The 72,089-nt window shown below is 45.9% G+C and overlaps 1 protein-coding gene across 2 annotated transcripts; it reads right to left on the minus strand.

The window, feature by feature from the left end:
• Nucleotides 1–9,221: 9,221 nt before the first annotated feature.
• PGM1 (phosphoglucomutase 1) lies at nt 9,222–57,802 on the minus strand. 2 transcript variants are annotated; one of them, XM_088447841.1, is made up of 11 exons: nt 57,234–57,802; nt 27,439–27,601; nt 25,073–25,219; nt 22,991–23,116; nt 21,366–21,556; nt 19,307–19,461; nt 14,988–15,103; nt 14,505–14,640; nt 14,185–14,368; nt 13,724–13,858; nt 9,222–9,476 (listed from the first exon to the last, which is right to left on the minus strand). In XM_088447841.1, exons 1-11 carry the CDS (start codon nt 57,477–57,479, stop codon nt 9,387–9,389), a joined length of 1,689 nt encoding a protein of 562 aa, XP_088303967.1. In that variant the 5' UTR covers nt 57,480–57,802; the 3' UTR covers nt 9,222–9,386. The 2 variants fall into 2 exon arrangements, with proteins under 2 accessions (XP_088303967.1, XP_088303966.1); XM_088447840.1 differs by lacking the exon at nt 57,234–57,802 and adding an exon at nt 35,592–35,924.
• Between the last annotated feature and the right edge of the window lie 14,287 nt (nt 57,803–72,089).

The raw sequence follows: 72,089 nt of genomic DNA on the forward strand, positions 1-72,089 counted from the left end.
TGCCTCCAGCATACGTCACTGATCCAAACTGTGTCCTAGGATGCAGCATCGGATCATCTGCGATACCAGATGCACGGAAAAAGCTCGGAAATTTCTGCAAGCAACAGAGATCCTCCCTCCCCCTCATTGGTGGCGATACGCCTCTGTTTTGGGAAGTGAAGGCTGTCACCACCCCCTCCCTGCCCAGGAACGGCAGAAGGTCACCACCCCCTCCCTGCCCAGGAACGGCATAAGGCTGTCACCACCCCCTCCCTGCCCAGGAACGGCAGACGGCTGTCAATCACTGATAGTCTGCTGCTGGACTGTGTGCGGAATTACAGTCCTGTACTGCACATGCTCAGTATGGGTCCTGCACATTCACAGATTTGAAACCATCGGAAATCTGCAAGACTTTGCCCGCTGCGTCCTCTGCTGTATCAGGCCCAGAGTTCATGTTATCAAATATATAGTTATAGTAAATCTCACTCATTTACATTATTTTAACATTATTTACAATTTAACATTCATTTTTTTTTTCATCTTCAGTTACAGAGAGACGGTTTCGGTGGTGTGTACCCCTGGGGGCTAATCGACTTTCTCAGGATCAGCTCCCTAATAATTCGTCTCTTCTATGCCCTGTGAGACCCCCTCATACACCACCAAAATACCACCATAATGTTCCACCTTGTGTGGGGTAGACCAATGGTCTATGACCCCACATATCTAACATCACTTACCAGAGGAGGCGTGGAGGTGCAGGTTCATGGGGCTCTCCAGCTTACTATCCTGCTCTCCCCTCCTGGACCAGCGGCAGGTTTCATGATGGTCACTCTTCAGAGGTGCAGCCTGTAAAGCCTCCATCCACGTGACCCGGCGCTGGCTTCACTCCATTCATAGGACCCGCAGCTGCATCCTGTGTCTCCTGTCCTCGTCCTTTCTGTGAGGCCTGTGACCTAGCACCTCTCTCCTGTGCTGGCTGGCTGCACGGTGCTCACAGGTGTGCTTGGGGGCTTCAGGAGTCTTTTAGGCGGCAATGTGACAGGGGTTGACCTGTGGAGGACTGGCAGCAGCGGAGGGCTGGGTGCGTTGGTGCTGCAGAAGCTGATGTACACGTGTTATGTGCGCTGCCAGGCAGAATAATAAAGCTGAACATGGAGCTTATACCCCTCTGGAATGTCTACAGCAATCAGGAATTTATCTACATCTGTGGAAATAACAGGACTTCCTCTTCCTGAGAAAGCTGCCCTGCTGGCAGAGAAACGCGTAGAAGATGGAAGCTGCGTCTTCTTGCCAGCTGTCTTGTGGATATCACTAGCACCTTTACATGCCCGCCTGCCCACTGTATTGCGGTCTCTGGGATGGCGCTGATCTTATTGTACACTGACTGCATGCACATCCGTTACCATTGCAGGAGATCTCTTTCCATTTGTTCTCCAAAAAAGAATCTTTGTTACCACCATACATACTGGACCTTACTAGACTGTCTATGAGAGTGAGGTGTACGGTCATTTATCTGCTGTCTTAGCTGCCTCCCTGGCACATATGGGGCACTATGAATGTCTGTGAGGTTGAGGCACACTTCTGAGACCAATGTAATGCCAGCATGGACTTTGCTTTAAGCACTTTTAAATGATTTATCTATTTATTGATGTAGTGTCCAAATATGCAGACTTGTTACCTATTTACCCCCTCCCGGGAGGTATTGTTTCTTTCTGTGTTACAATAAATATTGTTGTTATATACTTATATTGTGTATGAGTGTGTGATTAGTGCCACCTAGATCCTTGCTTCCCTCCTTCCCATCCCCCTCCCCACCATGCAGAGATTACCTGCCTGACTGAGACACATCTCATAGATGGTAACTTCTCTCTCTAATAAGACCTTGGGTGAGGGGGCTGGGGGGCATTTCGCTCTCAAAAAAGAAAAATAGGAATGGCGCTCGTCAATCAGCAGCTATCTGTGGGAGAGCGTTAGCCTCTCAGATCATATACAATATAAAAAATAGTGAACACAGCGCTAGTAGGTATCCAATATATAATTGATATAATTATCAATCAACGTGACGGCTTGGTTAATATACTGAAGAACACTTTATTTGAAATAAGTACATCTGTACTTGTTGTGAAGAAATAACAAAATATAAAATATATTCAATAAGCACTATAAAAAGTGGCAATAGATAGTCTGTATGCGTAGTTAGCTAATGGTAGAATGACCACTATGTCAATCCTGTAAAGTTCTTATAGTCCATGTAACATAGTCCATAAAGTTCCGGTGTAATATCCACTAATAAGAGAGTGTGGGGTCTATTTACTAAGCAGTGTTAGGAGACAGAGTGAAGAGTGATAAGGTACCAACCAATCAGTTCCCAACTGTCATCTCACAGGCTGTGTTTGAAAAATGACAGTTGGGAGCTGATTGGCTGGCACCTTATCACTTTTCACTGTCTCCTAACACTGCTTAGTAAATAGACCCCTGTATTACCCAATGTGTAGGTCCGCAAATGACATCTCTTGGCAAGGACTCCTTGCAACAATTGGTGGATGGCAATAGCTGGTAGGACCGGGCAAAGTTTTCCTTTTGTAAACTGGTCCGGAATAAATATGGAACAATCCAGATAGATCAGGAAACAGGATCAAGTGGTCCAATAGTTCTGGCTGAACGTGTTTCCGTATGGAACATACCCATACCTTCCTCAGGAGCAAATACATAAATCCTTGAAGAGGTTGCTGGTATTTATGCCACTCTAATGAGTAAATTATCGTCAGGTGTAATCTGACAATTAACGAAGCCGTATACATACAAAACATAAATCTTATAAATGGTGCATATAAATGGATGATGAATATAAGCGGAGGCAATCATACCTATGGATTATGCAATGGTTTCTTTCAGAGAGCATATAATATATATATTCACATACTAAATTAAATACCTTAGCTGTTTTAAATATATGGAGATCTAATATTACAAGTATAACATATAAAAAAAAAACCAATATATATATATATAAATATATATATAATAATAGTGTTAATCTGGTATCAAATACCAGGAAATAACAAATAAGCAAAATTATTCTGTCACATATTTATGGATAGGATAGAAGGAACGAATTAGATATATTCAACAATAAAACTTGTATCGCTACACATAGAGGTGTTTGATCAGTGTAGGATATATTGATATCTAGATAATAATTGGATAAATAATCTAATCATAATTGAGGAATACAGCATATATAATAATGATGATATCACAGATGATGAGTAGTAACTATTATTAATAACCAGAATAGTATATGTTTATCACGTATTGATCTGTCCTGTAAAAAAAAAAATAACCAGGTGATGGGGACCCTATCTATCTAGTAATATACAGGGAAAAATCCAGTCCTAGATTATACAATTCAATTCGATAAGATTCATTTAGGCCTTCTGTATGTAAGGTATTCAACTGAAACATCCAGAAGACCTCCTGACGGCAAAGATTTTATATCCATCACCTCCACGTTGTGTGAAGGGGATGTGTTCAAGACCAATAATGGTCAAAATTCTAGGATCACTGTCGTGAAATCTCATGAAATGGTTGGAAACACTGTGATTGGATTTATCCCTGTATATTACCAGGTAGATAGGGTCCCCATCACCTGATTTTTTTTTTATCACAGGACAGATCAATACGGGATAAACAGAAAAACAAAAAAGAACTTTACAGGATTGAAATAGTGGTCATTCTACCATTAGCTAACTACGCATACAGACTATCTACAGTATTGCCACTTTCTTATAGTGCTTATTGAATATATTTTTATTCCTTCACAACAAGTACAAATGTAATTATTTCAAATAAAGTGTTCTTCAATATATTAACCAAGCCGTCACGTTGATTTATAATTATATCAATTATATATTGGATACCTACTAGCGCTGTTGTCACTATTTGTTATAGGGCATTTCACTCTCGCCTGAGACCCCGTTATGTGTCTTGGGGATGTTAATAACGTATCAGATCCTCCATTGTACAGATGGAGATTAAACGTCAGCTCTCCCCCGGCAAGGTAGTAAGGGTCTGGCGGCGTGTGTATGGGACTTGGGCTGGCGGCATGTGTATGGGGCCTGGGCTGGCGGCATGTGTATGGGGCCTGGGCTGGCGGCATGTGTATGGGGCCTGGGCTGGCGGCATGTGTATGGGGCCTGGGCTGGCGGCATGTGTATGGGGCCTGGGCTGGCGGCATGTGTATGGGGCCTGGGCTGGCGGCATGTGTATGGACCTGGGCTGGCGGCATGTGTATGGGACCTGGGCTGGCGGCATGTGTATGGGACCTGGGCTGGCGGCATGTGTATGGGGCATGACTGGGCTGATGCTTGGCGTGAGAAGGATCCTGTTACACCACAGTTCTCTTGCGTTTCTCACACATATCGCTCCTTTCCCAGCATTGACTTAGCCCCTGGTCTGTAGACATGTGCTGCCCTGTATTTCTGTTCTAGAATACAACACTAGAGCTTTCTCTGACCATTCCCCACTTGTCCCTCACTCTAACACTGAGGCTAATAGGGGACAGGTCTTTTGGAAATTCCACCCATCTTGGATATTGCAGATGGGGGCAGGATCTGAGTTGGGGGCATTATGGTCGGGATACTATGATGGTAACACTGGTTCCGCCCCTACGGCTGTTACTTGGCATGCATTAAAGCCTTCTTATGGGGATCCTTATTACCACCTAAGTGCAGCTGAGGTTATTAGCGTAATGGCGGAAATCACCACAATAACCAGCACTAAGGTCACCTGTGTACTGAGACTAGATGTCTGATGTCAGGCTGCGTTCTGGTGCAGCTGAACAAACGCAGCCACAGCCAGGAAAGGTGGGCAATAGTCCTGGCAGCTGAAAACCCCCCCTATTAGGGGAATATTGTGAGTGTTACTGTCCCCAAAGGTGTGTCTGGCCAGATTACATTTCTATATGGGCTAATTGCCCCTAAAGAGACACTTACTGGGACTGTAAGTGATATTAGATCCACCAACCAAAAAAATAGAACATACTTTTGCTGGAGAACACTGCACAGAGGTGTGTAACTTACTGCTGTCTGTCTCTAGTGCCGAGCTCTCTGCACTTTCCCATTAGTAAGGGGAGATCCTCTGATGTTATTATTAGGCAATGGCGGAACCCCTGGAAATATGCCGCAGACGCAGAAAATAGCCAGTGTCCGCCATCACCTGCCATATTTCCAGACAAACCAGCTCTGTTACTAATAGTTATCACCTCACTTCCTGACCCATCACATACTGTATCCTCACTAGTGCAGGGGGAGTAGGTCGTTATATTTCAGAAATGTCATGGCCTGGTCTACCACTGCTATGCAGATGGTACAGAACTGTACCTGTCCTTTGCTCCAGGTACAAAGGACCCCATAACAACCCTAAATGGCTGCCTAGCTGAGCTTCAGGAGTGGATGAGTGCCAGTTGGCTCCGACTGAACCCTGATAAAACAGAGGTCCTTATGATAGGTCACAAGACAGGGCTACAGCATAGCCAACCAACAGGACTTACTCTTGGAGGATCAGAATTACAAAACACTGAACATGTGCGGAGTCTTGGTTTTGTGCTGGATGGTGGCCTCTGACACTTAAACATCAGGTATCAGCCACAATCAAATCCTCATTCTTTCATCTGAGGAACATTGGCAGAATAAAGCACTTAATTACCTCAGAAAATCTGCCTAAAGTCATACATGCATTTATATATCATCACGCCTAGACTACAGCAACGCCCTCTACCTCGGTCTCCCATCAAAAGAATTGCACCGCTTGCAGATGGTACAAAAAGCAGCTATTAACCAACCAGCCCCGTTCCAGCCACATAACACCCATTCTCTACTCCCTTCACTGGCTGCCTGTCAGATTGAGATTTGTTTTCAAGATTGGCTTACTATCTTACAAAGCCCTACATGCCCATGGCCCAGGGTACCTGAAGCAGCTTCTGATCCCTTACCGTCCCACTCGATTACTGCGATCCGTTGACGAAGGACTATTAACAGTAACCAGAATCTCCCGGAATTCCTCTGGGGGTCAAGCGTTCAGTTTTGTGGCTCCAACCTTATGGAACTCACTTCCCCGCACAGTTTGAGAGGCCTCCACTCTAGAATCCTTCAAAAATAGACTCAAGACTCATTCACCCAAATATTTCACTAATGTCCCTTGTTTAAGCTTATTTTGTACTGTAAAGGCTAATGTAAAGCACTTTGAGTCCTTTAGGAGAAAAGTGCTATATAAATAACATTAAGTGAAAATACCAGGACACAGTCGCAAGGATTCTGCCAGCGCAGTCAAACCGCACCGCACCCTGTATACATAAGTCATTAAGCTCTGACTGAGCCAATAGTCACATTTTTCTAATAATGAAACAATACAATAATATGAAAAAGAAAAAAAAAACGCAACTTTGACCCTTAAAATGAGGCTTCTCTGGTCAGGTCCTGTGTAGCATTTCCAGAAATCCAAACCTGGTTTTAGCTATGTGATGATAGGACGTAACCCATTTCCTAAATCACGTCTGGTATCCCGGAACTATGATTAGATAAGCAAAGAAATACTGAAATAAAAGTGATTGATAACATATAAACACTTGAGTGGGCATCTGTATTTCCTCCCTTTTTTTGGCTGTAGAACTACAGGTCTCAGCAAGGTAGCACTTCTTATTATGTTTAAATTAGGATGTGCAGCCCAGCCCCCCCTTTTGTTTTTAAGATATAAACACTTATAATAACACAACTTTATATCACAGGATAAGAACTGCTCTGTAATTTGGGAGCTTGTGCCTGGCGCAGGTGTAATCACTGACCATTCTCCACCGTCCTCATTATTAAGGAGCCCCAATCAACATCTGACTGATCACACTGCACAACAATGAAAATGTTTCTGATGTGAAAATAGTTACTTCTAATTGATTTCAGCATGCAAAGAATGAATCTGACATTTAAAACTCTCAGTTAGCTCTGAGTTCCGAGATATAGCCCATGTATGACGATGTAGGGGTATTCCTAGTGACGTGGGCAGAATGGAGAGAATCTTACCAGCAATCTGCGTTCCGCGCAGAGGGGGCGGGGCATCATGACCCAATTAAATGAATCAGTTATTTGTCCCCTCCCCTATTCAAATATATGCGATTCACGGGATTACCCCCACATGATAACTGTGGTGCACTGAGTGACAAGCATAGTGAGCGATTCCACCAAGAGATCTCAGCAATGGAACAAAGATATCAGGGGAGGTGATCACTACTATAGGACAGTGACAAGAGAGGCCCCAGAAGAGGAGGACAAGCGACAAGCAAAGAGAGAGCACCCCCATGTATAGGCCACTATATTACATAGTACTTTCCTATGCTGTACGTTTGTTTCGTATGCTGTATATTGTATGCTGTATGTTTGTTTCGTATGCTGTATGTTGTATGCTGTATGTTTGTTTCGTATGCTGTATGTTGTATGCTGTATGTTTGTTTCGTATGCTGTATGTTTGTTTCGTTTTGTGTACTTATTTGTGATAGAAAATAAACAGTTGTTTTAATTCAATCAATCAAGAAAATATCAGATTATTTTGAAATAGCTTTTCACTATGACTATATTACTAATGTACATACAGTATAGTGCAAGTAGTGTAGCTCAAAAAATAGAGCTAGTAAAAATATTCTGTAATCATTTTAGTTTTTCTTGACCTCAAATTAGTAATGTATGACTATTAGTAATGTATGACTATTAGTAATGTATGACTATTAGTAATGTACGACTATTAGTGATGTACGACTATTAGTAATGTATGACTATTAGTAATGTATGACTATTAGTAATGTATGACTATTAGTAATGTATGACTATTAGTGATGTACGACTATTAGTGATGTACGACTATTAGTGATGTATGACTATTAGTAATGTACGACTATTAGTAATGTATGACTATTTTTAGAAAGGAAACAAATTAAAAGTATTACTTTGTTGTACAGTGGGCCTGATTCAGACCCGGACGCTATTCAGACCCGCGCAGTTCAGGCTAAAAGACAACCAAGTGACGTGGAAGCTCCTCTACTAATTAAGCACTCCCATTAAACGCCGTTTTGACCGTTTGGCACGCCTGCGTTCGGATCTCCACTCCCCCATTTTCAAACACCTTCCCCTGTTATCACCCACAAATGGTACATTCTGTCAATCAAATTAGCAGCCCCTCATTGTTTTACGAGTGCACGATTTCCGACCGCAATGACTGGTTTGCGCATACGCATTGCGAACCATACGCATGCGCAGTTGTGCGAACATCGCTCAGAGCGAACGAGCGGCTCTGAATCAGGCCCAGAATCATTAGAGTTCCCTTTAAACAAAATATATTCCTTCATTACATGAATAATGGGCTTTTAGAGTGCATCCTCTACCTCCATAATTTAACAAATAGGCCCCTCTGATGTGAAGATTTCCCATTGACGTTCGTCAGTCCCCAATTGACGAATCGAAACAGGGAATTATTACAGAAGAAATATTACACTTTTTTTTTTTTCTTTTTGGTGCTTTGAGTAACAGAGTAAGTGGCATCACTACTAATAGAGGCGTCTTTCCTGCCGGCTAATCCTTAATCCTGGAGAAAACGCTGATATGTGACTCAGCGCCAGTAGAGGCGGAGAGAGCAGATTAGTGCAATTTACTCACAAGGTGGCCTCTCTCCATTACTAAATAGGATCTTGTTTAATATGTTTTCCACTGGAGGCCTGAATGTGAAGATTTCTTTTTTCAGAACATGACATTGTAAGTGACTAGGGTCCACGGCATTACAGTGCGACACTGTTAGATGCACGTATGATGTCATCAGTAAGGAGCTGGGTCCAACGAGAAGGCCTTTCATTCCTGCCTGGAGCTCGGCCAAAGTCTTCATTTTAGTGTCTGCCGAAGAAAATTGGATAATTCTGTACTCCTGTAACACGATCCAGAAAATAGGTGAACTTTGAAAGGACCGTTCACAAATCGTATCATCGTAATAAATAATTCATATGATGCCAGTAGGGTTAAATTACCTTTATAATTTCTCACCCAACTTCAAAGGACTTTTATTTCAAAAATTGTAAATGGCGCCATCTAATGGAGAATCAACAATCTGCAGCCCCAGTTTTATTTCATTAACGACTGCCGGCTGTCATGCTTAAGGGTATTTATCATTTTACTTTAGATGTCATCAAAAAAGGAAACTCAACTTTCAGCCCAGTTTCCAAATATCTTTACTTCTCTCAGCCCCCATCCCTGGTACATACATATTGGTAACTGACATGTTGTTGGGACACACTGGGAAAGACAAGGACAGTAGTGAACAGTTAAAGGGATTTAAACAAAAATGGATTATTTTGAGGTACGATGGCTCTCGTCTGTTTATGTAATGACCGTGGGGGCTGTGCGGCCTGTTCTTTCTTGTAATTTCGAAAGCTTTAGTGCAATTGTAACAAGAGGGGCCAGCATTACCTGTGTGGAGAGAGTAAAATACATTTCAATTATTTTAAAACAGACTTTTCCCTCCAAAACAATGGAAGTCCTTATCCCTCATTTACCGTAAAAATATCTAGGGGTATATTTACTATATACGGGTTTATAGAAGTAGGAGGTGTCGCCCATAGCAACCATTCAGATTAAAATTATTCATCTAGCACCTTCTATAAGATAATAGCTAGAATCCAATGGGTTGCTATGGGCAACACTTCCACAAACCCACATTTTAATATAATATATATATATATATATATAATCTATCATTTATATATCTATATATGTGTAAAAAACAATGCCCTTATTTTGCGCTTATGATGTGAAAATAAATGCTGCTCCTCAAGTGGAACCCCTGTTAGTGGGAACAAACAAATCAAAATACACAAAACAATTCTAGAGGGCGCAAATACAAATATTGATATTCCTTTATGGTATATGATGGTTGATACCAAATGGGGAATCCAGAGATGAAAAACACAGATATTAACCCTTCTGGTTAATAGATTTACAACCCAACGCGTTTCGTCCGTTAGGACTTCATCAGGGGTATATCCATCTTAAATATAAACAAACATGGTGAAGGTGAGCTTAGAATGATAAAAAAAATAAAAAATGTGAGGCCTTAATAAACTTATAGCAAATTGCCATACATACCAAATACAGAAAAACTTATATAGTCCAACAGAAAGCTAGCGAAATGTTGTCCCTAGGGTGGACCTATATATTAGACAATAATAACCATCATATAGCACCATCTGCAGTAATATAGTGTATACAATAGAGAAAGTCATCTCATTAGGAAGTCATTAGAACGACATTGGGGCATCCTTTTGAAGGATCCGATTTTGGGCCCTCACTTGCCATCAAAACCCAACCTCATATTCAGAAGGGCGAATAATTTAAAAAGTATTCTGGCTCCTAGTAGACTTAAATCAATGGGGCCGAGTAAAGAAATAGGACCAGTCACTATGGAGGCAGGTGGTTTTTTGAATAAGAGAAATGGATGTTTCCCTTGCAACCGATGTATTTGTTGCAAATTTATGGAGAAGAGTTTTAGTTGGGTATTTGAGGACAAAACAACATATTCCCTTAAAGAAATTGTTACTTGTAATACAGACTATGTTGTCTATAAAATTAAGTGCAGTTGTCTACTAAATTATGTAGGTCAGACAAAAAGATGTGTAAAAATTTGTATACAGGAACATTAACATTTATTAAGGCGTCACAATTTTTTTTTTTTTTATCATTCTAAGCTCACCTTCACCATGTTTGTTTATATTCATATTTAAGATGGATATACCCCTGATGAAGTCCTAACGGACAAAACGCGTTGGGTTGTAAATGCATTAACCAGAAGGGTTAATATCTGTGTTTTTGAAACTTCACCCTAAAAAGGGGAGACAACAGGATATCAATTGCCATCTTCCCTTGCTGTGTTAATGGAAAAATTTATCGTGTAAGGAAGCTTTTTAAAAAATGTTATGTCTAAATGACAAAAACTTTTAAATAAATATATTGTTTACAACATCTAATGGTGGGCCTTTGGGCCATTTCTTGGTGATTTTTGGTGAGCGGGTCTTTTCTAGAAGCTCTTTGGAGTCTATGAAATCGACTATCAATCATATTGGAATACACTATAACCGGATATGAACATTTGCCTTTAAAAGAACTTGTCTCTGGATTCCCCATTTGGTATCAACCATCATATACCATAAAGGAATATCAATATTTGTATTTGCGCCCTCTAGTATTGTTTTGTGTATAATATATATATATATATGTCTCTATCTATCTATCTATATATAATGTGCTGGAGTGTCCATCATTTACACAAAGCTGAGGCAGACATTTTGTGAGCTGAACCAACATCCATGAGAGTACAGCCTATGGGGGCGATTCAATGCAATGCAGTGACTGATGTGCACATCGCTCCATCCACATCGTAAGGAGGTGCGCAGGGGAACATTGCGATACCGGGGAGTACCGTAACTGGCTGTGTGTGTGTAGACGAGCGTCGCCGTAAAGCTCGGCAGCAGTTCGCCAGTGATGTTGAATTGTCCCCTATAAGATCACTAGAAACCACGAGGCAGTGTGCATAAAATCATTTACAAGGTAATAAACAAACAATACATTTGAAAAGTTATAAATAACTCATTTACATTTTGGCATTATTAGCAGCAAACTGTTTCCTAAATCATTAACAAGTACAAGTGTGACGCTGAATATTTTAGGACTAAGTGGTAGATAAGAGTAAAAAAAATGTAAAAAATTATATATATATATATATATATATATATATATATGTATATATATATATGTATATATATATATATATATATATACACACACACATATATATATATACACATACATATACACACACACACACACACATACACATATATGTATATATATATATATATATAAAAAAAAATCAGATTTGTCATAAGTTTCAGATATATTTCTATTAGATGCCCTATTCCCTTTTTACCCATTCATGACCAGGTACATTTCATATAGGTATTTTTTAATTTATACCTGCATGCCCCGATCACATTTCAGTTTTACAGCGTTTGTAAAATAGATTTTATTTTTGATTTTTTCGACTGCTTTGTGTATCCCACAAAATTCACAGCACACAGGGCAGCTTTTTTGTTAGCACGGGAACATAAATACATTTTTATTTTAATGTGAATTAGATGGGAAAACAGACAAAATTATAAATCAGAATAAGAAGTTACAATTAAAAAAAAGCGAAATCAGAAATAATCCTCGAAAATGTATTTGTCTAGTGTTCCCAAGTATAAGAATACCAGATAATTACATACAATATGTAAAGATAAAAACAATTTTTTCTATAGTATTTTTATTTTATTCATTTTAAAATTATCTAAAATACACTAGTATCAAATTATGTATTGGGGCGATGCAACATACACATTTTTTTTTTAATTTACAATCATTAAACTGCAGGGTTAAGAAAAATAAAAAAATGTTGTAAGATGTTCAAAACATATCAGTGGAATATTCACAAAACAAATAAGTCCAGGTATCCGACAGAACATGGAAGTGATTGCAGCTTTGTGCGTCTTACAGACCACAGCAGCTCTCACAATTGGCAAAAAAATATATTTTTTCATGGTCCTATTGCCCCAGGTGATTTTCAATTATATATATTTAATTTTTTTCTAAGCTGCTTGAGCTGTAAAGCGCAGTGGGAGTCTGGGGACACGTGCCACAGATGCACGACCCCCCCCCAAATGGCTCCCACCACAGTGATGGGACAGACAGAAGAGGACCATTGTACCAGGAACAGGTAAGTATAGCAGTGAGGGATGTGGTGGGCAAATGTAATGTGGTATATGCTGGATCTAATATACTAGAGTGTGTGTTTGTGACACACACACACACACACACGTTAGATGGAAAGTCTTTATGTGACATATAATGTTACATTACATAATTTCAGGTCTCTGATCTCTGGAGCTTTATAACAAGATCTGATGGAAAGGGCTGTGGACCTGGGTTAGGTTGGTGCCCCTCTGGCCCCATGGAACCTTGTGCCCCTCCAGAACCCATAGAATCTTGCATCCCTCCAAGCACACATGAACCTTGTGTCCCTCCGAGCCCAGGGAACCTAGCGTATCTACAACCCCACGGAACCTTGCGTCTATATATCACTTACTATGTTTCTCCTCCACTTTTGAGGAATTCCTGGACATTTCCTCTTTTAGGCTCCGCCTGTCAGCAGCCTCATTAGCATATTGAAATTGTGTATTAAGGTTGTTTTGGGTAAACCAGAGATAGGACACAGCAGCGGTCTGCGGTCGCGAGTTATTACTTTCTTTTTTTGGAATATAGCATACAGATAGGACTGACCATTGGGGTACATGTCAGTCCTGTTAGTAATGCTCCGATTGGTCAGTCACGGTTTACTGGTCAGGGAACATGCCGTACTTACAACCCTATCTCCTCCACCTCTACATCGGAAGGGTCTCTGGACCAGCCATAAGCAAGCATCTCCATACCAAGCTTAATCTACTGATGTATAGGGAGGGGGAATGGGAACGGGGCGCAGTGTGACCGGCGCACTACAACGGAACGTGCTGACATGGGCCTCTCCGGCCTTTCCTTGGAGTAATATTTATGGGTTGTTTGTGGTGGTTCTTGGGAGATCAGTCACCAGCTACATATAGTTACACAGCACATTAATGCGTAGGATTTACCTGAGGGTCTTCGTATATTTTGGGGGCATCCTTCTCGTAGCTGTCTATATATAAGCGAACAGTTGCTCCGGCGCTGCCAGTGCCGCTCAGCCTGAAGATGATGCGGGAACCATCGGTAAAGATGAGCCTTAATCCCTAATTAAGAGAGAATCAGAGGCTGAAGAGTGGACTTCATCGGCCCCCAGAACACAACACCATAGACGATGGCTCAGAAATACCCCCGGCCATGATACATAGATATTATAGATCTGCCGGACTCCGAGGCTTGCAGGGAAGGGGTCACCTTACTGGACAGAAGTAGTGACCAGCCAAATCAGGTGGTGCACTAACAGTAACATCAACAGCAAGGGCATATATATATATAAATTGGATGTATAAATGCTGTAAGCAGAAGGGGGGCATATAAATGACCAACATTTTATAACCATAATCTGTTACTGTATCGTTAGATGGAGACATACCTGGTTTCTCGAAATACTTCCATCAACAGGGTCACTATATTCAAAGTTATCAGCTTTCTCCACAGTGTAAACTTTATCCCCGACGGCCAGATTCTGTCCGATAAACGAGCGATCGAACATGAGCGTTTCTAGGTCTTTCATCATCTTATTGGCTCCATCCGATTCCACCTCTTCATAGTCGTACCTATAGCGCGGGACGGGGGAGAGAGAAACAGATTTCAGCGTATCACCATGACCGTAGATGAGCAGGGCGGCGGTTATAAAGTGACAATAAATTACAGTCATGTATAAAAACTGGACTATTCCGGTGAGACATTTACCTGGTGAAAAAGTTGCGACCATATTTCTGCCAATGGTCTTTCAGGATATCTTCTACGCTCTGTTTGCGTGTCGCAATGATCGATAACCAGGCGAGGACGGCCCAGAGTCCATCTTTCTCCCTGATGTGATCAGATCCTACGCAGCGAGAAATTCTTCCGTTAGTCAACGGAAAATCCATATTTGTGCAATTTTTTTTTTTTTTACTTATACAGGTTTCAAAGAGCAAATACCGCAGTTACGTTAATGAGGACATTTGTGCCACCAAAAACAAGCAAAGATTATTGACAAGCATAACGTTGATAACATAGCCGCGCCGTTACTATGGAAACTCGCGGCTAATTGGGTCGGTCCCTTAGGAAGAATTATGTTATGCGCGGAGCTCTAAATTACAGAAAAATTCTTATCTGGAAAGCCTTAAATAACGAGGTTTCTAGAAAACCCGTACCGACTAAATACGCAGGAAAGGTTCTGTTCTCACTCACCTGTCCCAAAGCTTTCCTCACCACACAGCGACAGCTTATTCGCATCCATTAAGTTTCCAAAGAATTTCCACCCAGTCGGAGTCTCGTATAATGCAATCTTTGTAGCTTTTGCCACTCTTCGAAAAAAAAAAAATAACAATATAAAAACACTTGGATTATGGGTTTTCACAGCTCTCCTTGAACTTTTAAGAGCGCCTTGCTGCATTTAAGTTTTTTCTTCGCTTTGCAAAGTGTTTTTACTTCATATATGTCTGGTGAAAAAAAAGGTTTCATACACCAGCATGACATGCAATAAACACGTTCAGTTTTTAAAGGTTTATGGACTTCGGTATACAGGGCGGAATTCAATTGTTTCCGCGGTCCGGATCTCCCGTCTAAAACTGATAGGAGATCGCGGGCCGCTATTCAATTGCTGCCGTTTTTCGCGCTGATCGCGCCCAAAGTGGTCGGGTTTAGCCGCGTGAAGTGCTGGGCGCGACCGCGAAAAGTGTTGTTTGGGCACTTTTCGCACATTTCAGCTCGCACCCCGCTGGGGCTGCAAGCTGAAATGGAGCGCTGGCAGCTGATCGCGCCCGACAGGAGCAAACAATTGAATAGCTGCGTCGGGCGCGAAGGGGGGTAGAAACAATTATACTCCGCCCACAGAGTCATGTTTTCTCAAAACTGTTGTTTCCTAACCCGTTGCCATGGTGACTGGGGGAGGGGAGAGGGCGGGGCGAGAAACAAGAATGGGCTTTATTTTCTATACTTTTAATGTTGATCTTAATATTTATGGAACATTCCCCTATGACATCATTAGTATTTAGTTGCTTGGAATCATTCAAGAGAGGTCAGGTAGAACAAATTATACGAAGGGGAAACTGGACATCTATAAGCAGAGTAGGGCTCCAACAAAAACCGGATTAAAGAAGCTGCTAACCTTAAAAGTGTGAGTCATTTTTTAATTATAAAGAATAAAACCCCTCCTGCCTACATTCTCAGATAGACATCCGAAACATAAAGGGGAAATCAAATTCAGCGTGATGGTCGCGTTGTGCCATCGGGCACCCACATCACAATATTAACTGGTACCCTATAAAGGTGCGCAGGAAACTTGGCGTAGTCGGCAGTACATCACTTACAATCAAATTCCTCCCCAAATAACTATTAAGAAATTAATGTATTTATCATATACACACTAGAATTACTGATAGTAAACATATTGAAGTACATTCTGTTGTTCCAATCAGAAGCTAAATGTAAAAGTCATATTCTAGCCAGAATGTATTATTAAGGTGCCAGTCACCCATTATACCAGTCACCCATGGTACGATATGTAGGTGAATGCTTTGCCGGCCCGGGAATTTAGAGAAAGAGAGGGGACTGTGCTCTGACAAAATGCCCACCTCCGGACAGGCGGTTTCACTGCGCGGCACAGCTCCCGTAATATAATAACCTATTTATTGTAATAAAGGCAAAGGTGTGAGGTCATCTTCCGTTCATTATCGACAGAGGGAAGTGATTGTGCGTCTGTGAAGCGGGTCAGATGAACGATGTTTTCCCATGTTGAAAAAGTACCATTAGTGCAACGTTATAACCTCCACCGCGAACGCGTCACTCACTGGCCTTCAGGCTGAGTAGGTTGGACAGTGTCACTGAGGTCATGTATTACACACCCCAAATTCCTGGGCTAAATCCTCACACAGTGACAACCTACAACACACAGGAAAGCGCAGCTCTGCTAATGCAATAATAATCTATGGTCTATTAGAATTTACAATTACAAAGTTATAAAAGGTCAGACGTTGGGATAGGAATTTATAGTAAGAGAGATTTTTTTTTTTTTTCCCCAATCTCAGTTATTTATAGGAGACTAAGGGCAAAAATGCGGTCAAACCCAAGAAAATGTCGTTTTGGGGGCTTGACAGCAATTCATACATTCCGTAGCTTGGACCCGGTGGGTAACACCATCTTCAGATGGCGTTACCCCCTAGAAGCCTATGGGCTTCCTTCTGCAGTTCTTCTGGATGAGATCCAATCGGATCCCTCCCAGTGTTCCCCGTGGTGGCGGCGACATTCTGTGCATGCGCAGAGGGACTTCTGAGTGTTTAACCCGGAAGTTCCTCTATCGCAAAGGAACGCTCTTATTGGGAGAGCTGTCCTTTGCTATCTTAATCACATTTCTAGGTACAGCTTGCCCTAATTGAAAAGTTTATTGTTTTTGTGTAGCTCAGCACACTGGAGGAGTGTAAGTCAGTGTTTATCAACTCCAGTCCTCAGGGACCCCTAACAGTGCATGTTTTCCAGGTCTACTAGTTGGTGCACACGTGTATTTATTACCAGGTGTCGCATTTTAAAAGATCCACAGGAGAGGCCAATTACTACACTTGAGATACTGAGGAGATCTGTAAAACATGCACTGTTAGAATCCCATACTGAAGAGATCTATAAAACATGCACTATTAGGGTCCCATACTGAGGAGATCTATAAAACATGCACTGTTAGGGTTCCATACTGAGGAGATCTATAAAACATGCACTATTAGGGTTCCATACTGAGGAGATCTATAAAACATGCACTATTAGGGTTCCATACTGAGGAGATCTATAAAACATGCACTATTAGGGTTCCATACTGAGGAGATCTATAAAACATGCACTATTAGGGTTCCATACTGAGGAGATCTATAAAACATGCACTATTAGGGTCCCATGCTGAGGAGATCTATAAAACATGCACTATTAGGGTCCCATACTGAGGAGATCTATAAAACATGCACTATTAGGGTCCCATACTGAGGAGATCTATAAAACATGCACTATTAGGGTCCCATGCTGAGGAGATCTATAAAACATACACTATTAGGGTCCCATGCTGAGGAGATCTATAAAACATACACTATTAGGGTCCCATACTGAGGAGATCTATAAAGCATGCACTATTAGGGTCCCATACTGAGGAGATCTATAAAACATGCACTATTAGGGTCCAATACTGAGGAGATCTATAAAACATGCACTATTAGGGTCCCATACTGAGGAGATCTATAAAACATGCACTATTAGGGTCCCATACTGAGGAGATCTATAAAACATGCACTATTAGGGTCCCATACTGAGGAGATCTATAAAACATGCACTATTAGGGTCCCATGCTGAGGAGATCTATAAAACATACACTGTTAGGGTCCCATACTGAGGAGATCTATAAAACATGCACTTTTAGGGTTCCATACTGAGGAGATCTATAAAACATGCACTATTAGGGTCCCATGCTGAGGAGATCTATAAAACATACACTATTAGGGTCCCATACTGAGGAGATCTATAAAGCATGCACTATTAGGGTCCCATACTGAGGAGATCTATAAAACATGCACTATTAGGGTCCCATACTGAGGAGATCTATAAAACATGCACTATTAGGGTCCCATACTGAGGAGATCTATAAAACATGCACTATTAGGGTCCCATACTGAGGAGATCTATAAAACATGCACTATTAGGGTCCCATACTGAGGAGATCTATAAAACATGCACTATTAGAGTCTCTGATGGCTGGAGTTGAGAAACATTGGTGTAAATTAGTGGTTCTCAAACTCGGTCCTCAGGACCCCACACAGGTCACTTTTTCCAGGTCACCCAGCAGGTGCACAGGTGTACTCATTACTCACTGACATTTTAAAATATCCACAGGTGGCGTTAATTATTTCACCTGCGATTCTGTGAGGAGACCTGGAAAACATGCACTGTTTGGGGTCCTGAGGACAGAATTTGAGAACCTGTGGTGTAAATGACTGCAGCACTTTGTGCATTGTGACAATATCACCGATTGGACAGCTGCAGCCATGGCGGCCGTTCTGAAGGCAAAGCGCTAGGCCCTGTATTTGACTTTCCCAGGGTGTTGTCACAATGCTGAATAATGCACAGACTGTAGCGCCACTGTTGGGAGAGGTCGCGTCTGCTGGCGGCTACTCCGCGCTTTGCTCCACGTGAGAGGTTGGCAGAGGTGAGTTACTCTGGAACGGTGTACGGCCTAAACATGCTCCTGGTCTCCTGACATTAGGGGACAGGAGGGTTTATTGCCAGTAGTAAATATAGTATAGAATTGGCCTCAGACCCTTTCCTGAGAGGTGACAGTATTGCACATTACTGTGACTAACACTATAACATACAGCTTTGGTCTCGGTATTGGATGACTCTGCACCGGCCACACAAGCACACATGAATGTGGCAGTGGTTGAGCTGTCCCACTGAGAATCTACGTTGGTTGCAGGCTGGGTTAGGAGATATCACATTGGTGGGCAGGGTACATGGGATATATCAAACTTCCATCTTACCTGTCAAGTGCCCCGCTTGTTGGCATGCTTCTCGCCAAACCACGAACGCCCGTCTGTTGGAAGTAGGGGATACTGAAGATATTGGCAGCGATTACTGCCACAGAGTCAGACGGGTTCACAAAGAAGCTGTTTTTCCCCAGAATCATGTTCCGGTCCTGGAGAGAGAGAGGGAGAGAGAAAGTACCTGTAACGTAAAGCCCTGGAGAGCGCAGAATATCAGGGACCACACTCTATACAAGGATCGGGTCATACAGTATACTGGGGTTATCCCAGCGAGCCATGACGACACATAACACAGGATCCAGTTGGAAACTCCAGCCATAATCTATTTGCATTATAAGCCTGCTCAATGTGCACTTTGTAAATAAGGAATAAAAAAAAGATTATTATTGACAAACTACTGTGTATTTCATTTACTTTCCTATAATTATAAAAAAATAAAAAATAAATAAACCACTGCCCTAATAATCTCATGTAGAAGTGTGACATAGTGCGTAAGATATGGTAACACACAGAAGAGCTGCTGCTCTGTATATTTCCATTTACTAACATGAGTGGGAGCTGCCATGGCACTTGCTGAGAGGTATTATAAGACTCATACAGAACGTCACCCAGACAGCCCAAGTAATAGAGATGATACAGAATGTATCTGGCTTTTGTATGGTTAGGTTTCATGTGCACAGTGATCATTATTCCCATCAGCTATTTATATCGCGCCTGTGCCACCATATTACACTGCGCTGTGCAGAGAATACGGATAGTCACATCAGTCCCTGACCCGGTGGAGCTAGATTAGACTCAATTATCTAATCTACAAACACACTTTATCACCCAGTGGAAACGTGCACAAATACAGGTAGAACATACAAACTCCACACATATAGGGTCCTAGTTAGGAATTGAACTCATGACTCCAGTGCTGCAAAGAAGTAATGCTAAACCATGTGTCACTGAATCTCCCACCATCTTTCACTATCACTAGCACCACTATCTATTACTAGAACCCACTGTCCATCAGTTGCACCCACTATTAACCACTAATACTAGCAACCACTATCTATTACTAGCTCCCACTATTACTAGAACCCACTATCGCTAGCACCCAGTATTAACCACTATTACTAGCACCCACTATCTATTACTAGCACCCATTATCCATCACTAGCTCCCACTATCTATTACTAGCACCCATTATTCATCCCTAACTGCCACTATTGACCACTATCTATTACTAGCACCCATTATTAACCACTATTACTAGCACCCACTATCCATCACTAGCTCCCACTATCTATTACCAGCACCCATTATTCATCACTAGCTCCCACTATTTATTACTAGCACCCACTATTAACCACTATTACTAGAACCCACTATCACTAGCACCCACTATTAACCACTATTACTAGCACCCACTATCCATCACTACCGTGTTTCCCCGATAATAAGACACTGTCTTATTTTATCTTTTGGTCAAAAAAACTGCATAGGGCTTATTTTCGGGGTAGGGCTTATTTTAATTAACTATCTAATACTAACACCCACTTTTGACCACTATTAACAGTACACCAAAATCCATCACTAGCACCCACTATTAACCACTATATATTACCAGCTCTCAATATTCATCTCTAGCACCCACTATAAACCACTATCTATTACTAGCACCCACTATCCAACACTAGCACCCAAAACAAAAAACCTCTCTTATCCTTCTGGCTACTGTTCCCTGAATGCATCATAGTCTCTGATGAGCCCGATGTCCCATGCTGCACCTTCTCTCTGTTTCTAACTCAGCTATGTTTAAACAGAGCAACACTGCAAATGGTCATGCAATCCGTGTCCACAGGGTCTCTTACTAACAGCATAAAGTAGTTGTGCACATATGAATGTAACAGACACACTTGCACAAAATAAATGCACACTCTCTGCAGCCTTGTAAAGGAACGCCGTGCCTCTCAGACGTGGGATTTTCAAGTAAAATAAAAACTTTCAAAAATATGTCTAAACATCATTAAGAATATTATATATGTTTCAATCATCATGTGCACCATCCTACCCCATCTCCATCGAAAGCTGCCCCAAAGTCATGTTCCCCAGTCTTCATGGTGTCCACCAACTCTGATGCATAAGTTAAGTTTGGGTCAGGGTGGTGCCCTCCAAAATCCTCCAGTGGGGTGCAGTTCACTGCAGAGTTTGCTGGAGCACCCAGTTCTTCACACAGAATCTTTTTCACGTAGGGTCCAACAACTGATCAAAATAAAACGGTCAGCATTTACAAACACAAATATTTACTGTACACAATTGTTAAAGAGTTATTAATAGCTAATAAGTTTTTTTATTTTTTTTAAAGAAGGCTCTTAAAAAAAACAAAAAAAACCCTGCTATATGTGCACTGAAATTCAAATATAAAATCTTTGATTGTTAGTTTTTTTTTTTTAAATTATAAAAAATGGTGTTTATATACATGTATGCAATAAGTTAATTCGTAAAAATACCATTTTAAAAGTACACTTTCCACGTCGTGGACATTTTTTTTTTTTTTCAGGTCCAGCCAGATATACACACTATTCGCTACAGATTGAACAACAAACAGACATTTTTGCACATATAGAATATACAAAATTAAAAAAAGTATAAATAACTATATATGAAAGTTTATAAAGGTTGACGTATCCTTTAATTTTTCACATTAAGGGGAAATTCAATTAGTCGCATTAAATTAGTGTTCGCTAATTGATGCCACAGGGCAATTCAATTAGCAAGGCCACTTGCAGCACTTATCAGGGATTTTTTTTTCGGACATCAGCAGGTTCCGAAAAAAATCCCCAATAATTAGCACATTTACGGGAAGCTGCCAGCGAAAATACACAAGTCCATGAGCTTATCACGGATTCTATGTGTATTCACCTGAAAACAGATAATTTTTTTGGTGCAAAAACAGGCTCTAATTGACTTGCCCGAAGCTTAAAAAAAAAAAAAAAAATTTAATGGGGAAAAGTCCTGTTTTTCGCCTTCGGAATTTATCGGGGCTAATTCAATTTAATCCATTAAAAGAAAAAAATTTTATTCACAAAAAATAAAAAAATAAAAATAGGTTTCTGGAGAATATTACCTCAAACCAACATTTAAAAGACTTATAAAATTGGTATCAAAGTGGTAAATATTCATGAAAAGTGCGATTTCTAAATTAAAGCAAAAAAAAAGTTAATTTGAATTTCCTCTTTAATATTTACTTTTTTAAATTAAGTTTCATTTTCAACCAATCATTTCTGTAAATTTGAACACAGAGATTTTAATCAAAATATTTCGACGGTCTACATAGAAATATTATTTAGGTAATTTTGACCACTTTTCAAGAGGAAGAATTACAGAGATATTTATAATAAAAAAAAGCGAACTTTTTGCCAGAATGTTGATGATTTCTCCTATCTGAACAGAATGGGGAAAATAAAAAAAAAGTAGATAATCGTTATCGACCCCAAAAATCTTAGTGATGGCAATTTTTTTCCTGTTACTAAATACCCCAAAACATATTAAAACAGCTGATCTGTTTCCAGATTTGTTCAAAAAAATGAAAAAATAATCCACAAAATTTGCAGTATCGTGTTAAAATAAAATAAGTCTACCAAGCAAATCATGACGGGCTTACTCTGAGGATTTCTGTTACATTTTCCCAATTACCTCCGTGCATGGCATCTAATCGGATTTTAAGTCTGTTCGGTCCTGAGAGAAGTTCTTTCAAGGCACTGAAGTCGAAGATGTTCCTCAGCATGTTCCCATAGGATTCTACAGAATCCACAATCTCAACTAGATATACCAAACAAACAGAAAATGGTTATTATGGGCGGTAGATGTTAAACGTAAATTGTGGCTATTTACATACTTAAACCATGAATTATCGATCTTATCATATTGTTAATACTTTAACACCCAGCAAGATACACTAAATTAGTTCTGCAAATGACTAAAAGGGGAATCACACTTTCAGAGGGTTCAATTGTCAGATCATATTTACTGTCTTAAGATGCTGTCTAGTAAGCTGAGATTTTTCATAAATGCGTCAAGACAGGAGACAGTTGAGTTCTCTGGACAACTTAAAGAGTCAACCAAAACAGATGTCCCGTTGACTCTATGCTAGACCCACATGTGGCAATTTTTGGGGCATCTTGAACAGATGGCATCACAAGGGGGGTGCGGGCCGCACCGGGTGACACCATCCGAGGGGTGACACCAAAATAGCAGAGCAGCTGCAGCCACACTCCTGAGATGCAAGCCGGGGAGAGGTTGTTGGCTGTCCAGTAGCTGCTGCTGCGCTGAGCTGGGAGGATTACTCAGTGGAGCAGCACAGCAGCCCCTAGTGTCTCCCCTGCCCATTGATTGCAGAGGACGGGGGGCGTGACCAAGAGTGAGAAACATAAGTGGGCGTGGCTTTGCGGGATGAAGCCACATCCCCTTCCTCCCGGGCGACATGGACCGCAGACCAACCACCGCCCCGAGTGCATTTAAGGTAAGTGACGCCACTGCAGCTATGTCTCAAAATTTCCCACATGTGGTTTCATAATTGGTATGGACAATAGAGGCTAATTGATAAATTAGCAATTGATGCTGTTTACTGCTAGAGCCATGAGATTAATTAAGTGTTTTATATACTTTCGGAATTTTTCTGTAGAAGATACCATTGTATTAGACTTCTATGCGTTCCTCTACATCCTCTGTGTTTCCCCTTTGTCTTATACGTCCCTATTTATTTCTACCCCCATATTATACTGAACAATTGTTTCTGTTTTTGCCATTATATTAAGATACATCTTATTCTGTTTATTGTTTGATACCTCTGTAACCCTGGATGACCAGATATGTAGGTCAACATTTCCAGTGTTGTACCAAGTCTTTTCACCTTTATGCTTCCTTTGTATCCTTTATTATGATTATTTGGATTATTATGGCTATTTTAATTTTCTCTATGAATCTCAATAAAATAGATGTAAAAAAAACAACCAACAATAATAAAAAAAAAAAAAAAGACAATTCATACCAATCTATTTGAAACATACGTAGTGGAAACAAGTCACACAAATAAGTGCAGACTGTGCGTGTGATCATCGGGCGACTGCAAAGACTTAATCTCATGTGATCCAGATGTTCTGATTAAAGGCGCACATCCACATGCCGACTAGGGAAAGACGGTACGATTACGACATCGTAATCGTACCGTCAATCCCCACCCCCTGCAGTGCCTACACTGAAAGTATAGTTGTTCAGTGTAGGCACCCTCCCCGAACATGGCTAATCTGTCGTTATCGGCAGATTGACCGGCATGTTCGAACGATGATTGATGTCGGAAACGACCAGCGGGGGCGTGCATCACTGGTAGTTTCCGACAGTGTAGTGCACGATTAATGAGCGATTGCGATGTCGTAATCGTGCAATCGCTCATTAATATCGCCTAGTGGATGTGCCCCTTAACTGTTGCATGGTCCGGTTCTATTTAAAGATACGTAGTAAAATATAAAAACAAAAAAGCTGTTTGGTTTTTTTTAGCAATCAAGCCAATTGGCTGGAGGGGTCACTGCATGGCCAACTTTGTATCAGATATCAGAAGATTGTTATGATAAATCAAAAACTCAACAGTCGGTTATCTGGTGTACTGCAACCCCTATCGGTCACCAAGCTGGCGGAACCCAGAGGACAGTCAGCATTTTGTTTATGATGGAATGAGAATACCCTGATAACAATATGGATCTATGCAAAAGGCTGGGTTACCTGTGAATGGCTTAAACTTATTCTCCAAATCAAACTGTTGTTTCCCGATAGTTGCCAAGTCTACTTTGAGGTCAGAGCAGATGGCATATTCCTCAATGGTCTTGCTGAGCTGGAAGATCTTGTCAGTGATGGCTTCAGGAGCTGGACCTGCGGGGAAACAAGGCAGGAAGAAGTGGACACTGAAATGGGCGGCCATCACAGAACCCGCCAAGTCCTTCTTTCAAAAGAATCTCTTTCACTCTTGTCTTCAAGAGACATTTTTAAAAAGGGCACAACATCCTACTTACAGAGTTCTGACCTGTAGTCCACCAAGCTTCATTTTTTTTTTTTTAAATTAAAAAAAAACAATAATAATTTCTACATTTTTACATTTTCCACGGTCATCCTCTGTCTTCTTCTGTGCCCTTATGGGTTTCAGAGCTCTTAAGTGGCCTGAGCACACATTTGCTTGTTCTCACGTACAATGTGGCAGGGGATTGAGGGGGCTCTGGATCATGGGAAACCTTAGAACCTCTACAGGCTCATAGTCATTGTATTTTAATATTGCACAGTTTTTGGGGGATCACTGAACCCTAGGGCCAGCTCACCTCAACCATTCACCCTACAGTACCCGTCAATAACCACTTTTGTAGAAGATGTCCAACCAAACTGACTTTTAATATTAACCTCCTAAGTATCAGAACAGTAGAGGTTCAATGATTCCCAGCACTGACTAATCAATACGGTCATCACACGATGGCGTTGCCATCTGCGGTGGGAAGTTGCTGGTTAGGGAGGCACCAGGTTGAGGGGTTGTGCTTAATTTCAAAGTGGCTCAGGTTATGGCCCGGTGTTCTGATCCACAGTGGGGGTGGACATGTATACAGGTTGAGTCTCCCATATCCAAATATTCCGAAATACGGAATATTCCGAAATACAGAATTATTTTAGCATGACTGACATAATGAAACCTTTGATTTTTGATGGTTCAATGCACACAAACTTTTTCTAAGGCACAAATTATTACAAATATGGTATAAAATTACCTTCAGGCTGTGTGTATAAGGTGTATATGAAATATAAATGAATTTCATTTCTGTACACAAACTTTGTTTGAGCCACAAAATTATTGAAAATATTGTATAAAATGACCTGCAGGCTGTGTGTGTGTATAAGGTGTATATAATGACCTGCAGGCTGTATGTATAAGGTGTATATAATGACCTGCAGGCTGTGTGTGTGTATAAGGTGTATATAATGACCTGCAGGCTGTGTGTATAAGGTGTATATAATGACCTGCAGGCTGTGTGTATAAGGTGTATATAATGACCTGCAGGCTGTGTGTATAAGGTGTATAGAATGAGCTGCAGGCTGTGTGTATAAGGTGTATAGAATGAGCTGCAGGCTGTGTGTATAAGGTGTATATAATGACCTGCAGGCTGTGTGTATAAGATGTATAGAATGAGCTGCAGGCTGTGTGTATAATGAGTATAGAATGACCTGCAGGCTGTGTATATATAAGGTGTATAGAATGAGCTGCAGGCTGTGTGTATAAGGTGTATATAATGACCTGCAGGCTGTATGTATAAGGTGTATAGAATGAGCTGCAGGCTGTGTGTATAAGGGGTATATAATGACCTGCAGGCTGTGTGTATAAGGTGTGTAGAATGACCCGCAGGCTGTGTGTATAAGGTGTATATAATGACCTGCAGGCTGTGTGTATAAGATCTATATAATGAGCTGCAGGCTGTGTGTATAAGGTGTATATAATGACCTGCAGGCTGTGTGTATAAGGGGTATAGAATGACCTGCAGGCTGTGTGTATTAGGTGTATATAGAATGAGCTGCAGGCTGTGTGTATAAGGTGTATATAATGAGCTGCAGGCTGCGTGTATAAGGTGTATATAATGACCTGCAGGCTGTGTGTATAAGGGGTATAGAATGACCTGCAGGCTGTGTGTATTAGGTGTATATAGAATGAGCTGCAGGCTGTGTGTATAAGGTGTATATAATGACCTGCAGGCTGCGTGTATAAGGTGTATAGAATGACCTGCAGGCTGTGTGTATAAGGTGTATAGAATGACCTGCAGGCTGTGTGTATAAGGTGTATAGAATGACCTGCAGGCTGTGTGTATAAGGTGTATATATAATGACCTGCAGGCTGTGTGTATAAGGTATATATAATGACCTGCAGGCTGTGTGTATAAGGTGTATATAATACATAAATGCTTTCTGTGTGTAGATTTGGGTCCTATTCCAAAGATATCTCATTATAGTATGCAATTATTCCAAAATACGGAATATTCCATTATCCAATATACCCCTGGTCTCAAGCATTTTGGATATGGGAGACTCAATCTATATATGGATTGTAATCATTTCCTCACCTCCATTGGAAGTATTGAACTTGATGCCAAAGTCTCCGCTGGGGCCGCCGGGGTTGTGACTGGCCGTCAGTATGATCCCACCGATGGCTTTGATCTTGCGGATGATGCAGGAGACAGCCGGAGTGGACAGGATGCCATTCTGACCGATAACCAGGCGGCCGATCTAAAAAACACACAAGGGGCATTTAGTCTTTTACATTTAGATTTACTAAATATTCTGGGGGAAAAAACAGCAACTTGTCCAAGTCCGTAATATGGAAGAAGCAGCTAACCAGCTATTGTACTTGACTGATCCGTCTGACAGTAGAACAGTAAGTACCAGCAGGGGACACTAAGGGGGTCGATCCTATTAGGTGCGAGGAGGGGTGACTTGCCATTGCAAAAGCATAGAAATAACGCAACGGCAAGGTGACTTGTCCCCAGACTGTTTTTTTTGTACACAGCCCTATGGAGCAGCAAACAAGAGTGAGCCTGGAGGTACCATAATTTCAGCATACAGCCGCAAAGACTGAATCGGTATGAAATACTGCCGTAAGTATTAACTAACCTAACCTACCCCCTAACCCTCCCTTAGGGGTGCCTAACCCTAATCCCCCCTCTAAGTGCCTAAACCTAACCCCCCCCTTCCCCGCTGCCTCAACCTAACCTCCCCCCGGGGGTGCCTAACCCTAACCCTCCTTCCCTCCCTCCCCCTAGCCTAACCCTAACCTCCCCCCGGGGGTGCCTAACCCTAACCCTCCCTCCCCCTAACCCTAAACTCACCCCGGGGGTGCCTAACCCTAACCCTCCCTCCCCCTAGCCTAACCCTAACCTCCCCCCGGGGGTGCCTAACCCTAACCCTCCCTCCCCCTAGCCTAACCCTAACCTCCCCCCCAAGTGCCTAAGCCTAATCCCCCCCCCTTCCCCGCTGCCTAAACCTAACCCTAACCTCCCACCAGGGGTGCCTAACCCTAACCCTCCTTCCCTCCCTCCCCCTAGCCTAACCCTAACCTCCCCCCGGGGGTGCCTAACCCTAACCCTCCCTCCCCCTAGCCTAACCCTAACCTCCCCCCGGGGGTGCCTAACCCTAACCTCCCCCCGGGGTGCCTAACCCTAAGTCGCCCAGGGAGCCCTAAACCTAACCCTCCCCCACCCGCAACTGTCCACCCGCGGCGCTCGGCATCCCTTCGATCGGGATGCCGGGCGCCGGTCTCCCGGCGTCGGTGAAATGATCGGCGTCTACATCTAGACGCCAGGCATTTCACCTTTGCAGGGATATGACAGTCGGGAAGCCGGCTGTCCGATTGCATCCTGCAAAGACTCACATGGTGAGGGGTGTTTTAAGAGAGGAGGGGGCCCGCGTGTAGGCTCAGTGCGGGCCCGCTCCTCTCTGGCGGAGTAGTAGATTCTGGCTGCACATGCGCGGGTCTCCAGGAAAATGGCTCCCGCACCTTATTCCCGGAGACATCTCTAATGCGCATGTGCGAATCACCGGAAATATGGTTGCCGCCATTTTCCCACTGATTTTTGCTGCAGCACTCTAGAGACTGCAGACAGGTGAGTAAGCAATATACGGGTTGCAGGGTGTGGACTGCACAATGACAGGCAGAACAGAGCTTCTTCACAAAACACACCAAAAACATTTCAGTCATTTCTGTCTATTTTAAACCATAAAAGAGGTGTATACAGAACACAATACATGTACGTAACTTATGGGCAGAGTTGCACCCAGAGGTGAATTTAGCATTGATACAGCCTGAACTGATAACTGCCCACGTTTGTACCCGCTAATTGCCAACCCTCCGCCATTATATTTTTTTCTGGGACAATAAAAAGGAGATTTGCCAAAGACCAGGAAAACATCAAAAAGGAAAACAAAATAATAGAATAACATAAAAACAAACCTTAGCTGCCCGGCCTCGTACCCAGCTGGTAAAGTACAGTCACAGATGTTATTCTGCCAATTAGTTATATTAGGTTTTTATAGGGAACCTCACGTCCGTAACAAATATAAAAGTTTCTCACGGAACATATCTTTAGAAATAATTTTTTGAATTATACAACTATTATTCTTTATATGGAAAAGAAATGGGAGCGCTGACAGCGGCTGCTGGTTTAAAAAATTATTAGTAATTTTATTACATATAACACTATTAAAAACATCAAATAATGGAAATGCAGATGAATATAGTTAATTGGGCTTTAGTGCCACATAATATAAAGCATGGAGCCGGCTCCACCATATAATAATTGTTATCAATATGAAGATACTTCAGAAAGATTTCTACAAGATACTTATCCTATAACATACACATTAAGATATAACGGAGCGTGAAATAAAAAGTGCTGGTCACAGCCTATTAGTATGAATTAGTTGCTTGTTAGTAGTGGTCTCCACTTATACCCAGTTAGTCGAGGGTTAATGAAAAGTGAAGAAAACAACGCAGCTCTTTCCACACAGATAGAATGTTAACGTTGCAGTGTTAGTAATATAATGAAAAATAGGTGATTCCTATAGTAGATGTATTACCATCCAATCATTTCTGGTAGACAAAGCAGGGTATACTGTGGCATCCTCTACCCCAATCCCAGGGGGAGGAAACTCATGCAATAATTGTCTGCTCACAAAGGTAGAAGCGTGACAGCCAAAAAGTTTTTACCACTTAGTGCACCATGTGGTCCGGAGGTGCATGCGTCCTCAAGCAGAGGGACCTCTACTCCTGGATCCTGGCACTTCTTACCACTCTAAGTGGACCAGTCGACTGGATAGATAGGCTTCTAACCGCTGCTGGCTGGTACCCGCTCCGTCTACTCACTGCTGCACGCTGGCTGGTAGCCGCTCCGTCACATCCGGTGGTATATTTCCGGCTTCCGGTATGCGTGTCACCTGCGTTCCACGAGTCAACTGACGCGTTTCTCCGCCAAATGACGCGGCGGTTTCATCAGAGGAAACCAGCCAGCGTGCAGCAGTGAGTAGACGGACCGGGTACCAGCCAGCAGCGGTTAGAAGCCTATCTATCCAGTCCACTGGTCCACTGAGAGTGGTAAGAAGTGCCAGGATCCAGGAGTAGAGGTCGCTCTGCTTGAGGACGCATGCACCTCCGGACCACATGGTGCACTAAGTGGTAAAAACTTTTTGGCTGTCACGCTTCTACCTTTGTGAGCAGACAATTATTGCATGAGTTTCCTCCCCCTGGGATTGGGGTAGAGGATGCCACAGTATACCCTGCTTTGTCTACCAGAAATGATTGGATGGTAATACATCTACTATAGGAATCACCTATTTTTCATTATATTACTAACACTGCAATATTAACATTCTATCTGTGTGGAAAGAGCTGCGTTGTTTTCTTCACTTTTCATTAACCCTCGACTAACTGGGTATAAGTGGAGACCACTACTAACAAGCAACTAATTCATACTAATAGGCTGTGACCAGCACTTTTTATTTCACGCTCCGTTATATCTTAATGTGTATGTTATAGGATAAGTATCTTGTAGAAATCTTTCTGAAGTATCTTCATATTGATAACAATTATTATTATATGGTGGAGCCGGCTCCATGCTTTATATTATGTGGCACTAAAGCCCAATTAACTATATTCATCTGCATTTCCATTATTTGATGTTTTTAATAGTGTTATATGTAATAAAATTACTAATAATTTTTTAAACCAGCAGCCGCTGTCAGCGCTCCCATTTCTTTTCCATATTTCCGATTTTGATTGCTATTAAGTGCATTTCCAGATCCACTGTGTGGGGGCAGCAGAAGTGGTATATACTTTTTTCAGCTTAATTGGTGACATACATTGGTAGCGCCTACTTTTTTCTTTCTTTTTGTGATATATATTATTCTTTATAATTGATAACTACGAGCGGCTGCGCATGACACGGTTTTTATATGAGAGCACACCGCTAAACTGGGGGACAGCATAAAATGTGGTTTTATTTAATAATGCCGACTTAACACCTTTTAAAAATATATTATATGTGTACATAAGACAAAGATAATTGCTCACATAACCAAGTTGCAGAAGTTAGATAATAGGTCACTAGGAATATAACAATAATAATAATAATAATAATAATAATTAGACAAGTTGGTATTCACTGACCAATGGGTTGAACTTATTTCCCCTTCATCCTAAGGACCTGGAAGTCACAAGGAGTGAGGGCGGAAGTGCGGTTCCATGCCCATAAAGGCCCAAAAAAAAGAAGATTTTTTTTCGCTCTCTATGCCCACGTGGATAGTAGGGCACGACGATGAACAATAACTGATCACGTCAGGGTCCACTCGGTGAAGGGCATCTACACACTACCCTGACCATTGTGCAGTCCATCAAGGAACACATTGAATGGAGCAGGGCCGGATTATAGGGGGGGTGGGGGGGGGGGGCGACAAGGGGGGTCATCCCGGGCCCCCACACCTAAAGGGCCCCCACACAGCAGCAGCACAAGAGCAGGCACGTTATTAAGCCCCGCCCACCTCGTGGCAAAATGTCGTGATTTGCGGGTCATTCGGCTGGAGGCGTAGCCAGTATGACGCATTACCATTACAATTGTGTCATTTGGCTCCACCCCTTTCCGATTAACCCGCGAATCGCGGCCAAAGCCGCGAGGGGGGTGGAGCTTAATAACATGGTGCCTTCCTGCCAGGTCCTTTGCCCATCCACAAAATGCAGTGCAGATGGTGCAAGGTAAGTGTGTGTGTGTGACTTGTGTGTATGTATGTATGTATGTGTGTAATGTACAGTATGTGTGACACATGCATGTGTGGTGTATATATGTGTTTCCTGTGTGACTGTATGTATGTGTGTGTAAGTATATAAATGTGTGTGTGTGGTGTATGTGTATATATAAAATTCAATATATACAATTATATTGATCGGGGCCCCCCACAAAGTTGTTGCCCCAGGGTCCCCTCAAACCTTAATCCGGCCCTGGAATGGAGTCATGTGACCCAAGTGGGTGGAGCTGGAGCATGTATCACACTAATGAACAGAATAAGGAGAGTGTGTGGCCTGTCTCCAGCCATTAACATGCGTCTCTGCTCAACATACTAGACAGAAGCATTGTACAGAGCGGGAAGTAACAGATTGTGGGGTCTATTTACTAAGCAGTGTTATGAGACAGAGTGAAAAGTGATAAGAAAGTGATAAGGTGCCAGCCAATCAGCTCCAAACTGTCATTTTGCAAACACAGCCTGTGAGATGACAGTTGGGAGCTGATTGGCTGGCACCTTATCACTTTCCACTCTGTCTCCTAACACTGCTAAGTAAATAGACCCCCTATAGGATCTATGTGCTAAACCTTGGCGTACCAACCAATCATTTCCTAATTGTCATTTTTCGAACGTAGGGGTCTATTTACTAGCCCTTGGATGGTGCTAAAGTACCAGCCAATCAGCTCCTAACTGCCATGCCATGGTTGACTGGTACTTTGTCTCCATCCACTTTATCTCAATCCAAGGCTTAGTACATAGACCCCACAGCCTGTAAAGTGACAGTTAGGAGCTGACTGGTTGTACTTTATCTATTTTCAAGGCTTAGTACATTGATCCCTATGTCACCAGGAACAATGTACTATAATGAAAGTGAAGCGCAGGTCACATAAACGTGTTTATTACAACTCAGCAAAGGGCAGGATGGATCTAGAGCCTCCCATTAGGTGCTCAGATGTGTGACCAGCAGGGCCACAAAACAACGCACCAAAATAAAAATCCCCTTCCATAACTCATGCATCACTTTAATATAATGCTAAATCCAAACGGGATGTTTTACTATCCAAACCCATACACCAATAAACGTGCTCTTTGCGAAACCTCAATGCGAATGGCTGACTGAAGGCCCGTCGCATATGACCAGACCAGGGCGTCTCCGGCATGACGGGATAGAGCGCGTGAAAGCTATTTGCGTATAATCCCCACGTGGGATCTCCGTGAAGTTCATTCATAAATTGTATCACAGTATGAAAACGCACATTTCACGCAGAAAGAAAAAAAATCAAATGGAATTACATCCAACGCTAATGACCCTCCCAACCACCTCACTGCAGAAGACGGCTGGAGCCCGACCGTCCGTCCTCCCCAAATACGTTGAGACCGCAGTGAATTTATAATTAAACCTTGTCCCAATGATTCTGGTCACTACTGGGGAGTGGGGGAGGAGACGGCACAATAGCGACATTATTGCGCAGAAGTGCGCCGACATTAATGCGCTCCACTGCACTACAGAGAGTTATGTACTGCAAGGAGCGGGGAGGGGGGACAGTATTACGCTATCTCCCTTATCCTGCCACTTACACTGCTGGGTGTCCCCTCTTTCAAAGCAGGTGCCCCCAGAGAAGTCATGGAGGAGGTATCACACTTTCTATAGAGATAAAGTGGAGAAGTTGCCCATAGCAACCACTTAGCCTCAGTCTTTTTACAGACCGTGCTAGATAAATGATGGGTGAGGTATGACTGGTCGTCAATTCATAATGTCAACACTGGTGGCCCAGCAGCAACTTGCCCGCTCCCAATGACATGTTGCCTGTTGACATTTTACCAATGTCGACATCGTATATCTTGACGAGATTTATAAACGTCGACCCATCGCAAAGCGATTGAGAGGAAGTGCCGTTTGTGGGAGGTGACAGGGTGGTCAGCGAAACGCAGGCGTGTCAGTGCTTTTGAACGCCGTTACAGGGGCGTGCATAAATTAGCCATTGCGATGCCATACGCAGTTTGAGGTTTCATAGCGTGCAATGAGGTCAGCAATTCCTGAGTGAGGTTAGAGCTTGTGCCAGTGTGCGTGAGGCTGCGATGGTACTCACTGTTACCGATGGTTTTGCAGACTTGCTAAGTATTACGGATGTGTGTAAGGTAAAGTGGGCGTGCCGTTATGTTTGGCTGCCACGATATATCAATTGCAGTCATTAGCATATTTTGGCAGTGAAACTGCGTGCGTCATCGCAACTGTGATCGGCGCGCAATAGCGATCCGTAATGAATCAGGCCCTAAGTTCAGAGACTGAGGGTAGAACAAACAATAGGCCACGTTATTAGTTATTTTATGGTGATTGCATGTGATTACACCCAACACTACACAAAGCCCCCATCCCTATGTAAAAAAACAGGGAGTTCCCTCATTTAATGCAGTAGTTTTTTCCCATTTGTATAGCTGCTAGGCAGGCAGTCTATGGGAACGGGGGGTTTTATCTTTCAAGTATAAGTCCAAAAAATGTTTAAATCATTAACAATCAATTATCAATGTACTAAGCAGGGGGTCAATGAAGTTGTACACTCAAGTTTCAATAATGAAACAAAGTAATTATTTTAAAACTGATGTTTTAAACATTTTACAGCAATGTGACAGATATCTAAGGCTGGGTACACATCTAAAACGACCGGCAATCGTGCCAATGTTCAGGGCGATTTGCCTTCACCCTGGACATCGCATGATTGCCGGTACACACTTAAAAGATTTAATGATCAACGGAACAATCACTGTCCTTCATTAATATGTACAGCCTTACGTGCAATATCGTGCGATTGGCCGTGGAGCACGGCCAATCACACAATAACATATGCGAAGCGGAAGCACGAAACAGGGCACACACTGCACGATATACCAGATTTGTCATTCCGATTTGGTCAAATCGGGCCGATATCGTTCAGGTGTGTACCCAGCCTAAGACTTTTATCTACCAAAATACCCGATGCAGGAAAATGTGTACATGCATAATAAAAATACATAGATAAATGCACATACACACACATATGTATGACACACATATTTAAACTTTGAATCAGGGGGCAAATATCCAGGACCCACTTTTCATCGCTGCTAGAAATCCGGGGGAATCATCTCTCACTTAAGTCATTTGTCAAACGCGATTGAAAGAATCTTAAAAACTCATTTGATGCCGTCACATCCCTCCTGCTACAAAACAGGACATAAAATTCCGGCATTCAGCCAGGGAGAGAGTAACCGTGATCAAACCATCTCAAACACTAACATTTACAGAACATACATAGCTTATTATTATTTTGCACATCTGCTATGTAACAGAGAACGACGCACAACTGCAAAAATACCCCTCAAAAAAAAAAAAAACACAAGTTAAAAAAATTCTAGCATATATTATAGGAAAAAAAAAAAAACACACTACAAATTAGAGATATATTATACTAACCCCATTAGCAGCAGCCATTTGAACTATAGTTTCAATAGCAAACTTGTTGAAATATCGGCCATCGCCACCGACGACCACGGTAGACCCCTGGCGATCTCGCAGATCAATGGAAAAAAAAAGGCTTTGAATGAAATTTTGAAGGTAGTTTGTCTTGGTCTCAAAAGAATAAGTCTTCTTCCTGAGACCGCTGGTTCCTGGTCTCTGGTCCTGGTACGGTGCTGTGGGCAGGGTCAACAAGGGAAGGGGACCGTCATCCATTCCTTTAAATCATCAGAGGCCACCAAAAGTAAACAAACGCAAAGTAAAAATTGAATAAAATGAGGATTACATGGAAGAAGCCAATTTAAGAAAGCAGCAATGACAAATCCACCAGTAAGACATTCAGCGAGGGGAGACCAAAAATAGCTCCCTGGTTCCTAAGTCAATGTGGTTCCCTAAGTGTAACTGAAGAACGTTTCATCCACATGTCCAAAACCATCACTGTCACAGGAGGAAATATTTAAAACATATACATAGCATTTTACGTTACACCTTAGCGAAGTAATTCAAAGCATTCTCTCCAAACAGATCCCCCAATTGTTTGGACTCTGTGCAAGTTGGGAAAGAGGCAAAGCCAGAGTGCGGTTCCCCCAGCGCCGACGGAAGGAAGGCCGAAAATGACAGGCATTCCAGGATTCATCCGGTAGCGCTGGTTCTCTGCCAGACTTTATCTAACCAACACGAGGCAGAGATTGTTTAAGGGTGACAAAATACATAGCAGACTGCAATTCACCTGCCCCCATCCTAGTCCCAACACAAGCTTAGGCATGATTAACCCCTGGCTTTTGCACCTATTCTGAACTACAAGTTCCAGCATGCCCACCTGAAAAAATATTTACTGTGCAGTGACAGCTCTGCCCTCCCTGCTCTGTAGAGTCATGGCATAAGGTGGCAGGTGTTTCACTGCCATGAGCGCTGTAGTCACCCTGCAGTGTGCCAGGTAGGCTGTGCCCTGCCCGGCGCTATAGTATCACGGCTCAATGTACAAAGTATTGGGCAGCGTTCCAGCTAATGACAGGTATTCTAGGCAGTGCTTTGCCAGCCCGCCCTGTGTACCAAGTAGGCTGGGTAATGTCCTGCCATCTAGTGACATGGTGCCAGGAATTCTGGGAACCGCCTTGCTCTCTAGCTTCGTTGGGCAAACAAGCAGTGTTGGTCCCTGGCACTTTGCCATGCAACATGCACGCAGGCACTGAAGGGAGGAATAGTCAGAAGGTCCAGCAACTTGTATACAGATTTTTATTGACTTGTTTGGGCTGCAGGAGGTTTTATAGGAGGTTTCTTGGTTCTAGACCATCAGCGCTCTCAGTAACATGGCGTTATCCGTTCCCTCCCAAGACTAGTGGGAATTTTGTACTAAAGAGACATATCATGTACTAATAATTAAGAGGTTGCAACCTGAAGGAATATTCAGAAGATTTATGCAGAGGATTCTGCTAGAACGGCAGGAGCTAAAAAAAATAAGTCTGCGCAAATTGTTCTGAAATTTGTGTGCGCTTCTGTTGCATCTGCGCATTTAGGGTAATGATGCTGGTGTACCGATAGGTGTCCGAATGTGAAACGACCGAGAGGCTCAAATACCACTTGGTGCCACGTTAGATACCACCATTGGGTGCCCCAACGGGTCTTACACCAATGCTAGGTGCAGATTCTCCGCGTCATTTGTACACAACCACTTCCAGCGACACGCACATAATCTCTGTGCTTCTGAATATCCAACCCCCCCACCCAATCATTAGCCAATACATTTCTAATACATGTCACAGACCGTGCACCTGAATAAGTAATGCGATCCTGTGTGCAGACGCATATGTGTGTGCGTCTCAGATGCATATGCAATAGATAAATATCGTAACACTTCCTCGCACATCGTCAGTGCGTGCGACCCAGAATCAGGCGTGCAGTGTCAGAAACGTAAAATCGATCATACATATAAAGCTGCGCGAGATCCCAATCTGGGACTTAAAATGCGCGTACGCCAAAATTGTGAAGACTTAAAGTCCTACTGCACTCACCGAATATGACAAATCAATAATATTAAAAGCTGCATTGTAAACATAATTGTATTAATTAGACTAAGGGCCTGATTCACTACCGATCGCAACTGTGATTGCGCACGCAATCGGCCGATTGTTGCGTTCTGCGCATGCATTGCAGTGTGCGAAGACTTGACTGCGATCGCAGTGACCACGCAGTCCCATCGCAGAGTGGTTGACAGGACGTGACCGTTTGGGTGGTGATGGGGGGGTGGGGGGGGGGTCGGCGAAACGCTGGCGTGCCAGTGTGTTTGAACGCCGTTACAGGGACGTGCATAAATTAGCCATTGTGATGCCATACGCAGTTTGGGCTTTCATTGCGTGTGATGAGGTTAGCAATTCCTGAGTAAGGTCAGAGCTTGTGCAAGTGTGCGTGAGGCTGCGATGGTACTCACTGTTACTGATGGTTTCACAGACTTGAAAAGTATTACGGATGTGTGTAAGGTAAAGTGGGTCTTACCATGTCAAGTGGGTCTCGCTAGTCTTTTTTAGCGTGTCGCCGCGCCCTGCCCGATCTCAAAAGGGCAGAATGCGCACTGTCCCTTTTGAAGGCGCCTCTCTAAAACAGCCGGCGAGTTCTGTCCCCAAACGCGGGCTGCAGTGTCCCGCGGGTGGGAAAAACTGTGGTGTAGCAATCACTGCCGGTGAAGAGATGCATGCGCCCGGCATCTGTTCACAGAGAAGGGAGAGCTTGGGGGCAGCCGGCATGTCCGTAAGTGCCGGGAACGCCCCTAAGAGTGATGAAAAGGGGGCGCGTATTAAGGACCCCTTTTCTTGTAGCCAGGTCAACTTTATGGAACGCGCGCTTGAATGCCCTTTCTCTAGGGCGTGCCGGACCTAGAGTGAATACTAAGGGGTAAATTTACTAAAGTGAAGGTTTTTAGAAGTGAGTTTTAAAAGTGATGTTGCCCATAGCAACCAATCAGATTCTACTTAACATTTAACTAGCACCTTCTAGAAGATAATAGCTAGAATCTGATTGGTTGCTATGGGCAACATCACTTTTAAAACTCACTTCTAAAAACTCACACTTTAGTAAATTTACCCCTAAGTGGGGGATGCAGATGAAAGGTCGACAGTCATTATGTCGGCACTGGGGTGATGGAGCAGCAGCACGGGCGTCCTGCAGGACGTCTAGCGCTGCCTACTCAATATAAAAAAAAAAGTACAGCTTCCATAGTGTGCCTCAGCACAGGCACCAACACAGAAAACTGAGGTGGATGGGGGGTGTGGGATATAGGGGGAAGGGGCTGTGCCTGACAAAGTTAACTGTGTGGTGCCCAGACTCCTTTCCATCAACCTATACCCAGCGTAAAGCCTGTGTCCCCTATGGAGGAAGAAGAAAAATATTTTATGGGTTTTTTTTTTCACCATTTTTAAGGTTAGGCACCAAGGGGAAGGTAAAGCACCAAGGGGAGGGCTATGGTGAAAATACAAAAAAAGAAAGTAATTATCGTTTTTGTGTCAACCATTTCAACCTGTAGACTTTTTGCACCCATTAACTAACTGTTGATCCTTTACAGGGCCGTAGCTAGGGTAGTGCGGCCGGTGCCATCGCACAGGGCACCACAGGTCAGGGGGCGCTGTTTGGGCCTGTCAAATCTCTGTTTATTATCATTTTTGCTTGTAGCTTCCTCTTATGTCATCCCCAGCATCTCCTGGCCTCCCCTATCTCTTCCCTGGCCCTTCCCCATGAGGCCATGGCCTTCTCTCAGGTGCACTGTATTATGTCCCTATTTATCCCCAGCATCTCCTGGCCTCCCCTATCTCTTCCCTGGCCCTTCCCCATGAGGCCATGGCCTTCTCTCAGGTGCACTATATTATGTCCCTATTTATCCCCAGCATCTCCTGGCCTCCCCTATCTCTTCCCTGGCCCTTCCCCATGAGGCCATGGCCCTCTCTCAGGTGCACTATATTATGTCCCTATTTATCCCCAGCATCTCCTGGCCTCTCCTATCTCTTCCCTGGCCCTTCCCCATGAGGCCATGGCCCTCTCTCAGGTGCACTATATTATGTCCCTATTTATCCCCAGTATCTCCTGGCCTCCCCTATCTCTTCCCTGGCCCTTCCCCATGAGGCCATGGTCCTCTCTCAGGTGCACTATATTATGTCCCTATTTATCCCCAGCATCTCCTGGCCTCTCCTATCTCTTCCCAAAAAGTCTAGTTACAGCTCTGATCCTTTATATCACGCTCGTCAAGCGAACCAGGGGTCCCCCACCCAGGGCCGTAACTAGGGGAGTGTGAGCAGTGGACAGCACTGTCGCTGCCCCGCACCCGTTGCTTCTGGCTAGCAGAGTGCGGCTGGCATCGCTGCAGGAGTGCCACCCGGAGCGTCTTTTGGAAATCTCCAGACAAGCACCCTGCAGTTTGAAAAGTCGATCGGAGCGCCCTCAGGAGCTGGCTGCTGCTGCACCCCAGAGGTGCTGATGTCATGCGCTTAGTGGACGGGGCCAGCAGAGGGCGCAGCTGACCAACCCCATCTGTCCATCTCCAATGGGCTGCGCCCACCCCACTTTGAGGGCCATAGTTTTGCCGCGATTGCATATTGTGAATTACATTTTTCCCAAAGTTAGTCTGACAAATAGGCCAACCTTCATGTCACATTTTTATAAAAACTGTATACAATCTTGACCCAAATCAAAAGGTTAATGCACAACAAAGTTGCAGCCGGTGCCAGTGGTGGCAAAACCAGTAAGGAGTAAGCACAAATAGCGGCAAATTGCGGGCGATGTGCCCTTAAAACACCGGCAAAGGCACCCGAAATGACACCAAATTTGCGTATTCCAGTTTGCAGCCCGATAGGGGTGTGCATTAAAATACACAATTTAGGGATTAGCACAATCGCGTTACAGGAACGCAATAAATCGTGGGCTTCTCCGCCATTTTTTTTGGTTTACCCCTTAAAAGGCATCGTATTTATGGGAGGGGGTCGTTATATAAGATTACAATGACGTGTTTCATGCTGTAGCGGACGACATGCCACTTCGACACAAGGAGCCATATGAACAAAACGCTTACTGAATCTTAACATTATTATATTCAAGTCATTAAAACTTGGGCGTTATTATCCCATTTTATGCCCAGTGTCACCGGTGAGCAGATTCTTGTTTCAGTGACCTTAATGAAATTAGAAAGGATTAAGTTACTGGATTTAGGAACTAAATACTGAAGCGTCCACCTATCCCCATCTCGTGGGCTCTGTGTAAAGGTCACTGTGGGGGGAGGGAGGGTAAGCAGGTGGTACGTTTGGGTCCTGTTACAGCGGGGCTCCAGTAAACGAAGACGTAACCTCTGCCAGACCCAAACTGTATTCGCTGAGAGAGTGTGAACATAGAGAGTGATTATAGGCACGTAATTCAATTAATGAGCACACAGGATATTTCTAGAAAGGAGCAGACATGCAGCAGAGCTGGACTGGCCAAATCCTACAGTGGCCCCACTAATTATGCCAGCCAGGGCCCAGCACCGACGTTCATGCAGGGATAAATCAGTGCTGCCTCTACACCAAGGGTAGGCAATGTGTGTCACTCCAGCTGCTATGGAACTACACATCCCAGCGTGCTCTGACACAGTTTTGCTGTTAGGGAATTCTGGGTTGTGTAGTTCCACAGCAGCTGGAGCTCCAAAAGTTGCTTTTGCCTCTCTACCATTGCTGGTAGCGTATGTGGCCAGATACCCGTCCCACGTGGCCAAGATGGCCCGATTAACCCGATGCTGCAGTGCCAAAAGGACCACCAACGCCAAAATAAACTCCCTGTATTATGTTATGAGCCGCAGACGTGAATCACCTATGGCGGTTGCGGCTATGCAGAGCGTTAACCCCCTGTGCGGGAGAGGGAGCCCGGTGCTGGTGTGTTGTAGCATGCTGAGGACTGGAGGAGTAGCTCCCGGTACTGCCAGCGACAGCATGTGACAAAATACCGTACAAATGTTTAAATAAAATATACTAAAATGACGGTGCACCGCAGTGCAGCCTTGGTGTATAATGCACAGGGTATATTTAACAGTCTGGTAACATTATTTAAATGTATTTATATTTAATGTAAAATGTGTATTTAAGAGTAACAATACACCTTTTCCATGGTGGTCTAAGCGGACCTGGAGCCCCCCATGGGCTACTGGTTTCCCCCAGCCCGCCTCCCAGGGAACTGGACTGTCTTCCCCTGCAGCTTCATGTCTCACAGTGAGGGCCTGATTCAGAGCCGCTCGTAAGCGGCCGCTCGTTCGCTCCGAGCGATGTTCGCACATCTGCGCATGCGTATGGGTTGCACATCTGCGCATGCAGTGCGGTCGGAAATCGTGTGCTCGCAAAATAGCGAGTGCCTGCTAATTTGAGTGACAGGATGAAGCGTTTGTGGGCGGTAACAGGGGAAGGTGCTTGAAAACGGGGAGTGGAGATCCGAACGCAGGCGAGCCAAACGGTCAAAACGGGCGTTTTAAGGGTGTGCATAATTAACAAAGCAGCGTCATCGACCACGTCACTTGGTTGTCTTTTAGCCTGAACTGCTCGCATGATTGCGGTAGGAAAATGTTACCACAAGAATTGCGAGCAGTTCATACGCCTTTCGATGTACTCGATTAATCAAATAAATAGCGGAGATGACGTATGATGCGAGCGGCCAGGGGGCGTCTTTACAAAATAGTGAGCGCATGTTTCGTTCGCTCGCTCAGACAGAGGCGTCAACAGACCGCAAAGAGCGAGCGCTCAATTTAAATAGCCAGCCCCTTTTTCTGATCGAGCGTCCGCAAATAGCGTCCGGCTCTGAATCAGGAGGTGCAGGGAGAGCTGGCCAGCACAGCCAGCTCATTTTTACTGCAGCTCCAAAGAGCTCCCACTCGTTGGCACGGAGACTGCTGCCTGGGGATTTTGTCACTCTGCCTCTGGAGTCCAAATTCGGCCAGGGAAGGTGATAAAGGTCCCCCAGCAGAATTCTGGAAATTAGTTTTGTAGAGAACCATCTCGTCCTCCAGACTTGCTGACACCTGGGGTGTGGTTACCTGTTCAGGCAAGGCTACGATGACTGTATTCAGAGTGAATCGCGTGAACACACCCCTGGAATGCCTACTTTCGCGACAGGGGGTCGATGGGGACTTGCCTAATCTTGCGGGGTGCCGAGAGTGGCACCCTATTTTTGGGGGGCTACAGGCAGTACCAGGAGAGTGGGTAAGTATGGTTAAGGGACCCATGATGGGCTTACCCCTGTGGTATTGTGCGTTACAACTGGATAAAAAGGAGGACCTGCGAGTCCTGGAGAAGGATTGTACTTCTGTGACATCTGTATGCTGTAATTGTCCCAAGCACATTTTGGGAGGGTCTTTTTGAAAGCATTGTAAGCAATGAACATCTTGCCTTAAGACGCCTGCATCCACTTGTATCCTGTGACTACCAGAATGGCACCAATTGCTACTCCAAACAGGTTGTTCCGGATTGAGCCCAGTGTCTCCAAGCTGAAGCCTTTTGCCAGCTACTCAGTGCACACTGGTCCGTAGTGTGGGGACAGTGGAAATTACGCGGCACTAGGTGTTGAAGCAGCGTATCCACGCATACCAAGAAGTAGTTCCAGGTGCCGGAGGTAGGTACCTGGATGGAATGAGCTGTCCCAGGTCCTGGTGGTGGCAGAGAGTTACCCATCCACTACGCAGTGGGAGGAGTCAGTAACAGGTAGTTACTGATGGCGAGAGGGAATCCCTAGGAGTAGTGAAGTAAGACCCCTCAGGATAGTCAGGGCTGGGTAACCTCCCTCTATTCCCTCAGTGGCACAAACCTGGGATCGCCTGGCGGAGCGAGGTTATCAGATCACAGATATCATTTATATCTAGCAGCAATCACAGCTTTTACAATTGTGTCCCTGTATATCACGCTTGACGACATTCTGGCTGCCCCCTCCAGAAGGGGACAGCCAGGTAGGCACATCGGTTGGGAGCGAGGGGGCGTAGCGCGACATAAGAGGGCAGTGTATAATGGCAATAGTACTGGCATTGTAAGATGAGGGGGCGTGGCTACGATTATGCGATTCGGCAATCCTGCCTGTCTACTTTAGTCGGGGGAGGGGGGTCGGGTCAGACTGGCAGGGGTCAATACGCGATACTTGTATGCCTTTCCAGGTGGCCGGGTGCGGCACATGATTTTCTCGAGCCTGTAAATATTCTTATATTTCAGTACTGATCAACTGTAGTGTTCATTCTATCACCCTGCACCTGTCACAACCCATGCAGTTCCTCCTTCCTGCCTGGGGTGTCGCTCTCTGCTCTGGTGCTTTTAGCACACTCTTGTCTGTAACTCGGCAGGTTTTTGCATCAGCTGAGTGTGCTAGAAGCACCAAAGCGACACCCCAGGAAGGAAAGAGAAAATATATTTTATATATATACATACACACAACCGTTCAAAAGTTTGGGGTCACTTAGAAATTTCCTTAATTTTGAAAGAAAAGCACTGTTTTTTTCAATGAAGATAACATTAAGTTAATCAGAAATACACTCTATACATTGTTAATGTGGTAAATGACTATACTAGCTGCAAACGTCTGGTTTTTAAAGGAATATCCACATAGGTGTATAGAGGCCCATTTCCAGCAACCATCACTGCAATGTTCTAATGGTACATTGTGTTTGCTAAGCGCGTTAGAAGACTCATGGATGATTAGAAAACCTTTGTGCAATTATGTTAGCACAGCTGAAAACGGGTTTGCTCGTAAGAGAAGCTATAGAACTGGCCTTCCTTTGAGCTAGTTGAGTATCTGTAGCATCACATTTGTGGGTTCGATTATACTCTCCAAATGGCCAGAAAAAGAGAACTTTCATGTGAAACTCGACAGTCTATTCTTGTTCTTAGAAATTAAGGCTATTCCATGTGAGAAATTGCCAAGAAACTGAACATTTCCTATAACGGTGTGTACTACTCCCTTCAGAGAACAGCACAAACAGGCTCTAACCAGAGTAGAAAGAGAAGTGGGAGGCCCCAGTGCACAACTGTGCAAGAAGACAAATACATTAGAGTCTCTAGTTTCAGAAATAGACGCCTCACAAGTCCTCAACTGGCAGCTTCATTAAATCGTAGCCGCAAAACGCCAGTGTCAACGTCTACAGTGAAAAGGCGACTCCGGGATGCTGGCCTTCTAGCCAGATTGGCAAAGAAAAAGGCATATCTGAGACTCTCCAATAAAAGGAAAAGATTCATATGGGCAAAAGAACACAGACATTGGACAGAGGAAGATTGGAAAAAAGTGTTATGGACAGACGAATCGAGGTTTGAGGTGTTTGGATCACACAGAAGAACATTTGTGAGACGCAGAACAAGTGAAAAGATGCTGGAAGACATCTGACAATCATGGTGGAGGTAATGTGATGGTCTGGGGCAGCTTAGGTGCTGGTAAAGTGGGAGATTTGTGCAAAGTAAAAGGGATTTTGAATAAGGAAGGCTATCACTCCATTTTGCAATGCCATGCCATACCCTGTGGACAGTGCTTGATTGGAGTCAATTTCCTCCTCCAACAGAACAATGACCCAAAGCACACCTCCAACTTATGTAAGAACTATTTAGGGAAGAAGCAAGCAGCTGGTATTCTGTCTGTAATGGTGTGGCCAGCGCAGTCACCAGATCTCAACCCCATTGAGCTGTTGTGGGAGCAGCTTGACCGTATGGTACGCAAGAAGTGCCCATCAAGCAGATCCAACTTGTGGGAGGTGCTTCAGGAAGCGTGGGGTGAAATTTCTTCAGAATACCTCAACAAATGAACAGCTAGAATGCCAAAGGTCTGCAATGTAATTGCTGCAAAAGGAGCATTCTTTGAAGAAAGCAAAGTTTGAAGGACAAAATTATTATTTCAAATAAAAATCATTATTTCTAACTTTGCCAATGTCTTGACTATATGTTCTATTCATTTTGCAACTCATTTGATAAATAAAAGTCAGTTTTCATGTAAATCACAAAATTGTCTTGGTGACCCCAAACTTTTGAACGGTAGTGTGTAAAATATATATATATATATATATATATATATATATATATATATATATACACACACACACACACACACACACACACACACACACACACAGGGTGGTACAGGTGAAGATACTCACATGGAATGGCATGATATAGATAGACAGCAGCACACACACTTCAGCAATATAAGGGAGGGTGCTCAGTCGTAAAGAGTTAAGGCCCCCATACATCAGCAATCGTGCAATTTTCAATCGATTGTGTATAAAAATCTTTCCCTTTTTCGATCGATTGTGGCAATTCTGCAATCGATCGAAAAAGGGAAAGATTTTTTTATACACAATCGATTGCAAATTGCTGCAATCAATCTCTGATGTATGGGGGCCATTAGGTGGAGATTCAATTAGCCCCATTCATTTTACAGGTGTGAAGAAGGGTGGTAGCCTCGGGCTTTAATGGCTGAAGCTATTTCAGTAGAGCCCCTTTTTCTCGCCCATTACAATACCATGGTAACAGGCGTTAAAACAGAGAACGTAGTTAACAGGCTATATATCGGGGATTTCTTTTAAGGTCTGATCATATCGAGAAAAAAAATCCCTGTTAGTGCAGCCTGCGGGCTGCCTTCGAGGATAATGGACTAGTTCCCTCACCAATAGCACATTGTGTCTGCGGCTCCATGAGGGCTAACAGAGGACAACACACCAATGTATCTGCAACAAAAGTCTCAACTCATTTATTTAAAGAAAGCTCAGAACCATAATTGTAACAAAGATACTGAGCAGAAGCAGAAGGAAGAGTTTGCCCCAGCCAGACTAGATCACATCTTCCTCAAGGGTCTGCTCAGAGTGTACTGGTGGCCCTGTGTTTAAAACAGCCACAAACAGCACCCACATTCGTCAGAGAAGTGGGCGGAATGACGGCACCCAGGTGCCACCACCTTTTATATGAGGAGAGGTCTGAATTTCTGAAACATTATCAAGTAGTTTAGTTCTAGAGTTGAAAGATTTCCAGCAAATGGTCTCCCCCTTGTGGTAGCAAGGCAGAACTGCAACGATGAAAAATTAAAACAGGAGTGTAAACTTTCATTTAAAGTGAACGCTTTGCCTACGCACAGTGGATGCAGCATGACTTGTGGGCTTTACATATATTCTTAAAAATGAAGTCTGCCGGCACCCCCAGTGCCCAGTCCTGCCCGCGGTCTAGTGGAACACTACATATGTTTATGCATTGTGAGGCGCTGCGGAACACTTGTGACGCCATATAAATAAATAATAATAATATACACACACAAATACTACTTGCCTTCTCTCCTGGACTGTCCAGGAGACTCATGAATTTCGAGGAGATCTCCTTGACTCCCTGGAAAGTAGTGAAGCCTCCCAGGTCTCGCCCACACCCCTAATGTACTGGGCAGAGCCTTGTTCACAATCCGCTGTGAATCACATCATCGCCCCGCCCCATGGAGTGGTGGTAGGGGGGTACAGGAGACAAGATTATGCAAATCACATGACACCGCACACACCTTTCAATTGCCACTTACTACTCTCCACAGGGAAATAGACTTTTTAATTGTTTCTTCATAATCACGGTACGCCCAATTACACCCCCTTGTTACACCAGTACATTATTATAACCTCTGAGTTTAAACAACATTTAAGCAGCTGACGGATACGGAAGGAGTGAATGTAGTTTTTGACAAATTTTTATTTTAGCACCATTCTTGAAATCCTTGCATTGTGCACTCAGATATATATACACTGAAGTGCTAAATGTTTTTCGATAGCAGTATGTAAAGGTAAATGGCATCACTGTATTGACACGTCTTGGAAATGCCCGGACCTGCAACAGTTTAATCTGACATCTCATGAGTCAGTTTGAACACCAGCTGCTAGGCTACGTGAATTATCAGAGTTCAAATGGGGCACGATAGTGGGTTCCCAAAGGATGGGACATTCCATATCCGAAGTTGTGTGGACATTCAACATTCCTCAATCTACGGTGTCACATGTGTACCAGGAATACCTAATGGAAGACATTACCACCCACCGTGGACAGTGCAGTGGCCGACCACGGGTGATTAAGGATCATAACCAGCGGCGTCTGGCAAGAATTGTCCGTGGTAACAGACAAGTGACACTGGCTCAAATCACATCCACATACAATGCCGGAGGTACCAGACTCATATTCAGCAGGTCAGTGCAGCGTTCTTTAGCTTCCATGGGATATAAGAGCTGAGGACCCACCAGAGTGCCCCTGTTAACACTACAACACCGGACACAGAGGTCCATTCATACCCAAGATTCTGCACCTACAAATATCAGGGATCTGTAGGAAGCTATCCAGACAGCATGGGTCAACATCTCTCCTGAGGTCTTCCGTCCACTTCGATGCCACGTCGAGTAAAGGGGGTCCTATACTATACTAGGCATCTATCCCATGACTGTTGACACTTCAGTGTATGAATCACAGCTTCTCACCAAGGCTAGACAAGTCTCTTGATCATACTCCAACGTGGCCTAATCATGACAGGCACCTGAGTCGCTACATGAATATCATACAGACAACGTGGCCTAATCATGACAGGCACCTGAGTCGCTACATGAATATCATACAGACAACGTGGCCTAATCATGACAGGCACCTTAGTCACTATATGAATATCATACAGACAACGTGGCCTAATCATGACAGGCACCTGAGTCACTATATGAATATCATACAGACAACGTGGCCTAATCATGACAGGCACCTGAGTCGCTATATGAATATCAGACAACGTGGCCTAAACATGACAGGCACCTGAGTCGCTATATGAATATCATACAGACAACGTGGCCTAAACATGACACGCACCTGAGTCGCTATATGAATATCAGACAACGTGGCCTAAACATGACAGGCACCTGAGTCGCTACATGAATATCATACAGACAACGTGGCCTAATCATGACAGGCACCTGAGTCGCTATATGAATAACAGCGACTGTAGATCTTCCCTGGTGCGTTAATAGATCCTGTTGGATCTCCAGGATTTCCCCTCCTTCGCAGGAACATTTGATACACTGATACAATGTTATTATTAGATTATTAATGAGACTGAGCGCGTCCTAGCTACATCCAATAATGGCCCAGACAAGGTCACAAGAGCGGAAGAACCGAATGAAGTAACACAGCCATTAAAATTGTACATAAACAATCTTTGGAATTACACGGCCAATAACTACTTTGTGTGGATAATCAGTAATATTTCTATCTTCTGTGCATCTGTCTCCTCTCACTATACAGCAAACATCAGGAACTTAGGGGCATATTTTAATATTTTGTGCGGTATGCCCCAGTTATTAAAGGTTCCTAATCGTCGCATTTTGCGGCAATTAGGAACCTTTGATTGCCGGAATGTATCATTATGTACAGAGACGCCTGGACTGGGGCTCCAAAAGAAGCCCGTCCCAGCGATCAGTAAGAAGAGAAGTACATATGCGATCACTTTAAATCCTGCTACCTATATTTATTTGTATACCTTCAGCGTGTACCTTTGCACTTTACAATTGAGATAAAACAAAAGACTGAGGTTACCCCAGGTTATTCCCCAGGTGCCGGTATTACTGTATACTGAATGAAGGTGCGGCACCTTCGCAAACAGAACAGGATCTGTATGAGCGACACACACAGTACTGGCTCCAAGCCGAGTAACTCAGGAGCCAAACACTGGATTATTCTGTAGAAGGCGCGGGATTGCTACTTGTGGATTCAGCACGGATTAGTGACACGGCCTAATGAGTATGCACCATGAATATAGAATATCAGGAATTTACATCCTGGGGACTCTGGGATCAGTGTATTAAGGCAACACAACTAAATGCAGCTCATACATATTAATAGAAGCATTTATGGAGAAACCTTCACTCTTATTTCACATATACAGACAGTATTCACATGCTCCTGACTATCAAACTAACATATATAGGATGTAATCCTCACCAAGGGCCTGATTCATCGGGTCGATGGCCCCCCACTGCGCATGCCCATGCCGGTGTGCGCATGCACGAGAACCGGCCAGCAACGGGCGCTCCGTCGCTACAGGTCTCGCACCAAAGCGGGGCAGCTATCAATGGTGATTGACAGCTTGCCCCGTTTTGGGGGCGGGCAGGGGAGGATGGCTGGGCAAACGGAGGCGTTCCTGCAGGAACGCTTGCCGTTTGTGGGCAGCCCTACTGACATCACTCGTAATGTCAGTAGGTGGACTTCCTGCTCTATTAGAAGTCCACTGGGGCTTGCGGCCACGAGACCCTACCACAAGGGTCTCGTCGCAAGCCCGAAGGTCGCGATGGTCTTGACCATCGCGACCATCACCTGGCCACTCGCATAAGCTGTGGGTGGTCACCCACAGCTATGCAAGTGGCCAGAAGGCAGTCTTTAAAAAAAGGGACGCCCTGATTCAGAGCGAGCGCTCTCAAAGAGCGTCCGGCTCTGAATCAGGCCCCAAGTATTATGGATAGAGAGAGGCAATTCACTAGCTATGTATATGTACAGGGAACTTACAGATCCACTAGAACAGAAATTCTCAAACTCGGTCCTCAGGGCCCCACGCAGGTCACGTTTTCCAGGTCTCCTGGCAGGTGCACAGGTGTGTTCATTACTCACTGACACATTTTACAAGATCCACAGGTGGAGCTAATTATTTCACTTGTGATTCTGTGAGGAGATTTGAAAAACATGCACTGTTTGGGGTCCTGAGGACAGAGTTTGAGAACCTGTGCACTAGAATAATAGTACTAACACAACTAGGGCCCCCCCTTACATGAGGTGAGGCAACAGCATCTTCTCTAGTGGCATAAACTCTGGGTTGGCATTGCCCCTAAAATGCTTCCTCTCCCCTCCAAGTAGCTCCAGTCACTGCACCCTACAGTAGTTGGTTGCAGGGAAAAGCACAGTGTGACGTGCAAAAGTCTGCTCTCTCTGCATTCAGGGGATGATGACTAAAAGCATGAGAGGAGCAACGTATCCCCCCCTCTTATGCCCCTGCTCGAGTGATGCAGCCTTCCCTAATGCCCCTACTCTAAAAGGCATCCTCCATCCAATGCTCCATGCTGGAGAGACATATTCTCCCTCTAATGTCCCTGCTCCATGCTGTAGTGATGTATTCTCCCTCTAATGCCCCTGCTCCATGCTGGAGTGATACATCCTCCCTCTAATGTCCCTGCTCCGTGCTGTAGTGACGTATCCTCCCTCTAATGTCCCTGCTCCATGCTGGAGTGATACATCCTCCCTCTAATGTCCCTGCTCCATGATGGAGTGATACATCCTCCCTCTAATGCCCCTACTTCCTCCTGGAGTGATGTATTGTCCCTCTAATGCCCCTGTTCCATGCTGGAGTGATACATCCTCCTTCTAATGCTCCTGCTCCATGCTGTAGCGATACATCCTCCCTCTAATGCCCCTGCTCCATGCTGGAGTGATGTATCCTCCCACTAATGCCTCTGTACCATGCTGGAGTGATACATCCTCCCTCTAATGCCCCTGCTCCATGCTGGAGTGATACATCCTCCCACTAATGCCTCTGTACCATGCTGGAGTGATACATCCTCCCTCTAATGCCCCTGCTCCATGCTGGAGTGATACATCCTCCCTCTAATGCCCCTGCTCCATGCTGGAGTGATACATCCTCCCACTAATGCCCCTGCTCCATGCTGGAGTGATACATCCTCCCTCTAATGCCCCTGCACCATGCTGGAGTCATACATCCTCCCTCTAATGCCCCTGCACCATGCTGGAGTCATACATCCTCCCTCTAATGCCCCTGCTCCATGCTGGAGTGATACATCCTCCCTCTAATGCCCCTGCTCCATGCTGGAGTGATACATCCTCCCTCTAATGCCCCTGCACCATGCTGGAGTGATACGGACTCAGAAAATATATTCCGAATATGTCAAACTGCCCCCTCCCCCAACAGTAAGATGGGCGCATAACCTGGGGTTAATAGTAGATGCTTTTGGTAAGTTGCATTTACATTTTGTTTACACCAAGAGCTGCAAATACAGGGGGACAAAAAGCAACGGATAACCAAAGAATTATACAAAGACCGGTCAACAAGAAATTGACAGTATAAAACAGAACACAGAATTTGCAGATGCAGCTATTGGCAAGACAGAGCGCTCGCTCTGAAACAGGGCGTCTTTTTTTTTTTTTTTTTATGGAGCGGCCTCCTGGCCGCTTGCATTGCTGTGGGTTGCCACCCACAGCTAATGCGAGCGGCCAGGATGATGGTCGCGATGGTCAAACCATCGCGACCATCGGGCATGCGACGAGACCCTTGTGGTAGGGTCTCGTGGCCGCAAGCCCCAGAGAGATTTCGGCTCAAACAGAGCCAAAAGCTCTCCCACTGACATCACTTGTTCTCATGGGAACGCCTCCATCTGGCCAGCCACCCCCCCCCGGCCCGCCCACCAAAGGGGGCGTGCTGTCACTCAACATCGACAGCACGCCCCCTTTGGTGCGAGACCCGGAGCGACGGATTGCCCGTCGCTATCCGGGTCTCGCGCATGCGCACGACGGAGTCGGCTCTGTCATGCGCATGCGCTCTGGGCCACCATCGACCCGGTTGCGAGCGCTCAGCGCTTGCGACCGGGTCTGAATCAGGCCCGGAGAGCAGCGGGCATAAGTGGCACACACGTGGTATAAAACAGTGCCCCGTGGCTTGGGCTTGAAAAACAGTGATCTTATATCTGTGCACATGGCTCGGACCGAGGAAGTGTCGCAAGATTTGGACACACATCCTCGCCCCCACCAGATTATGCAAAAGCCGTTTGCAACATTTTGGTCAAATGTTTCCACAATCTTCATATGAATCCATACACCCGAATATTATTATTCACCAGACTACATTACACAGAACTAGAACATAACACTATTACAGAAGATATTCATCAAATAAAAGATACCATGGGGCCTTTTTTTTTAATCAAAATACAGATGGTCACGGATCCTACATGTCCCTACAGAATGACCAGCCCTTTACTTACACGCATCAGGCAGTCCTGAGCCCCCAGTATCACACCTGTTCCCTCCTCTCCCATGTACACAAATGTCATATAAGATAGAAAATATCCTAAAGCATTCTTATCTACTATCCCATATATTGGGGAGTTCTCCCGCACTCCAGGGAGGGAACAGCAGCCTACCGGATCCTGGACTCTTTCCCAAAGTGCGCGGTCTGGGTGGTTAATGATGGGATTCGCAATAAACTACATCATCGCGAGCCCTCCCTGCCAACGTCACTAATCTCAGCATTGAGCAGAGGGTGGCAAGGCTATAATAACACTAATTGTTTCCCAGGCCCCCTCTCATCTCGACCAGTATTGTTTTATAGCAGTAATAAACAACATGTGGCACTCCGGCTGCTGAGGAACTACAACTCCCAGCATCTACTGTCACAGTTTTGCTGTTAGGGCATGCTAAAACTGTAGCAGGGCATGTTGGGATGTGTAGTACCACAGAAGCTGGAATGCCACAGGTAGCCCACCCCTGTTTTATAGTATGGAATGAAAATGGTACATGTGAGAAATAGCTTTGTTGATGCATCATGAACAATGAGTATTGCTTGTGAACATCCAGTATGTTCTGTTTTCTGTACAGTGATCGGATGGACATTCCCAAACTATTTCCCTGACTATTTGGGCCCCATAATTGCAGTGACATCACATTTCAGATGAGAGACAGATGTTTTTGCATTAGCTAATAATCTGCAGGGAGGGTCTGCGACAAACCCAAACGTTAAAAACACAAACGGAAGCAAGAGATGATATTACTGAGGGGACGCGGCAATACCTGCAAAGCACTACGTAACTTGTCGGTGGTATATAAATAATCATTAACTGATTTCTAGCATTGTAGCTGTACACAATAAAATAGGAGTTACCATTTTGGAATTTAATAATTCTACAGAATATCATTACCATCCTTTCAGAACAATATATATTACACACCAGGGCCGGCTCTAAGGGTGTTCGACCTGAGCGGTCGCAAAGGGGCGCCACCCATAGATGGCGTACCCCTCCCCAACATCCGGAAATCATTGGGACATTACTGTCCCGCTGTTCCATCCGTGGGCCGAAATGGCCCGCGGGTGGTTAAATCGTGAGGTCGGGGAGCCCCTCCGCCGCAGCTGTGCGCCGGACCCCGGAGACTGTGAATGGATGCTGCGCACGGCATCCATTCGGTGACGGGAGAGGGCTGGGGGAAGCCCAGCTAGTGAGGCTCCCCCCAGCCTGACGTTATTTGGAGGCGGACACGCCTACTAATAACGTCATGTAGGTGGTGTGGCCAACACACGCCCCCATTTTCGGCCACGTGCGAAGATAGGGCTCTCGAGAGGGCCGGCACAGGGTGCTCCGACCCCTGGAGTCGGCCCTGTTACATACACCCCTACACATTTTTGGATTGAGTGCTGCAATGCGTGTGCATACTTTGTGTATAAAGGCCGGGTTGTACCAACGGAAAAAATGCGATAAAAACCCCGGTTTCATATGTACTAAGCCCCGGCCGCCCGATTTTCGATGCAGACAGTAACCCCAGCTTTTTCTTGGCATTACCCTATAGAAGCCTATGGGCTTCTTACCGCATCCCGCTCCCCGCCGCGCCTCACACTGTCGGCCTCCCTCACCTCCTGCATACTCCAGGTGCTCCTCCTGGGTCCCCCACCTCCTTCTCCTATTCTTCCGGGGGCAGGGAGGAGGAGGAGCCCAGGACATCCTCGGAGGTCACCAATAGGAAGCTCCCGAGGCCAGGAGGGGGTGGAGAACCGCGGAGACCCCCTCACCCGGCGGCGGCAGCTTCGCAAAGGGCAGCTCCTACCGTAAAAGCTATCCTTTGCGATACTAATCGCATATGTTAGTGCACATGCGATAAGTATCGTTGCGGTGACTGGCGGATGTACTCCGCTCGGTTAGTACATCCCGCCCAAAGACTGTTCAGTGCTTTGTATTTTGACTTGTCAAACAGTGTTGCAGCAGTCCCCATGTATTTGCATAAATGGGTGTGTCTGAGACATTTTCATCCAATCAGGCACAGTCTGTCATCCTCATTAGTGAACAACTTACACCAGGATTTTAACACCCACAAGACCCCTCCAGGCAAACGCAATTGCGTCTATTTGCCATTTTATCCGCAATTCATGACTATACTCCCAGACATCGCTCGTAATTTGCTTTGGCCGCATCTGTATTTACCACTGCCTGCATCTGACTCTGCACGCCCATTCCTAATCCCGTCCCAGTCTCATAGGTATACACAGCCGCAAGATACGGCAACAGCTGAAAAAAGCACAGTGCGAAAAGACGTGTACAAAAGAAAAAAAAAAGTACAAATGGCGGCAAATAAAGCTGCAAACAGCGTTTACGTCCAATTCTGAATAAGGCCCATAACGGTCTATTGATCACATGTCCAGAAATGTCCTATGTCCTGTGCATTGTAGTCACCTTTGGTAGAGGCTGAGGTTTATATGACAATTCACAAGCAGCCTTTATGTTATACTGTACATATGCAAATGTCTGATCTCTGTTTAAAAAGACGACATTACCCAGCACAAGAAGAATGACAGGAGCCACAGGCGGCTGTAAGTGGAGACCTAATTTTGGATTCTTGCGAGGTCACTTGAAATGTCAAAGGTTACAGCAGTGGCAGCTCAAGGTTATTACAAGATCATGTTGTCTCAATAAGCTCCAAGCAAATCAGATGATCACTATCTCCAAGTGCTCCGAGCTTGGCTCTAAAATGCCTCATCATTTCAAATCTGGTGATAACCTACACATAGATCATTCCGTTATAATGCACTTATTGTACAGCAACATCCTTCCAATGTAAAATAGCATTTAAAGATAAAGATCTTGCAATGCAGATAGGGAGTTTCCTTAGCTGCCAATCAGCACATCCAGCCGGCAGAGACTGTGTAAATCTAAAGCAACAGATAAAGTAATATGTGGCCCTCTGGGAGCTGTAGAACTAGAAGTCCCAGCATACCATCTATGGTTAATATAAAAGATATACAGGCATGGTGCAGAAGAGGCTCCAGAACCTTGGGTGTGGGTTTGTTACAAACCCCTCTAGTGTCTGGGGACTGTGAGGACACAGGCACAAGGTTATCACAAGATAACAGTATATACCAGTTATAGGCAACCCCGATACACCTTGGGGGCCACATCAGGAGGCCCGAAAACATTCAAAAAGGACCACACATTACTCTTAATCTCAGTCAGTAAAATGAATACATTTAATCAATGAGTGTAAAGCCTATCTGTAATAACACATCGGCATGCCATTTAAACAGGTATAACATGCTACAACATACCAATATGACAACAAAACAGGAAGGAGCTTGGGGGTTGCAAACTTGCAAGTAAACGCTTTGAGCGCTGCGGGCGGCCTTAGAGACACCTGTCGCCCCTCAACAGTAGACTATGGGGTAGATGTATTAAGCAGTGAAAAGAGAGAAGTGGACCTGTGGAGAAGTTGCCCATAGTAACCAATCAGCTCTGAGATAGCATTTATCAAGTACATTCTTTAAAATGAGAGGTTGAAGCTGATTGGTTGCTATGGATAACTTCCCCATTCTATTCACTGCTGGATATAAACCTTTATATGTGAATATGGAATACAGACTCCCCATGGTAATATATTTATCATACTAATTTAAATGACATTTTCTATATAGTATTATTGCAAAATATTCACAATGTGTAATTACTTGCATAGCTAAACAAGAACCCCCATATTACAGCACCCCATTACTGCGTAATCACATCCCTAAATGAATGGTTCCATATCAGCACCTATTTTATTGCACATCCCCATCTTACTGCACCCCCACGTCACCAGCCCCATCTTACTGCACCCCCACGTCACCAGCCCCATCTTACTGCACCCCCACGTCACCAGCCCCATCTTACTGCACCCCCAAGTCACCAGCCCCATCTTACTGCACCAAGTCACCAGCCCCATCTTACTGCACCCCCACGTCACCAGCCCCATCTTACTGCACCCCCACATCACCAGCCCCATCTTACTGTATCCCCAAGTCACCAGCCCCATCTTACTGCACCCCCACATCACCAGCCCCATCTTACTGCACCAAGTCACCAGCCCCATCTTACTGCACCCCCACGTCACCAGCCCCATCTTACTGTATCCGCATGTCAACATGCACCTAATCTTACTTTACTGTACCCCAGATTAACAGCTCCATTTGATTGCATCCCCATGTCACCAGCCCCATCTTACTGCACGGGGGGTGTCAGCCTGCACCCAGCCATTGTCCCCCGTCACCATGCACCCAGCCATACTGCACCCATGTCACCCAACTCTACTGCTACCCATCACCCTGCACCCCAATGCCACCCTGCACCCATCTTAGTGTACCCCAATGCCACCCTGCACCCATCTTAGTGCACCCCAATGCCACCCTGCACCCATCTTACTGTAATCCCCATGCCACCCTGCACCCATCTTACTGTAACCTCCATGCCACCCTGCACCCATCTTACTGTAACCCCCATGCCACCCTGCACCCATCTTACTGTAACCCCAATGCCACCCTGCACCCATCTTACACCCCCGCCGGCCCTCTCACCCCATTAGCCGCAGCGATCTGTATGATGAGCTGGATGGCCTCCGTCATGTAGAAGCGGCCGTCTCCCCCCACCACCAGCGCCCCGTCCTGCCGCTCCCCGGGCTCCGTGCAGGAGATGATGCTCTGGATAAAGTTCTCGGCATAGTGCTGGTTCTTCTGGAAGACGGTGACCCGCTTCCTCAGCCCGCTGGTGCCCGGCTTCTGGTCCAGGTAGGGCTTGGTCTTTACGGTCTGTATCTTAGCCATAGTACCGGGGAGAGGAGGGTGAGTGAAGCTGCAGGAGCCCGGAGCTCGCTCTCTGACTGCAGGCCTCTTACTGGTGGAGGGACTGGGAACACAGCCTGACCAATGGGGATCACTTCCCAGTTACAGCATGTACTGGGGCACCTCCTGATATTGGTGTTGTCAGGTATCAGGAGGCTGCCAGCCCTCCCCTGACTCCCAGTTACAGCATGTACTGGGGGCACGTCCTCATACTGGGGTTTTCACTGGATTGGGAGGTGTCAGGGGGCTGCCAGCCCTTCCCTCTCTCTGTTACAGCATGTGTGCTGGGGGTACCGGGCACGTCCTCCTGATACTGACGCTGTCAGTACACTGGGCGGTGTTTGGAGGCTGCCAGCCCTCCCCCTGACTCCCAGTTACAGCCTGTACTGGGGGAACGTCCTCATATTGGTGCTGTCAGTGCACTGGTAGGTGTCAAGAGGCTGCCAGCCCTCCCCCTGACTCCCAGTTACAGCCTGTACTGGGGGCACGTCCTCATACTGGTGCTGTCAGTGCACTGGGAGGTGTCAGGAGGCTGCCAGCCCTCCCCCTGACTCCCAGTTACAGCCTGTACTGGGGGAACGTCCTCATATTGGTGCTGTCAGTGCACTGGGAGGTGTCAGGAGGCTGCCAGCCCTCCGCCTGACTCCCAGTTACAGCCTGTACTGGGGGCACGTCCTTATACTGGTGCTGTCAGTGCACTGGGAGGTGTCAGGAGGCTGCCTGCCCTCCCCCTGACTCCCAGTTACAGCCTGTACTGGGGGAACGTCCTCATATTGGTGCTGTCAGTGCACTGGGAGGTGTCAGGAGGCTACCAGCCCTCCCCCTGACTCCCAGTTACAGCCTGTACTGGGGGCACGTCCTTATACTGGTGCTGTCAGTGCACTGGGAGGTGTCAGGAGGCTGCCAGCCCTCCCCCTGACTCCCAGTTACAGCCTGTACTGGGGGCACGTCCTTATACTGGTGCTGTCAGTGCACTGGGAGGTGTCAGGAGGCTGCCAGCCCTCCCCCTGACTCCCAGTTACAGCATATACTGGGGGCACGTCCTCATACTGAGGCTGTCAGTGTACTGGGACTTGGAGGGGTCAGAGGGCTTAGGCCCCAAGCAATGGTCAGCATACTGTACTATGCCTCCTCCCAGTTCCAGCATGTATTGGAAATCTGTATCCTATACAGGACAGGCGTGTGGCCTCTGTTGACACTAACACACCCACTGGCAGTGCAATCTGGTGTAACGATAATGTATAATAAAGAAATTAAAAAATAAATGTGCCACCTCCAATAAATTAATTACCTTTCTTCTTCAGGGTCCACAGGGTTGACCTTGGGGTATAGGTTGGGAACCAAATCCGGACACCACGCAGTTAAAGCTTTCAGCTCCCAGGATGCATTGGGTCCACTCTCCCTATATCCCCGCCCCGAAGCCAGGAGCACCTCAGTTTAAGTTGGTACCCGGCAAGAGTCGGGTCACCGTTAGCACAGGGGGGCTGATTAGCAGCCCCTAAGCTTATTTTTGGAGTTTTTTATTTTTATGTATAACTTTAATGACTCGGACATCCAAGCTGTGGCTCCTACACCCCACCGGCGCCGCGTCGCCAGTACAGATCTGGGGATCACGGCAGGACCCCAGAGTCTGTGCTAGTCGGGCTCTGGGGGATCCCTAGACTGCTGCCGGATCGACGGGGACAGGTAAGATCGCTTGCAGTCTCCTGCCTCTGGTCTCTGGGGACAAACTGGAGGCGCTGGCAGTGGCGGCGGGCTCCCCCTCTCATGAGGTATACCCCTCGCGTCCACTAGACCACCAGGGATTAAGCGGCAATCAAGGTGCCGGGTCCCTTACAGGACCCCCTTGGGCAGTTTATCTCTCAAGACCCTGGCCTCCATTGCGGATCGCCTGGCGGCCCCCATAGTTTTAACCCACTTGGGGTTCCTTCAACATGCTACCCTTCCCTCTCAGGGTATCTCGCAGTTCTTGCAGTTTACCCCTGTGACACAGACTATCGCTCCCTACCGGGGTTTTTCAAATTCCCTCAGGTACCACAACAGTCTGTCATTTCCCTTGCAGGGATTACCACAACAGCCACGCTGGATGGATGTAGTTTCTAAGGAACACAAGATGGCGTAATAAACTCCCTGTGGTTACTTCCCAGTCTGCACTGCTGTCTATCACAGATAACGTCAGCCAAGGGTGCACTGGATGAGGTATCGGACTCCTATCCCTTTCACGAGGGGGAGCCTAAAACAAGTATTATTATCAGTCCCGCCATCAGGGGGGGACCGCCGGGCCTCGAGTCCCGGGCCCGGAGGGAGCAGAGAGAGAGAGGGGCCCGGGTGGCAGCGGTACTACACCAGCAGCCAGGGAGAATTGATAGAACGCCGGCCGCGAGACAGCAAGAGCTCGCGGACCGGCAGCCGCTCCTGATTGGTTGCCGGTCCGCGAGCTGTGATTGGCTCGCCGCCGGCGCCATATTTGACATGCATTCGTCGCTGGATTGCTGCTGGCTAGAACTGACTGGGAAAGCAGGAGGAGGGGCAAGGCCAGTGAGTGAACCATCGGCTCTGTTTTCACCCGGCTGGACCAGCTGGAAAAAAGTAAAAAGACTAAACCAGGTGCTATATAGTCCCTGAATTTACCCTATGCCCCCCAGTCAGCCAGCCTTCCGTTTTTCCCCAACTCCAGACAGCTTTCCCTGCCCTGTCCCCCCCCGTCCAGCCAGCCTGCCCTGTCCCACCCTAGTCTAGCTAGACTTCCCTGCCCTGTGCCTCCCCCCCAATCCAGACAGCTTTCCCTGTCCCCCTCCCCCGAGTCCAGACAGCCTTCCTAGCCCTGTGTACCCTAGTCCAGACAGCCTTCCCTGTCCTGTGTGTCACCCCTCCCCCCCCTAACCATGTCTAGCCATCCCTGTGCCCCCCAATAGGTGCAGCTCTCTCTGTCCTGCTCTTCCCTTCTGGCTTTTTATGTAGATCTGACATTCCAGTGTATTTTATGTGCATCTGGCTTATTTGATGTTTTATATGTGGTTTTGGCTGTTTCAATGTATGTTATGTGGTCCCTGCACTATATATATATATATATATATATATATATATATATATATATATATGTATATATATAATGTGTGTCTATATGTATGTAGGATCACCTTTGCTTTCCCTATAGACATTTATTATAGATTTTGGTTTTGTGTATAAACTTACAGCAGTTTTCTCTTGTGTAGTTTCATATATTATATTATATTTATATTATATGATAGTTTGACAAGTTATGATAACCACAGCCCAAACACTGAGAATTTTTAAACTGGTTTACGCAACAATTGATGTATCCCATCCCCCCCCAAGTGTAACTCCACCCACCTTTGCCCCATTCCCCCCCGGGGGGCCCTGCCTATTTTGTCAGTACCGGGCCCAACAATTTCTGATGGCAGCCCTGATTATTATCCCTGCTTGGGTAATGGTGGTCAAGTCCATTCTAGTTATAGAGGATGTTGAACCTGCACCTAAATCAAATCACCCTCAGTTTAAGCATTAAAGTGTCTTCGGCTGTTTCCCCCCTCTCTGACCAGCGGGTGGATCACATGGCGGGGGTATGGCAATCGCCAGATAAGCGGTATCACAAAAACATTTGGCCTCATGTTTCCCATTCCCTGAGGGTCATTGCAAGTAATAGGAATCACCTCCTGGGGTGGATCTTCATGTTACTCGTCTCATTAAGAGCGCTACTACGCTTCCTATCCCTGCCCGGACGGATTCTACAGGATACGTAGGTGGTAACTTTGCCTGAAATCAATATACTCGCTTTCAGGGGATGTTGCCTGTCCAACCATGGCTATCAAATGGGTGGCTAATGCTATTGAGTGCTGGGCTGATGCATTTGTAGAACCTTTTCCCTCAAAAACTTCTGGGAATCAGAGGCCTTTTTGCTGCACATATTCAAAATGCAGTTTCATATGTTGGAGTAACAACATTGGATGCCAGTCTCCTAACCTTCAGAGTTTCGGCTGCGACTGTATCCACCGCCATACCCTATGGCTGCGCTCATGGAAGGCAGAGATGGACTCCAAGATAGGCCTTGAAATGGATTACCCTATATTGGGTAGATCTTGTTTGGTCCTGACCTTGACAAGATTGTAGCAACGTGGGCAGTATCGCAAATTTCCACCTTCAGCTACTTCCACTACAAGGCCTCGGACTAAATCTGTTAAGTCTTTTTGTCTTCAGGGAAAGCCTAAAGGCCAGTGCATGAGGGCCGCCATGCCCGGAACCTAGCAGACCTTGAACTCCAGACGCCCCGCTTCTAAACCTGAGGATAAACCTTCAGCCTGACGGGACAGGCCTTCATCTGGGGGATCCCAGAGTGAGTTGCCGACTTTTTCAGTTCGCTCAGTGTTGATGTTAAACCACCACGGATGCTTGGGTAAGAGATGAGGTCTCTCACGGGTACACCCTCTCATTGCTCAGACGGCCTCCCCACCTGTTTTGCTACACAGGCCCTACTGCTGACCCGAACAAGGCCTTACAAATCCAGAAAGTACCATTCTACTTTCTTTCTAGTTCAGAGGCCGAATGGTCCTCATTGGCCAATCCTCAATCTCAAATCCCTGTACCAATTCCTAAACGGTGCCTCCGTTCAGGAGGGAACCACTACACTCGTTCATCAGAGCAGTGGATTCTGGGGACTTTATGGTATCGCTGGATATTCAGGACGCGTACCTACAGAGCCCTCTCCTCAGCGTTATCGCAGGTTTACTGTGCCACAGCAACACTTCAAATGTGCAGGCCCAGCCCTTTGGACTGTCCACAGCTGCGCCGAGGTTTGCCAGATTTATGACTTTTATGACAGTCCACCTGCTCAGGGTATCCAACGGCTCCTTTATCTGGACGGCCTCCTGCTCTTAGCAGGATCACCAGGGTACTTCAAAGCTATTTACAGTTAACCATTGCTTTCTTTCACAAGCACAGATGGTTAATCACCTGGGAAAGGGTCCTCTCTGAATCCCTCACAGGGTATGATTCATCTAGGAGCCCTGCTGGATTCTCAGAATCAGACGATCCTTATGACATCAGTCAAGATCTCCACTCTTCAACTGCGAGTGCGCAGATGTCTCCACAGTCGACGAGTGTCTTTACACTCAGTTATGCGGGTTTTGGAATCCATGATGTCTGCCTTTGGAATGGTAGAATATGCTCAGTTCCATTCCAGGTCTTTGCAAAAAAAAATGATCCTCTCCAGATGGAACAGGTTTCTCCATTGGCTCAATGTTCAGACGATGATGCTCTCTCCGGAGGTGCGTCTATCTCTATCTGGGTGGCTATGGCCATCTCATCTAATCAAGGGTCACCCCTTTTTGGATCCGGGACTGGGTATCCTTACAATAGACGCCAGTCTCTGGGGCGCAGTGACCTGTCCGCACTCCTCCTTTCAGTGAGGTTGGATGTCGGTCGATTCAACCTTGCAAATCAACTTATTAGAACTTCAAGTTGTCTTAGGGCCCTCACTCTGGCCTAACACATACTTTACGGTAAACCTGTAAAGGTTCAGTCTAACAATGTCACAACAGTGGCTTACATCTAGGAGACATTCGAAATTGGGCAGCAATGACAGAAGTGTCGCACATTCTGACATGGACTAAGGGTCTCCTCCCGGCCATCTCTGCAGTGTTCATTCCGGGAGTTCTCCAATGGGAAGCGGACTTCCTCAGCCGTCATGACGTGCATCCCGGGGACTGGCCTCTTCATCAAGAGATGTTTCAACTCCTAGTGAGCAGATGGAGCCTCCCAGAGGTGGTCCTCATGGTCTTCTGACTCAATCACAAACTGCTTGTGTTCGGGTCCAGTTCTAGTGATACCGAAGCAACTTTCGGTGACACATTGTCAGTTGAGTGGACCTTCCAGTTTGTGTACATGTTCCCTCTGGTCTCCTCGAGTTCTTGGAAGTTCAATCAGGACGGAGGTACTGTCCTGCTGGTGGCTGTAGATTGACCCAGACGTCACTGGTACTTAATTTTTCGGAGTCTCTCCATTGACACTCCGTTCCTGCTGCCTCAACGTCCGGACCTGTTGTCTTAAGATCCTTGCCTTTCCCTGGACCTGGATCGTCTGTCTTTGACTGCGTCCCTACTATAGTCAAAAAGGGTTATCTGGTTTTGTCATCATCAGGATGTTTAAAGCGCATAAGTCAGCTTCTGCTGGGATCTAGTGTGGCGTACATATTTCTTATGGTATCATACCTGTAGCTACGATCCTCAGGTGTTTAGGATTTCCGGAGTTCTGGCATTACTTCCAGCTGGATTGGGTCTAGTCCTCCACCTGGCCTCCCTGAAAGTGCAGGTCTCTGCACTGCCTGTATGGTTCGTATGTGGAATTGCTCTACTCCCGGGTGTACAGACCTTTCTTCAGTGTGTTCTTCTCTGGATTCTACCTCCCTTTATCCCCCCTAGGGGATCCTTGGGATTTGGCAGTAGTTTTTCGTGCCCTCCAGGGGCCTCCATTTGAACCACTAGTTTGGATAGCCCTTACATGGTTTATAGCTTAGACTCTCTTTCTTATGGCGTTTGCATCTGCCAGGAGAGTGTCGGAATTGGGAGCGTTCTTATGTGGCTCCCTCTTCTGGATATTTCACCAAGACAGGGCTGCGAGTTGCTCTCGCCCTGTGTTTCTTCCTAAAGTGTTTTTTTACGTTCCGTATTATTCAGGAACTAATTGTACTGACATTTCGGTCACCAGTCCTCTCGGATGGTGGGGTCTCATTGACTGTGGTCCGGTCTCTCAGGTTTTACGTGGACCGTACCAGTTCCTTCCGGAAATCAGACTCCTTTTTTGTGCTCTATGGATTTCACAGGAAAGGATGGCCAGCCAATCATTGGCTAGATGGCTTCGTATGACTATCTCAGGGGCCTACACACAGGAAGGCCTTTCTATTTCAGCTTCTGTTGATGCTTATTCTACTCGGGCTGTGGGCCCCTCATGGGCGGCTCGCTGTGGCGCCTCGGCTGTTCAGCCTTACAAGGTGGCCACGTGGTCTTCTGCCCAGACCTTTGAACTTCTGCAAATTTGAGTGACAGGATGAGGCGTTTGTGGGTGGTAACAGGGGAAGGTGCTTGAAAACGGGGGAGTGGAGATCCGAACGCAGGCGTGCCAAACGGTCAAAACGGGCGTTTTAAGGGTGTGCATAATTAACAAAGCAGCGTCATCGGCCACGTCACTTGGTTGTTTCTTAGCCTGAACTGTTCGCATGATTGCGGTAGGAAAATCTAACCACAAGCACTGCGAGCAGTTCAGACGCCTTTCGATGTACTCGATTAATGTAATAAATAGCGGAGATGATGTATGATGCGATCGGCCAGGGGGCGTCTTTACAAAATAGCGAGCGCATGTTTCGTTCGCTCGCTTAGACATAGAGGCGTCAACAGACCGCAAAGAGCGAGCGCTCAATTTAAATAGCCGGCCCCTTTTTCTGAACGAGCGAGCACAAATAGCGTCCGGCTCTGAATCAGGCCCTCAGGCCCTGGTTCAGAGCCGGACGCTCTGACAGAGCGCTCGCTCTGAATCAGGGCCGGGCTATTTTTTTTTTTTTAACGGCCTCCTGCCCGCTCGCATAGCTGTGGGTGACCACCCACAGCTATAGCGAGCGGGCCAGGAAGATGGTCGCGATGGTCAAGAACATCGCAACCATCAGGCTTGCGACGAGACCCTTGTGGTAGGGTATCGTTGCCGCAAGCCCTGGAGTGCTTTCGGCTCAAACAGCGCCGAAAGCACTCCCACTGACTTCACTTGTGATGTCAGTGGGGCCGGCCCTCAGATGGTAGGCGTTCCCATGGGAACGCCTCCGTCTGAGCAGCCACGCCCCCGGCATGCCCACCAAAGGGGGCGTGCTGTCACTCAACATCGACAGCACGCCCCCTTTGGTACGAGACCCGGAGCGACGGTCTGCCCGTCGCTATCCGGGTCTTGCGCATGTGCACTGGGCCAACATCACCCGCTTGCGAGCACTCAGCGCTCACGAGCGGGTCTGAATCAGGCCCACGGTCCTCGGATCTGAGATGCCGGCAGTAGGCGTCTTTGTCCATCATCGCTGCCGCGTCCGACAGCCCCTCAATCAAGACAACAGGATGGACTCATTTGTGCTGAATTAATCAAATGACTTGCAGAATTGCTTGATCCAAATCAGAGCTCTCTGGAAACTTCAACAGGGTTAATGTGAGGCAGAGTTCAAAGGCGGCAGATGGTGTATAGACACTAGCAGCAGCAGCAGCAGCAGACCAAACAGAACCAACAGGTGTAGGTCAGATTCCAAAGTTCAGCCTGGTCTATAAACAACCATGGTCAGCGACAGGCGTTCACACACAGAGCAGGTAGAGGCAAAGTGCCACAGCACAATGATCCGGCCACTGGCTACATGCCAGAGGTTTCCTAATAGGGCGATTTCAGGAAGTCAGGTCCTAATTCAGACCCGCTCGCAAGCGGGTCGATGTTGGCCCAGTGCGCATGCGCACGACGGACCCGGCTCAGTTGTGCGCATGCGCGAGACCCGGATAGCGACGGCCAAGCAGTCGCTATGGGTCTCGCTACAAAGGGGGCGTGCTGTCGATGGTGAGTGACAGTACGCCCCCTTTGGTGGGCATGCCGGGGGCGTGGCTGGCCAAACGGAGGCGTTCCCATAGGAACGCCTACCGTCTGGGGCCGGCCCCACTGACATCACAAGTGATGTCAATGGGAGTGCTTTCGGCTCTGATAGAGCCAAAAGCACTCCAGGGCTTGCGGCAACGAGACCCTACCACAAGGGTCTCGTCGCAAGCCCGATGGTCGCGATGGTCAAGACCATCTTCCTGGCTGCTCGCTATAGCCTCTGGCCCTGATTCAGAGCCGGACGCTCTGACAGAGCGCTCGCTCTGAATCAGGGTTCGTCCTTCTGTTTTTTTAGAACGGCCTCCTGGCCGCTCGCATAGCTGTGGCTGACCACCCACAGCTATAGCGAGCGGCCAGGAAGACCATCGCGACCATCGGGCTTGCGACGAGACCCTTGTGGAAGAGTCACGTTGCCGCAAGCCCTGGAGTGATTTTGGCTCTATCAGAGCCGATAGCACTCCCACTGACATCACTTGATGTCAGTGGGGTCGACCCATGGGAACGCCTCCGTCTAGCCAGCCACGCCCCTGGAACGCCCACCAAAGGGGGCGTGCTGTCACTCACCATCAACAGCACGTCCCCTTTGTAGCGAGACCCATAGCGACGGCTTGCCCGTCGCTATCCGGGTCTCGCGCATGCGCACGACGGAGCCACCTCCGTTGTGCACATGCGCACTGGGCTAACATCGACCCGCTTGGGTCTGAATTAGGCCCTCAGTTTCAACTGTAGGTAGGAAGGCAGGTAAGTGGAGCTGTGACTTCTGCACTGAGGGCCTGAATCACTAAGGATCGCAGAGTGCGAGGGCACCACTGCGATCGCACTGCGATCAAACAGACCACGCAGAGCCATCTCAGAGTGAGTGACAGGCAGTGAGCGTTTTCACTCACCCACGAGGGCCTGATTCAGACCCGATCGCAAGCGCTGATCGCTCGCAACCGGGTCGATGGTGGCCCAGAGCGCATGCGCACGACGGAGCCGGCTCCGTCGCGCGTATGCACGAGACCCGGATAGCGACGGGCAATCCGTCACTCCGGGACTCGTACCAAAGGGGGCAATGTTGAGTGACAGCACGCCCCCTTTGGTGGGGGCGTGCCGGGGGAGTGGCTGCCCAGACGGAGGCGTTCCCATGTGAACGCCTCCATCTGAGGGCAGCCCCACTGACATCACGAGTGATGTCAGTGGGAGAGATTTCGGCTCTGTTAGAGCCGAAATCTCTCTGGGGCTTGCGGCAACGAGACCCTACCACAAGGGTCTCGTCGCAAGCCCGATGGTCGCGATGGTCTTGACCATCGCGACCATCTTCCTGGCCGCTCACTATAGCTGTGGGTGGTCACCCATAGCTATGCGAGTGGCCAGGAGGCCGTTCTAAAAAAAAAATAGCCCGGCCCTGATTCAGAGCGAGCGCTCTGTCAGAGCGTTCGGCTCTGAATCAGGGCCAGAGTCCTTATACAAATGCAGCAGCTGATGGGCTTACTACTGAGACGCACACCAACTGTGGAGCTAATCCGCCGATGTGCGTATTAAGGGCCTAATTCAGCAAGGAACGCACGTTAGCAGATGCACGCACCCATCCGCTGCGAGAATATGCTAATCAATGCCTACGCACGGAGACCGCTACCCCAAGATGCAGACGCCCAGCCCCATATTAAGCTGCCCATCTGCCTTTACTCACAGCCTGATCAGCACGCAAGATAGCGCAAACATCGGTAACATTGAGAACCATCGGACTCATACGCACAATAGTGTTTGACCTGACCTGCCGCAGGATTTTGGCCGCTTCCTGTGTACAGCTTACGGTATGGCTGCGTATGCCACCACACTGCCTTAATTATGCTCGCCCCTATAACGGCGTTATAACGCCTGCTTTCGCCTGACCACCCCCCCCCGTCACCACCCACAAACGGCACTTCTTGTCAATCAACATTAGAGGGGTATGCGTACACGCTGCATACAGTCTGCGTACCCTAACCCAATCTCACTGGCTAGTTCGTGCAGACGCGCAGTGCGATGCATATGCATGCGCAGTGCAAAAACATTGGCCAAGTGCGTGCGTTCTCTCCTGTGCGTCCCTTGCTGAATCAGGCCCTAAGACTCCACATCGGAGATTGCGCCTATCCTGTGGCAGCTGAAATTTCTTTATCTGAACATGGCTGCCAGGGTCAGTGTTACTGGGTCTCTTTGGACGCAGTCATTGACCGCGACACGCCACCCAGAACCTCTCAGAAACGTCCACCAAAGTTGCATGGATCTGCGTGCAATTTCGTTCTCCGTCTTTATGCGAAACCATCGGATTGCATGTGCAGTTCAACTCGGCAGACTGAAAGTATCGTTCGCTTGTGTGTAACATCGATATTACGTACAGCTCTGAATCCAGCCCAGTGTGTGCCCTCCAGCTGTGCCTTGCCAGTGGGACTGTATATCAGACAGTTGGAGGCTGATGCTTAATGGCCACTAAGACAGTTGTTGGTGCACAAATTCCCTCGGCGCATGCTCAGAACTGTGCCCGCTTACTTATTGGCAGATCCGTACAGCACCAATGCTGCTTTGTGATGTTGCACGCCTGGACTTGCAGGCTGATGGCGGTATCTGCAGAAGTGCGCAAGGTTGTAACCTCTGTTCGGGGACAGATCTTTGACAATACATTGCTTAGCGTCCATTAAGGGGAAGAGGCATTTAAGGGGCAACGTTCTGCTGCCCCTCCCCCCTCGGCAAGTTTCCCTGCGCACTTTGATGTGGATGGATGGCATTAAGGGCCTGATTCAGAGCCGCTCGTAAGCGGCCTCTCGTTCGCTCCGAGCGATGTTCGCACAACTGCGCATGCGTACGGGTCGTAATGCGCATGCGCCAACCAGTCATTGCGGTCGGAAATCGAGCGCTCGCAAAATAGCGAGTGCCTGCTAATTTGAGTGACAGGATGAGGCGTTTGTGGGTGGTAACAGGGGAAGGTGCTTGAAAACGGGGAGTGGAGATCCGAACGCAGGCGTGCCAAACGGTCAAAACGGGCGTTTTAAGGGTGTGCATAATTAACAAAGCAGCGTCATCGACCACGTCACTTGGTTGTCTCTTAGCTTGAACTGTTTGCATGATTGCGGTAGGATAAACCTACCACAAGCACTGCGAGCAGTTCAGATGCCTTTTCGATGTACTCGATTAATCTAATAAATAGCGGAGATGACGTATGATGCGAGCGGCCAGGGGGCGTCTTTACAAAATAGCGAGCGCATGTTTTGTTCGCTCGCTCAGACATAGAGGCGTCAACAGACCGCAAAGAGCGAGTGCTCAATTTAAATAGCCGGCCCCTTTTTCTGAACGAGCGAGCGCAACTAGCATCCGGCTCTGAATCAGGCCCTAAATCCCTACCCAATAGAGTTTCCCTGATGTATGGAGGGTTTAAGCCAGTGCCTGCCCGTTCTGTACATCCATGTGACCAGAGCCATCAGAACTACTGTAGTGTATGTTACATATTAAACATTTATTATTCTGAAAATGTGTGATTAGAAGTTTCCTGTACTGGAGTTTAGAAACTGTTTGATTTGTTTTACTTAGACGGATTTTAATAGTAGTTTGAGGTCTGAGGGGCTAATTCAGCTGGACGCAGATTTCCGATGATCGATTATTGCGAATGTGCAGAACGGATCCTACGTGATTGCAAGCAGCCCCTGCTATGCCTCTGCCTGATTGGCAGGCAGAGGCATTTAAGGGGCGATGTGGGGGCGGCCAGCGTTCCCGGAAACGTGTCGGGCCTGTTTTCCAGGAGTGGCAAGGCCATGGGCTGCGTTTCTGTCCTAAGCTGAATCACCCCCTGAGACAATACCCATGAATATCCAGCCTATTACTAGACAAGAACCACTGACGTCAATGAAGCACTCCCTTAATGTGTAGGCAGCATTGTAATGAATTATAGCTGCCTGAGGTGTGGAGGTCAATGCTTCTCCAATCCAGTCATCGGGACACACTAAGGGGTAAATTTACTAAAGTGAGAGTTTTTAGAAGTGAGTTTTAAAAGTCACGTTGCCCATAGCAACCAACCAGATTCTACTTAACATTTAACTAGCACCTTCTAGAAGGCAATAGCTAGAATCTGATTGGTTGCTATGGGCAATATCACTTTTAAAACTCACTTCTAAAAACTCACTTTAGTACATTTACACACATACACACACAACGATTTTAGTAAACGATTTTTTCCCTTGAAAAAAATGAACGAAAATAGGTTACTAAAATTGTTCATTTACTAAATGTAATGAACGATTTTTATGAACTACAAAAGATTGTTGCATATTAACTTACTGAAAATCGTTCAGTTGACAAGTCTGACTGAACTACCAACTACAAACTACAAACATGAACGCGCATGAACGATAATCGTTCATCGTTTGACTCAGAAAGTGAACGATTTTTAGAAACGATTATCGTTAAACAATATTGTTTAACGTTAATCGATCAAAAAATCATTGTGTGTGTATGCACCTTTAAGCTGCATACACACACAACGATTGAGTTAATGAACGATTTTAGTAAACGATTTTCTACCTTGAAAAAATGAACTAAAATTGTTTACTAAAGTTGTTCATTTACTATGTTCATTTAAATGTAATGAACGATTTTTATGAACTACAAACAATTTTTGCATATTAACTTAATGAAAATCGTTGAGTTGACAAGTCTGACCGAACTACAAACTACAAACGTGAACGCGCATGAACAGTGATCATTCATCGTTTGACTCAGAAAGTGAACGATTTTTGATATCGTTAAACAATAATCGTTCAAAAAATCGTTGTGTGTGTATGCACCTTTAGAAGTACATTTTCCAGGTCTCCTCACAGAATCATAATTAGTGCGCCAACAAAGAGGACATTCTTTTCTTTTCTTTTGTTTATTAGTACTCCTCACAGAATCACCTGTAATAATTAGCGTCACCTGTGGATCTTTTCAAATGTGCCAGTCAGTAATGGTTACACCTGTGCTCCAGCAGGGATATATGGAAAACATTGTTAGGGGGGAATCCAATTATACCCCTCTTACACCAGAGCTAGAACCCGGGTTATTGCAGGAATAACCCTGTAGCTCCTTGGTGTAAAAGGGGACAGAGGCCCCGATTCAGAGCCGGACGCTCTGACAGAGCGCTCGCTCTGAATCAGGGCATCGTTTTTGTTTTTTTATGGCGCGGCCTCCTGGCCGCTCGCATTGCTGTGGGTTGCCACCCACAGCTAATGCGAGCGGCCAGGTTGATGGTTGCGATGGTCAAGATCATCGCGACCATTGGGCTTGCGACGAGACCCTTGTGGTATTGTCTCGTGGATGCAAGCCCCAGAGAGCTTTCAGCTCAAACAGAGCCGAAAGCTCTCCCACTGACATCACTAGTGATGTCAGTGGGGCGCCCCCAAACAGTAGGCGTTCCCATGGGAACGCCTCCGTCTGGGCAGCCACCCCCCCGTCCCGCCCACCAAAGGAGACGCGCTGTCACTCAACATCGACAGCACGCCCCCTTTGGTGCGAGACCTGGAGCGACGGATTGCCCGGCGCTATCTGGGTCTCGCGCATGCGCACGATGGAGCCGGCTCCTTCGTGCGCATGCGCTCTGGGCCACCATCGGCCCGGTTGCGAATGCTCAGCGCTTGCGACCGGGTCTGAATCAGGCCCAGAGTTGGATTCCTGGGTCGAGTGACCCAGCAATCCAACCCAGGTAAATTGCAGGGTTTAACACGGGAATGAACCGTGAAACCCTGCCGTGTAAACGGCGTGATTTGGGTCACGATGACCTGGAGTGCGCCGCATACCGGCCAATGACATCATCTCCAAGCATCCACTTCCACACCGGAAGTGTCAGGTCACTGCAGACTCGGTTCCGGTGTGAACGGCGCCGACTTCTGAATATCCTGGGTCGGGTAAATTCCGTGTCTGATCCGGTTTGGAACCCAGGGCCTGATTCAGATCCGGACGCAAGGCTGCGTTCGCACGCAG

Source organism: Taudactylus pleione, unplaced genomic scaffold, assembly GCF_031769625.1.
Source record: "Taudactylus pleione unplaced genomic scaffold, aTauple2 ptg000442l, whole genome shotgun sequence".
Lineage (NCBI taxonomy): Eukaryota > Metazoa > Chordata > Amphibia > Anura > Myobatrachidae > Taudactylus > Taudactylus pleione.

Bases quoted from the DNA above. Each gene is read 5' to 3' on its own strand.
- PGM1 (XM_088447840.1), bottom strand. From the start codon at position 35,849: ATGGATGACGGTCCCCTTCCCTTGTTGACCCTGCCCACAGCACCGTAC. The intron at 14,369-14,504 runs GTAAATGTCTCA...CCCGCGCTATAG, and splicing joins GGTCGCAACTTTTTCACCAG to GTACGACTATGAAGAGGTGG. The intron at 9,477-13,723 runs GTAAATCCTACG...CTCTCCACACAG, and splicing joins AAATATACGAAGACCCTCAG to GTAATGCTGGCCCCTCTTGT.